General features: G+C 38.4%; 2 protein-coding genes and 1 non-coding gene across 10 annotated transcripts; all 3 read right to left on the reverse strand.

The window, feature by feature from the left end:
- Window positions 1–9,710: 9,710 nt before the first annotated feature.
- Window positions 9,711–13,926, reverse strand: LOC133817972 (pentatricopeptide repeat-containing protein At5g15280, mitochondrial). The gene has a single exon (XM_062250643.1). The coding sequence runs from the start codon at window positions 13,747–13,749 to the stop codon at window positions 9,970–9,972; it is 3,780 nt and encodes a 1,259-aa protein (XP_062106627.1). The 5' UTR covers window positions 13,750–13,926; the 3' UTR covers window positions 9,711–9,969.
- Window positions 13,927–22,573: 8,647 nt separating this feature from the next.
- Window positions 22,574–31,246, reverse strand: LOC133817973 (RNA-binding KH domain-containing protein RCF3). Of its 8 annotated transcripts, none has more exons than XR_009885753.1 (11): window positions 31,089–31,246; window positions 29,776–30,368; window positions 28,778–29,206; window positions 28,435–28,692; window positions 28,050–28,316; window positions 27,749–27,819; window positions 27,220–27,295; window positions 26,299–26,407; window positions 26,096–26,162; window positions 23,809–23,856; window positions 22,574–22,799 (listed from the first exon to the last, which is right to left on the reverse strand). XR_009885753.1 is itself a non-coding variant. In XM_062250645.1 (8 exons), the coding sequence occupies exons 2-7, from the start codon at window positions 30,346–30,348 to the stop codon at window positions 27,247–27,249; spliced, it is 1,647 nt and encodes a 548-aa protein (XP_062106629.1). In that variant the 5' UTR covers window positions 30,349–30,368; window positions 31,089–31,246; the 3' UTR covers window positions 25,979–26,407; window positions 27,220–27,246. The 8 variants fall into 8 exon arrangements, 3 of the variants coding, with proteins under 3 accessions (XP_062106629.1, XP_062106628.1, XP_062106630.1); XR_009885754.1 differs by having other exon boundaries at window positions 26,096–26,167; XR_009885750.1 differs by having other exon boundaries at window positions 26,096–26,407.
- A 13,116-nt stretch (window positions 31,247–44,362) lies between these two features.
- Window positions 44,363–44,468, reverse strand: LOC133820641 (small nucleolar RNA R71). Its single transcript, XR_009887045.1, has one exon. It is a non-coding gene; the product is annotated as a small nucleolar RNA R71 (small nucleolar RNA).
- Between the last annotated feature and the right edge of the window lie 27,621 nt (window positions 44,469–72,089).

A 72,089-nucleotide genomic window follows, 5' to 3' on the forward strand; every position in this document is an offset into this window, starting at 1 on the left:
TAATACTTTTACTAGGTTAAATTGATTGCATGTTAATGGGTTTATTGCTGGGTAAAAATGGTTAATTAAGAGCGCTTAGCTTTAATTAATTATATTAGGGAAACTGGGATAATTGACTGCTTAAGTGTTATCTGCGGGGTTAATAGTTTAATTGGGAATAGGGAATATTATTCATCATTGTTGATAGATTGATTGTTGAAGGTGGAGAGTAATTCTTGACTATTTCTTTAATATCGTTATATCCTTAGTTATTCAATCGTTGATATCTATTTCATTTTATGTTTTCAGCTATTGAAACTAAAACCCCTTTTTAATTTCAGTCTAATATTATTTTGAATAATAATTTGATCATAGTCCCCGTGGGTTCGACCCTTATTTACCGATATACTGAAGTAGCTGGTGTAAGTGAAAAAAATATATATTTAAATTTGATACGGCATACGACACGCATCACTTAGCTAACAAGCCCCAAGAATTTATGATGGCCATTAATATTGTAGACCTATACGATATAAGTTTTTTTTTTTATATTCATATGTTTTATAGTGTACGTTTATGATATAGTCTTATGCTTATGATTTATGTTATATGTTGTTAGTAGATTTTTTTTCCTTGCTGAGCATTAGGCTCATTCCTTTATTTTTAGTGTGATGCAGGAAAATGATTATGGAAGACGGAAGGATTCTTGGCAGCTTGGCTTGTGTGTTAAGGATGAATGGACTGCGTGTCGATCGAGGATGACGTTATTTAGTCTTTTGAATTATGTTATTTTGTAATTCCGCACTTAGTTTTTAAACAATTGAATTAAAGTTTATGTTTTATAACAATGGGATCTCATACCATATCTATCACATTTTATATTTTTATATTATCTTGTATTTGATACAATATTTTGGATTTTCAATAAAATTATGTTATTTCTTATGTTTGTATCAAAATAGTAGTAGCTATGTCTAGTAGATTTAATGGTCTAAGATCTTAGAAATAGTTTGGTCATTACAAGTACACTCAAAAGCTCTCAAGTGTTCCATTCTTGAAGCTTTTTGAGATTTCTTGAGGAAAAGGAGAATTGATTGGAGATTGGAGCACTGGGTGGTCGATTACAGACTAAATTCTCAGATTTTGGGTAGCTAAGGTATAGGTTACCTTGTCTTTTCTTGTTGTTCTTAGTGTTCTTGAGGGATGTTTGAGTATTGAGTTGATTTTTTAAATTTTGGGTGTAAGGTTCTGTGTTGAGCTTTTAGATGATAGGATTCGAGCTTTGAATTGTTTTAAATGCTTATTACTGTTGGGATTTCTGGTTTTAAGCTTTAGATTTTTGGATTTGAAAAGAATTGGGTTTTGAAGCTCAAATGGTGATTTTGGGAATTCATGGGTTTGGGAGTGTTTTAGACGTTTGGGCTGTTGTTTATGGCTTTCCTGTGTTGATGGGACCATTTCTATGTTCGATTTGGGTTAGAACTGTGTTTTGGGACAGTTTTGGGAGACTTGCGATTTATGAAAATCGCAAGTTTTCTGGGTTCGCAGGGTCGCCCCACGACGCTGTTCTTGGAGCACCGCAGCCTGCAAGAACTCAGAGGCGCTGGGGGTTCCACACTAATGACCACAAAGTTGTGCTTCAGATTTTGAAAGAAACTATATTTTCCCGTTTTCGTTTACCACGCGTTATCATTAGTAATAACGGTACACACTTTTGTAATAAGCCATTTGAACATTCGATGAAATAATATGGCATTACACATGAAGTCTCAACATCATATCACTCACAAACTAGTGGTCGAGTTAAAGTGTCTAATAGGGAAGTTAAACACATTTTAGAGAAAATTGTTAATCCAACTAGCAAAGATTGGTCCTTAAGACTCACTGATGCATTATGGGCGTATCTTACCGCGTACAAAACGCTCATTGGCATGTCACCCTACAGACTTGTGTATGGGAAGGCATGCCACTTACATGTTGAGTTAGAACATAGAGTCTTTTAGGCTATTAAGCAGTTAAATTTTTCTTTAAACAAAGCAGGTGAGAAAATAAAGCTTCAGTTGAATGAACTAGACGAAATTAGGAATGATGCATATGACTATTCAAAAAAGTATAAGGATCGTATGAAATTTTACCATGACAAAAACATTTTGAGAAAAGATTTTTCTCCAGGTCAAAAAGTCCTTTTATTCCCAGGGAAATTACGCTCTAGGTGGTCTGGTCCTTATATTGTCGAGTTGTTTTTCCACATGGAGCTATTGAAATTGAAAATCCTAAAAATTGTAATATTTTTAAAATTAAAACCATTTTTAGAATTAAAAACCGATGAAGTGGATGACGTCCTCCTTGTGGATCCTATTTACCAAGTTGTTTGAATGCTTGCGATTACTCTTGGTAACTTGTGTTTTATTTGTTTTGTGTGCTTGTTTTCATGTTTACTTTCGTGTGTTTTACTTTTTGTTAAGTGTTTCTTTCACTCTTGTCGATGCACCACGATGAGATGTGATCATTCTAAACTCTACCCTATTGTAAATTTTAATTTATATTTTGACACATTGAGGACAATGCTTAAATTAAGTTTGGGGGTAGTGAGTTTAATGGTTATTTACTATTCATCATGTTGAATTTGATGGTAGAATTGTGTTAAGTTTGTTTTACAAAAAAAAAAATTATTTTTGTTTTGTTTTAAATTTTGGTGATATCTTTTAATTCCAATGATAAGAACCTTGATTGAGTATAATTATAGTTCTCTTAAAAATATGAATATTTCTTTAGCTTTGTTTCTAATTATTTGGTCAATTTTGCTTAAATTATATATATTTAGATTTTTCATAATAAAACACTTCTAATTTTTATAAGTTTAACTGAAAAATAATTGTTCTTAAAAATATATTTTAGAAAGTAAAATTGACTATTTGATTAAATACATAAGCTTAATCTATATTCATAAATTTTTTAGAGTTATTATCATTGTGCAATTTTTGAGGAAATACTTAAGATATCACCAATAAAAAAAAATTGTGTGTTTAAATTTTCTTTTGCTTGAGGACTAGCAAAACTTTAAGTGTGGGGGAGTGATATCTCTACAAAATAGAGTTATTTTATCACATTTTTGTTAGGAAACTTATACATGATCTTTATTTATTTTCATGTAAATCTAATATTAAACAAATTAATATGAGATAACCTAGAACATATTTCTAAAATTGAATTCAAAGAGAAACAATGATAAAAATACTTACAGTATACACAGCGGAATGAAAGATTCATTCCTTCAGTTTCTCTAACCCTTGTATCCTTTCTGTCGCAGATTATTATCAAGAAATTGAACTGTTCTTCCAATTTCTTCACAGTCTTTCAATGTATCCTTAGAATCACCTAGACTAGAGTGGGAAATTATTAACACATGGGATAGATACAGAGAGAAGAAGAGAAAATAACAAAGAGGCTTAGAAAATGACTTGTGTTTAGAGAGAATCTAAAACCTATCAAAAAAATTGACTTATGAACTTGTCAGAACTTGTGTTTTGACTTCTCTTTAAGAACTTCTTTTATAGACTCAATTAGGTCATTTAATTTAATTAAAAAAATCAATAAAATAATAGTCAATTAACAGCCCTAGGTCAAAATTATCATGGGCTTTAGGCGTGTGAAATTTCTCATTTGATTATAAGCTCATTAGACTTAAAATCAATGCTATATTATTTTCTATTGATTTAATTAATTAAATAATTATTTAAATCCTTTATCAAATTAATTATTTATAATTTGAACCTTGATTTAAACTTATTTATTAATTTATATATCAATTTATATTAATTAATAAATCTGCCATAATTTCTCTTTTCTTCTCAAAATTACATAACTCTGTGAAACTATCCAAAATTGACCTGGTCAAGTTTGATAATTCTAATTGATAATTAAATCAATTAATTGAGACTATCTAGATGATTTTATCCAAGGTACAATGGGGACCATGGGCCTATGAAATCAAGCTCCAATAAGTTATCATAAATCTAACAAATAAATTTACTAACTTATTAATTCCTCGTGACTCCACTATAGACTCGGAATTGCACTCTTGAATTCATAGAACGCTCTATAACAAATATAGATACGCTATTAATTATCCATTATTACAACCATAATTGTCACTCAATCCTCTATAGATGGTCTACAATGAGATAGGTCTAAAATACTGTTTTACCCCTCATTGTATTTTATCCCTAAAAACACTTAGTTCCTTGTAAATGATATTTCAGTAAACTAATTTAATTACTGAAATGAGATCTCTATCATTTAACACCTTTAACCAAAATAAAAGGAAATCATCATTTCACTTCTTCATCAGAAGCTATAGATTTTCATATCTATGATTAACACTCCCACTCAATTATACTACCGAGTTCCCAAGATGTAAGTATGGGATAGTCCGTAGGGTAAGCTGGTAACGAACAAGTCAAAGTACAATCAATTAGATTGAATTGACCTATGGTCAACTATATGATATGACTAGAATAGATAATAATGATATGTTTACTTATCTTGTCAACTGTCAATATCGGTCCAGTCCGATATAACAAATACATCCGATCTTATCTACTTTGCTAATGTTTTAGAAAGAACATAACACTGTAATGTGTAAGTAGATCATATAGTAGATTGGCAAGTCAGTGTAAATCATGTGCACTGATGAAAATAAAACATGTGAGCAAAGTGATTGACCAAATTAAAAAAATGATTTTTTATTCTTTTATTGATAATAAAATGAGATTGCAAAGAATTTGGGTTTTAATTAAGGCATAAAACCCCCCCAACAAATTTATATGTTAATTGTTGCTTAGTTCTTAAGATTTTTAAGTAATTTATTAAGTTTTTATGTAATTTTGAATTTATTAGGTTTATTTTAATTTTATATATTTTGGTGTGTTTTTATAGTTATTTTGTTGTAAAATGTTGTATAATTATTTGAATTATTGTTGTTTAGTTTGAGGTCAAAAACTCACTTTTATTGATATTCAATGTTAACTTAAATTAAGCTTAATTAATTTTTTTCATGGAATTATTATGATATATTTTATCAATGAAAATATTTGATTATCACTTAATTTATTATTATTTTTGTAGGGTTTTCATTTGAATTTTGGTGCTTGAAAATTCAGAAAAAGAAATAAGTTAAATCTGAAAAAGAATGAGAAAATTGGCATTTATGAAAAGCCAAAAGAGAAGGTTTCCAAGCCCACAAGCGCCTAGGCCTTCTTGCCAACACTAGGCCCAATTCAGGCCCCACGCCTGGGCCCACCTCCTCTTCCTCCACCTAGGCCCGAACCTTCAGCTCTTCCATTGGCCCACAACGCCAGCCCAGCCCGCCTGCTACTCCCAGCCCTAAGGCCCGCACCTGCACCTCCGCTTGGTCCTACCTCCAACTTGTGTGTGTCCGGCCCACCTGCAGCCCAGCTCCTAGGCCCACCTGCCTCCCTTGCCCCTTTCCCTTCCCAGCCAGGCCCATGGCTCAACCACCTGAACCCATGGCCCAGCCGCCTAAACCCACGGCCCAGCTGCCTGCCACAACCCACCAAGCCACCTGCATTTCTCCTCTTGAGCCCACAACATGGTCTCCTTGTCCCCTTGTCCCACAATGTCTAAAAATGTCATTTTTTCCCCAACTTTTCTACATATTTTACTACAAAATCTATCATTACACCTTAAAATTTACCCCTACTTTCCATATTATTATTCATTGAAAATTTAATTTAATCAATTTAATTCATTTAAATTGATTATTTTAATACTTACATTTAGCTATAAATAGGTAGTTTCAAGACCATTTTGGTGTTACTTTCATCTTTTCTACACTTTCTCTCTACATTTTCTCTCTTCCTTTTGGAAAACCATTTTGTGCCAAGTATGTATTTCTTTTGTAATATATTTTGGATTCTAGTTATGTGTTTCTAATCTTTTTCATAAGATTATTAAGATCACGATGAAGCAACTTGTAACTAAATATTATTTATTGTTGTATGTTGATTTTCCTTGTAATGTAACAAAGTTTATGGATTTTTCTTCTTCATATATATCTTTCATCTTTAATATCTTGTATTTTGAATTGTTAGATAATATTACACTTTGTTCTTCATTTTTGTAAAACATAATATTCTTTTATTAAGATGTGTCATTGAATTGTACACATCAAATGCTTAGAACAAAAATATTATGTTTTGCCTTCTAAATAATGTTATTTGATTTTTTTTTTTTTTCATTAGGTTGATTCACATTAAATGCTTTGAAATTATATTTTTCTTTAAAAAAAAAAGTGAAGAAAAATCCTATATTTTTAGAAATAATTTGTGCTTAAATTATAAATATATTTAGAAAATAATAGACTATCACTAAAACTTAGGGAATCAATATATTAATAAATATTATTAAACTTACATTTTGTGGATTCTAGTATCTTAATAATATTTCTTTTACAACTTATTTACAAATCATAATTGATTTATTTTTCTTCTCTTAAATATCTTTATTTTCTATCTTTCATTTTATTTTCGTGACATTAAATCTTATCAATCTTTGGAGCTAAGTTAGAATTTGTTTAATTTTGGTTTAAAATAGTTTCTTTTTTTATTTTAGACAACTCTTTTGGGTTCGACATACTTGCTTACACGAACTCTATATTATATATACGATTCGTGCGCTTGCGATTTACATATTTAAAACATACCCACTTTTGGGTCCATCAATTTGCACTTGTTTTCATTCTGAATTTTTATGATCTCTACATTGCAAGTTTCATCCCGAATCTATTTAGATGTGTAGTGTAAGTTCACTCTCCCCAATAATTTTTACATTATATAATTGTTTGAGTAAATAGGAAAATTTCCCCCTGAACTATGGCATCTATAGAGTTTAGCCCCTGAACTTTTTTTCCTGGCAAAAATTCCCCCTGAACTATAACAATTATTGTAAATGTGTCTCTTATATTACATTTCTTTCTTTTTCTTTTTAACAATTTGCTCATATAGCACTGATGTTGCGCTAATGTGGAAGGATTTGACAGTCTTAATGGACAAATACATACATACATACATAGTGATATAATGACAAATTTTAAAAATGTATATCTGTTTTTTATAACTAACTTTTTAATGTTTAGCGTCAATAAACTCGATTTTGACTAACTTTAGTTAGTTAAATAGACCCTCATACTGTAATTATACATGTGACATATGACTACATAGCAAACTGCTTAAAAAATGAACAGGATGTAACAAAAGGGGCATGTTTGCAATGATTTCCTTAATTCAGGAGACATTTTTGCCACAAAAAATAGTCTAGGGGCAAAACTCTATAAGTGTTATAGTTCAAGGGGGAAATTGATATTTTTCCTAATTGTTTTTAATTTTTTAGTAACTTTTTGTATGTTTATGGTATTTAAAAAAATATATATTGGTATGCACATTTGTATAGGGATTTTAACTAGATTAATTTAGTAATTTGAAAAAAAAAATCCTTTTAAATTAAATAAAAAAATAATGTATGTGAGAAGAGTTTTGGTATTGATTTTAATCTTAATTTAGGTTATGGATCAACTTGGCAAGGATTGAGCATTGCAAAGTTAATTAGCTTGTTGAAATAGGTACTGTAACTATGTTCTTTTAATTCTTTTATTAATATTAGAGAAGTTAGAGAAGTTTGAATATCTTATATATTCATCTGTAGTGAACTAGGTTCTTAGATTAAAATTGTGTGTTGCAATGATAACAGAAGGTTGAGAACTTGTGTATCTTTGTAAAATAGGTTATGACATATTTGAATGTATGTTGGGGTGATATAAGGAAGAAAACTTATTATGTGTTGCTTGAATTATTTGAATTATTTGCTTTGTTATTAACATATGGTTTGGTCACTATTATAGAAGAAATGCTACCTAATTTTATCAAGAATTATGTATTATCTTCTTGCATATGTGTTTGCTTGATTGTATTATATTGACAAATGGTTAAATTACTAATATAGGGATGTGTTTTCCAATTTTATTTTTTAAAAAAACTAATTAACATGTACAAACATAAGCTAGTATGCTTATCTATTTTTCTTTTTTGATTTCCCTATAGACATGAGAGAAGATATGGATATAAAATAGATGAGAGCTAATAGGTTATTTGTGGAGTATAAGGAGATTGTTGATTTTTTGTTAAGATTTTATTTGAAAAATGGGGGAGAATCAATTAAGAAACAATCATCGTTGCTTATCAACAATACTTCAAGACTAATAGCCTAACAATCCCAAATAAGTTAACTCTTCGACACACCAAGGTGCATATTTTCAACTTTCACTTCTAAATAATACTTTGAATATTAAATTTTAAGAAAATATTTATTTGACTACTTAAATTTTTAATTATTAATGTCCACATCTATTGAGTAACATGAAATATGGATTTTACATAATGAGGATGATGAATTATTTGATTCAATCTCTGGACAAAAAAAATTACTTGAAGAAGATATATACATATATCAGTTATGCATTATAAAATATTATAATTATTAAAACTATAAAATTAAATTTAATTAATCAATTTCATCAATATATTTTTCTTTCATCTTTTTGTAGCTCACCAAAGATAAATATATAGAAGCATAAATTGATGAGATGAAGCTAGAATAAGCACGAAATATGCTACTAATAATCCAAAATCATCAATGTTATTTTTAGGTTTATCACGCATTCAGTAGTAGTACTTATCCAAACTAACATTAAAATATGCAATATTGGTTAATTTTGTTATATGTCTAACAAATATTTGTAAATATTTTTTTATCAATGAAAAAATATCAATTTTACTATACATAAAATTTATTTTATTTAAATTAATTAATTATATAACACACTATTGGCTATAACAATTTAAAAAAAAACAAATTAAAAATACTTCACATCCCCATTAATGGACGTGAAAGTTATTAACAAATTAAAAAATAAAAAGTCTTCCACATCCTATATTGTGGGACGTGAAAATGATCCAGTTGGACCCATTTTTACGTTTCTCAGGTTGAGACATAAATATTATTTTAAATTCCACTTTTCCGACGCAAAGTAGGCATTTTTCACAACACTCCTTACTTATTATGACTTGAGCAGGAGTGATACAAAAAGTCTTTCATGTCAATCCTAGAGGGCCCTAAAATTAGTATAGAGTTTTAATATATTTATTTTTATAAGTATTACTATGGTGGTTGAGCTTTTCAATGGACTAGTCCAATAGGACATAAGTTGGGATGGGAAAATTTAGTTAAACCATGTAAAAAAATTGATTTTTTTATATGCTTGAAGGTTTGGTTAGATTTGTAACTTGATTATTAAATTGGCTTCACTTTTTTTTTCTAATAATAGTAAGGATATTGAAAATATAATTAGTCCTCTAATATAAAATAATTTAGTCTCTACAAACCTCTACTAAATAACTTAGAATAATTTTATATGTAGAATTATCTATCCATCCTAGTATACGTCAGTCTAATACTTATTAATAAATGACCAAATTTCTGTCTTTTTTTCGTCTTATTATTGTTAATTCAATTTAATACCTTTCTTTTAAAAAAAAATTAAAAAAATCTCACTATCATATTATAATTTTCAAACGAGACCTATAGCTATTAGATGTGTGGATCATCATCAATCGAACGATAACCATTCTACTCAAAGCTTGTTAGAAGACAAAATCTTTGTGAAACAATGTTACATTAGTTCTCGGGTATACACATGAAATGTACAAGTTTTTCAGAGATACAACTGAGTCGTATACATTCAATTAAACACCTTTTATAGCAGTCTAGTCTATATATAGCACAAAAGAATGACCATCTTAGCCGAAGTTGCAAAAAGTAATTATATGAGACCAAAATAAAAATCACATGAAAAATAATTAACATTTATTAATCAAACCTTCGTTGTGCTTGTGTTATCCCAACTTGATCTCTGAATCAGTTTTTCCTAGAGAATCCGCTTTCAGAAAGAAGCCTTGACAGGAAGCCTTGGCTGCTGCTGCTGCTTTTGTTTGTGTTTTTGTCAAATGAATTTCTTAGATTGGTGATGAGAGACCAATGTGTCTTGAAGTCTGGTTCATAACCGCTGCGCTGCATCACCCGGACAAGCTCAGATGCCTTCCTGTGATTGTTTTCGAAGTGATACCTATTGATTACAGAGGAGAACATCTCCCTGCTTGGAGTTTCATCAACATGAGCCATAGAAATCAAAATCCTTTCTGCTTCCATTGTTCGTCCATCTTGGCAAAGGTGATGGACAATTATGTTCATTGTACTGACGCTCGGCTTAAGACCCTTTTCCTGCATTTCAGCATGAAAATCTAGAGCTTCATTGAGGCAGTTACTTGAGCAGCAAGAGCTAATTACAGAATCATAACTGGTAGAACTTGGAAGATTGCCTTTCTTTAACATTATGTTCAGAAGGTTAACTGCCTTGCTTAGTCTTCCATGTGAGCAAAAACACTTAATAAGGTTGTCGTAATTGATGCTATCAGGAATTAGATGTTTCTCTACAAGTCTGTCCAGAAAATTTTCTGCTTCTTGAACCATACCATAAGAAAGAAGGCCCTCCACAATTGCGTTTTGAATGATGGAATCATGAACCCAGCCCCTTAGTTCCATCTCCCGACTCAACTCTAAGGCTTTCTCAAGCTCCCCACCATTACATTGGGCCAATACAGCTGCTCTCAGGCTGCGGTTGTTCGGTCTGAGTTCCTTAGACAACATAGTAGATAGATACTGAAAAGCACTTGACACGTCTTTACACTCATAAAACCCATACACAAGAAAATTGTAGGAGACTTCATCTAGTTGCAATTTCTTCTTTTGCAAATCATCCACAACTTCGTTTACAAACAAACTGTTCCCGGTAGAGAAGAGAGAAAAAATCAAAATGTTGTTAATAACAAGGTCATGCGACTTGCTTTGTCCAAGCACAAGTTCCTTCAGCTTTAGTGCACAAGAGACCTCGCCCTCCATACACATTAAGCGCACCAAATTTCGGTACGCTGAGATTGAAAGGTCAAATTTTTTTCTAATAGTGACACCAAGAAGCTCCTCAACTTTCCTGATGTTCTTGACCTTGCAATGGCCTTGAACCAGAATATTATAAGTTTCGGCATCTGAAGCTATCCCCTTCAATGACATTTCTTGGAATAGACTGGCTGCTTCTCCAACCTTACATGTCATGCAAAACCCTTGTAACAATGCATTATTCACAAGCAGCAAAGATGATGATTCCTTGCTCAACAAAACCTCTTTTAAGGCAATAGCTTTCTTGTGTCTACTAGCCTTGCACAGCTTAGGAATTAATATAACAGCAACATCCAAACATGGGGCTAAATTTTTAGCCAGCATACACTCCAATATTTTTAAAGCTTCAGAAAATCTTGCCTCCTCACACATTCCTCTTATAAGATGACTGTAAGCTACATGATCCATTACACAACCCCGCTCATTTAGTTCTTCTAGCAATGAATGTACCACTCTAGTAAAACTTGCAAAACTGAGCATTTCAATAAACAGATGACAAACATCTAACCTTGTGTGAGGAAAAGACACCATCATGTTTTCGAAAAGCTCCAGCACTTCATTTAGCATTCCCTTATTGCAAAGGCATTCCAAAAGAGATTTACATTCCTCAAGCCCTGGCACCCACCTCTCTTCTCGGGCAATAACCCACCAACCATGAAGATCCCTAAAATTTCCCATTTTACAAACACCTGTTATTACAGCAGTGTATGTCTCGTTATTGAGTTTTAGATGCCTGTGCAGCATGCTGTCCCAAACTATCTTCCCATTGAATCTCCATCCTCTCTTGCAGTAGTACAGCTGGACAAGTAAATTTAGAGTTTCTTGGTCAAGCAAATTAACCAACTTCATATTTTTCTCAAGAATATTTGTAAAAACCTTAATATGGTATCGTGAAGCACACAGCCTTTTCAATAAAGTAGAGAACACGGACAAAGACAATTCTTGTCCCCATTGAACCATGTCATCTGCTAAAGCTAGTGCACCTTTCAGGTTTCCATGGTTACAATCTTTTTCTATAAGTGAGTTATAATCAAGCACTAGGCTATCTTCTAGAATCCCTGTAACTCTCCCATCATACTCATCAAGGTCGGTATCTAAGTAAAGTCCATTGCCAAGATTGTCAAAGAATTCTGTTTTAGAGAGTCCCACACCATTATCCCTTTTTAGACTCACGGCTAATGGATCAAAGCCCAAAACTGAAAAAGCTTTAGACAGTTGACCCTCCAATGATAGATTATGCACTATACCACAGTTCTCCATCCCACAAATTATCCTCTTCACTTCATCGAATTGCCTAGCTTTACAATAGCCTGCTAAAAGAATTCTAAAAGTTGATAGATCTGGAGTTGTTCCCCTCTCCACCATTTCATCAAAAACGTCCCGAGCATGTTTCCACATACCTTTCAAAAACAACCCTCCAATGAGAGCATTGTAAGAACATATATGGGGTTGTAAACCTTTAGCAAATATCTCTGCAACATAAACAAAGGAATTCTTTAAATTCCCTTCGTGGCAACTCCAACCAATCAAGATGCCGAGGGTTATCTCATCAGGAATGAAACCAAAAAATTTCAACTCATGCATGAATTGTTCTGCCATTTCTGTGCCATAATAGCTACACAGAGAATGTATAGCTCTATTCCCAGCCAAAATATCCGGTGGACATTGTAATTCAAAAAAGAAACTTAGCACATCATCGAAGTCCCTCTTCTCACAATACCCGAAAACAATGTCATTAATAGCAGAGTTACTAAGCTTGTATCCACAAGCCATAACCGTCTTGACAAGATTTCTTGCCTCTTGAATCTTTCCATCTACACAAAGTAGTCTAGTGACATTATGAAGAGTTGCCTTCATCATCTCATTCCAATCAATGCCCATCTCAACCATATCCAAACAAACTCGCAAAGCCAGGTGGGTTTTCTTTATTCGAACCAAATGATCTAGAAGAATACAGTAACACGACAATGAAGGAGCAAAACCAAGTCGCTTCATTCGATCATAAATAGAAACAGCACTCTCTAATTCACCTCTACCAGCATACTCCTCAATCATATAACTGAAAACCTCATGACAATCCATCGAAATTCCTCGCCTCTCAATTGAAAAGAGCAAGATTTCAACTTCTTTAAGCAGCCCCGCCCGGACAAGCATCCGAGCCATGACCTCGCATGACTGAGGAAGATGCTCAAAATCCTTACTTTGTTCGTTAGCCCACTTGAACAACTCCCACAAGGGTTCAACCTTCCTAGCTCCAAATCCAACTTTCCCACCCTCAAACTGAAAACCCAGTAATATTTGAAGCACATCTTCAGGTTTGAGCTCCGAAACTCGCCGAAAATTACGCGTATATTCGGGAACGATATCCGAAATCTCTCGAAGAAGTTCTTTCAAAGAAGCGTTCGCAAAGGTTTTACCATTGTTATTCTCTAGAAAATGGGAACATCTAGATATGATTGACTGAGCAATGCCAGTGAAGCAAACTGATTGTAGATCTATGTGGGTTGCAGTTGATGGTGATAAAGACTCCAAAATAGACGGGGTGGTCGAGAAGCGAAGCTTACTTAGAAAATTTAGGAAGACATAGGAAAGCGAACCGATGTGGAGCTTGCGGAGTGAGAGAGATGAGAGAGCTTGAGGCCTCACATTAAAAAGAACTTCAGAAATGGCGGCCCTTGGTCTCATCTATATGTATGTGATATACGCATAGTAGGTGCTTGTGGAAATGTCGCAGTGGGAATCGTCGGTAGCGGCAAAGACAGACTAGGCCAGTGCCTTGCGAGTTACTTGTGGAGCGTGGCATTTCAATTTATATATTCCTTTTCGGTGTTAAAATTTTGTACCCAAGTGAGGTGTGTGTGTGTGTTTTTTTTTAAATGCAACATTAGTATATGAATAATGTAATTATGTAGAACAAGTTTGACTAGGTGAGATTAGCTTATTTTTTCTATTTGGATAATTATTATATAAAATTCTTTTTTAATAAAAAAATTCTTTTTAAAGTATTTGGATATCAATAAAAAAAATATTTTATGACTAAATTAGAAATTATAAATATTGATGAGAGATTTCATCAACAAGAATTAGAGATATGAAAGGTATAAATGATAATTAGAATTTTACATGTTTCAGCTTATCAATTAAGCTTAGTCCACAAATGAGTATTATTGACTTAAGAGCTTGCAAATGTTCAAGTTCTCTCTAAGATTGTAATTTAGTAGCGTTTTTGTATGCATCAGTTGGCTTGGTTTTAGAATGAGTTTCCAACCCTTTTTATGGGTGCATGGGGGATTAGGGCTCGCTAATTCGAGCTTAGTACCTTGAAAGTGGTAATTATAAGATTAATACATTGATTACAACAAGAAATGGAAGTAAATTATGCTAAGTGCAACTTATGAGTTGGCTCTAACTTGTCCACCATGCAAATGGTTTCTTCTCTTCCTTCTGAGCAACTCTTCCAGGCGTACGTTTGTACGACTACGTTCTGGATAAAGGTAACAGTGTCAGGCGACAGATCGCCTATTCCCAAAGATGATTTTGCCTCTCTAACCTCCCACTTTGTCGGTTGTAAGGAGGGGACACCCACATCCCAAGGTAACCAACACTTATGTCAGAAGTAGGTAGGCACATGTATTAAGGTGGTCCCCGTGTCTCTCAAGTGGACACGTGATCATAGTATTCTTGCTAGGTGTCGAGAGCTTCCAAGAACACATGTTTTGCTCGAACTCCGTCACTTGGACTTTCCTTTAGGGTCAAAATCCTCATAACTTTCCTTGGACTTTGTCACTGCATGATATTCCACAATAGAAAAATAAAATGGAACGAATTTACCGAACAAAATTTTCTGGCTGAGTCGCGGACAAAGTCGCTCTCTTTAAGACGTTTCGCGGCTCTGCCCCAAGTGTGCACGGCAGTCTATCAACCACGCCGTCCCCAGGATAAAACAGCCTCTGTACGAATCCTCCCTGCACCGAGAGGATCATTCTTGTACACCCTCTATAAAATTGCTCTCTAAGAAATTTCGTAGAACCAAGAAAGAACTCTGTGTTTTTTTTTTGTTCTATTTTTTCCAAAATGGTTCTATCTTATTTATACACAGAGAAACCCCCAAAACGGTCATAAACGTTTTTTTTTTCTTTAATAAATCAGAGGAGGATTAAGGATTAAAACGGCTAAAAAAAAACGTTTTAGTAAAAATAAAACCGCTTTTGGTATTATTAAAATGAACGTTTTAAAATCAATTTAAATAAGATGATATAAACGTTTAGATACCTTTGTTTAAAAAAAATAAAACGTTAATACGACACCACCCACCCACCCGCCAGCCAGCTCGGTCGGACGGACGGCGGCGCGCGCGTGTGGTGGTCAAGTGTGTGAGTCCTCACCCATTCGCACAAAACTGGGTACCCCTTGGGGCACACCCCAAGTCATTGCACTTGCAATATATATACACTCTATGAAAAGTGTTCCAAATCCATGTGGGACTTTTCCCATATCACACACAAATGTATCAATTTTTAATAATTCATAACAAAAGGTTCCAACAATCCCCCACTTGAATTTTTAAAAATATTTTCTTGAGCAATTTCAGAATCTATAAGATTGTGCATAAACAAATGTATCTTTCGATTTGAACATTTGCGTAGTGAATACGATTTAGATTATACTAGAGTGACACGTAGTCTTGAACTCTATTTCTAACATCGTACCACGCACCAACCTTTCAAGGGTGTAATCAAAACAGCCCGTGCGTTAATGGCCATGCACGTCTATCCCAGTATAGTGAATGCTCTAGAAATTTTGCCCAAATTCCATAGGAAGCGGCCCCACTTCCACATTCACGTAGGTGAGTCTATCAAGAGTACTCCTGTAGCTCGGTACTCCACTCCACATAGAGTATTGATCTCATTAAGAGTTTCTATTAACTCATCCTCTCATCGCTTCAGGAATTCATGCTTCTATTTGCTTTAATGGAAATAGCATGATTCAACTCATATCACTTCACAACTTGTTATTACCCATTGAACCTAGTTCTTGGGATCACCAGTCTTTAGGTTGGGTTACCATCATGAGTGATTCATCATTCTAAGGGCAATAGTCCCATTCCCTTCGATGTTTTATGGACTTTCTCTCTAGCTAATCCTTTCGTCAAAGGATCTGCTAGGTTATCATCAGTGCGTACATGATCCACTCTAATAGCTCCTGTTGAGAGAAACTCTCTAACAGTACTATGCTTACGACGTATCTGTCGTCTCTTACCATTGTAATAACGGTTCTGAATTTTTGCAATAGCCGCGGTACTATCGCAGTGGATCAACACAGCTGGTATCGGTTTTTCCCATAAAGGGATCTCAGCTAGCAGGCTTCTCAGCCAACCTGCTTCTTCACTAGCTGTAGCTAGTGCTATCATTTCTGACTCCATGGTGGACTGTGCCAAAATAGTCTGTTTCTTTGATTTCCAAGAAACAGCTCCACCAGCTATACTAAAGATATAGCCACTTGTTGCTTTGGAGTCATCAGACAGAGAGTTCCAGTCTGCATCACTATAACCTTCGAGAACAGCTGGAAACTTCTGATAATGTAATCCAAGGTTCATGGTTCTCTTTAGGTATCTCATGATCCTTTCAATAGCATGCCAATGCTCTATACTAGGTCTGCTAGTAAACTTGCACAATAATCCCACGACATAGGCAATGTCGGGTCTAGTACAATCAGTGGCATATCGAAGACTGCCAATGATGCTCGCATAGTCAGATTGTCTTACACCGTCACCAGTGTTCTTAAATAACTTTACACTTGGATCATATGGTGTGCAAGCAGGTTTACAATCAAAGTAATCGTATTTCTTTAGAATCTTCTCAATGTAGTGAGATTGATCCAAAGAAATTCCCTTTTCGGACCTAGTAATCTTAATACCAAGGATTACATTCGCTTCTCCGAGGTCCTTCATATCAAAGTTAGCACACAAAAGAGATTTCACAACATTCACAGCATGGATATTCGAACCAAATATGAGCAAGTCATCCACATATAGACATACAATAGTGCAAATGTCATTATCAGATTTGTAATAGATACATTTGTCACTTTCATTTACTTTAAATCCATGTGAGATAACTAAATTGTCAAATTTCTCATGCCATTGCTTAGGTGCCTGCTTAAGACCATACAGAGATTTATCTAACTTGCAAACCTTATGTTCCTGGCCATGGATCACAAACCCTTCCGGTTGATCCATATAGATTTCTTCTTCTAATTCACCATTAAAAAAAAAGCAGTCTTAACATCCATTTGGTGAACAACTAGATTGTGAATTGCAGCTAGGGAAATCAAAACTCTAATGGATGTTATTCTCGTAACAGGTGAAAAGGTGTCAAAGAAATCTATGTTCTCTCTCTGCCTAAAACCCTTGGCTACCAAACGAGCCTTGTATTTTTCAACAATACCATCGGGTTTCAATTTCTTTTTCAAGATCCACTTACAACCTATAGGCTTACAACCAGGAGGTAAATCAACTAAGTGCCACGTTTTGTTAGACTCAAGAGACTCCATCTCATCATTTATTGCTTCTTGCCAGAGGTCAGCATCTAGAGAGCACAAGGCTTCTTGGAGGTTAGCAGGATCCTCTTCTAATGTATAGACACAGAAATCAGAACCATAATCTTTAGCAACTCTAGTTCTCTTACTTCTCCTAGGTTCTGATTCTCTATCCTCAATATGTTCATTATTCATAATCACAGGAATGTTGCTAGTAGATGCGCCCCCACTATTTCTCAATTTAAAAGGGAATCTATGTTCATAAAAATCAGCATCATTTGATTCCACAATAACATGCGCATTTAAATCATAGAACCTATATGCTTTACTATTAATTGCATATCCGATAAATACACATTCATAGGCTCTACTTGCTAGTTTAATTCTCTTGGGATCAGGAATACGAACATAAGCCAGACAACCCCAAGTTCTAAAATAAGACAGGTTAGGTTGCCTATTTTTCAAGATCTCATAAGGTGAAACTTTACTTTTAGACTTAGGAACTCTATTTAGCACATAACAAACAGTCAAAAGAATTTCACCCCACCAATGAGATGCAGCACCAGAATTTAATAAAATAGCCACAACAGATTCAGTAAAAGTTCGATTCTTCCTTTCAGCTTTACTGTTCATTTCAGGTGAATATGGTGCAGTGGTTTCGTGTACAATGCCATGTGAATTATAAAACTCAATAAACATGCTTGAATCATATTCAGTTCCTCTATCACTACGAAACCTTTTAATTTTCTTATTGAATTGATTCTCAATTTCAGTCACAAATAATTTGAACATGTCAAGCGCATCACTTTTATTTTTCATCAAGTACACATAAGTAAAGTCAGAACAATCATCAATAAAAGTGATAAAATAACGTTTACCATTCCTAGTTAACGTTCCGTCAAGTTCACAAATATCTGAATGAATTAAATCTAGTGGCTCAGATTCTCTAGTAACAGATTTATGAGGAGTCTTAGTTATTTTTGCTTGACTACAAAAATCACATTTTTCAAAATCATTTTCTGACACTTTAGGAATCAGTCCTATGTTACTCATGTTCTTAATAATGCGCTTATTAACATGACAAAGTCTAGCATGCCAACCATTAAAATCACACAACATATAAGCAGAAGGAGAAACTTTATTGGATTCAACATTTAACTTAAACATACCATCAGTAGCATAACCCTTCCCAACAAAAATACCATTCTTAGTGATGGTGTACAAATCAGCCCCAATAGTTTGAGTAAACCCAGCCTTATTAAGCAGAAAACCAGAAACCAGATTCTTTCTCATCTCAGGAGTATGCATTACATCTTTCAGTAATAAAGTCTTTCCTGAGGTAAACTTAAGCTCCACATTTCCCATCCCAGCAACAATAGTGGTGTGGGAATCTCCCAACAGCACTTTCTTATCATCAGCAGCAGTGTATGCTTTAAACATAGCACGATCATAGCAGACATGGCGAGAAGCGCCAGTGTCTACCCACCACCCATCTGATCCACCAATAAGGTTGATCTCAGAAATCATAGCTATAAAAGCTTCTTCAGACAAGTTAGCCTGCGGAGTAGTGCTTGGCTTGTTCCTACACTTACGTGCCATATGACCTGGCTTGTTACAAACGTAACAAAGGAATTGTCCAGATTCATTCTGTTTAGGTGGAGGCTGCTGCCTTCCATGTTGGTTCCTGTTATGGTTCCAATTCTGATTGTTGTTTCGAGGATTGTGCTGGTTGTTGCGGTTGGGATTTGAATTCCCGTTGCGGTTGGAATTTGAATTCGAGTTGCGGTTCTGATTCTTAAAAGTTTTGCCATTTGGCTTCAGAACCGCAGGTGTGGGCTTCTTAGGGATGCTGTTAGAGACAACAAGCACCTCTTCTTTCTGGTCTTGTTTCCTTGCTTCCTCCTCGATACGAAGGCGGGTGATCAAACTTTCTAAGGAAAATTCCTTAGTCTTATGCCTGAGAACATTTTTAAAGTCCTTCCAGGAAGGAGGTAATTTGTCAATTAAAACAGCAACTTGAAACTGTTCATCAAGGGCCATACCTTCCGAGATAATCTCATGAGCAATTTTCTGAATTTCGTGAGATTGGGCCTCCACAGATTTGTCATCAACCATCTGATACTTCAGGTAGCGACTAACAGCATATTTTTTAGTCCCCGCCTCCTCTGTATCGTATTTCTTTTGCAGCGCCTCCCAAATCTCCTTTGCTGACTTGTCTGAGTTATAATAGTCATATAGATCATCAGATAAACCGTTAAGAATAAAATTCTTACATAGGAAATCGTTTTCCACCCATGAGTCCAAGTCCTTCTGTTGCTTCTCACGTTCAGTCTGATTGCCCTTGTCGGTCGAGGCTTCAGGGACAACCGGCTTCAGAGCAGTGAGCACAAACGCCACCTTCTTCATGGTCAGATAAAAAAGCATCTTCTATTTCCAACGCTTAAAGTGCAAACCCTCAAAGCGAAATGGTTTGTTAATATCAACAGAGGTAGAACCAGAAAATTCATCGGTCGCAGCCATAGCAGAACAGAACGTCTTAAAATTGATATTCCACAATAGAAAAATAAAATGGAACGAATTTACCGAACAAAATTTTCTGGCTGAGTCGCGGACAAAGTCGCTCTCTTTAAGACGTTTCGCGGCTCTGCCCCAAGTGTGCACGACAGTTTATCAACCACGCCGTCCCCAGGATAAAACAGCCTCTGTACGAATCCTCCCTGCACCGAGAGGATCGTTCTTGTACACCCTCTATAAAATTGCTCTCTAAGAAATTTCGTAGAACCAAGAAAGAACTCTGTGTTTTTTTTTTGTTCTATTTTTTCCAAAATGGTTCTATCTTATTTATACACAGAGAAACCCCCAAAACGGTCATAAACGTTTTTTTTTCTTTAATAAATCAGAGGAGGATTAAGGATTAAAACGGCTAAAAAAAAAAACCGTTTTTGGTATTATTAAAATGAACGTTTTAAAAATCAATTTAAATAAGATGATATAAACGTTTAGATACCTTTGTTTAAAAAAAATAAAACCACCCACCAGCTCAGGTCGGTCGGACAGCGGCGCGCGTGTGGTGGTCAAGTGTGTGAGTCCTCACCCATTCGCACAAAACTGGGTACCCCTTGGGGCACACCCCAAGTCATTGCACTTGCAATATATATACACTCTATGAAAAGTGTTCCAAATCCATGTGGGACTTTTCCCATATGACACACAAATGTATCAATTTTTAATAATTCATAACAAAAGGTTCCAACACTGCATAACTTGTAGGTACTCAGTGACACTCACTTTGCCTCATGGACATGGAGTGAAGTTATGAAGTATGTTTTTTGCTAACTGAATGCTCTCTAAGTACCAGGGCTTGACACGTATTGAGGAGATCACTTTCCATATGAGGTAATCTCAATGCTCTTTTAGTCGAAAATTACAAGTAACAATAAAAATTATTCTTATTTAAAAAATAGAATCTCAAAAGTCTATTTGGTCTCCTAGCTTCTCCAAAAAGATATGAATTAAAAAAAATTATTTTTTACTTAAAACACCTTCAAAATAATATTTTTAATACTATAAACTAAAAGAGCTTAAAGAAGCTTAGTCATACAGGGTCATAGTATGTCATATAATATATATAGCACTAACAAAGAGCGCGTAAGTGTATATTTTCACTGGGGCAATAATACTAATATTTATTTAAATAGTTGTACTTAAGTAATAAATTAGTATTTTAATGATAATAATATTAAATTTTATAAATACCAAATTAATTTTTTTATGGTAATAATACTAAATCTTTATTAATAGGTGTAGTTAAGTACTATATCAAATTTTTATACAGTTATCATACCAAATATTTGCTAATATTGCACTTATTTAAGTATTTCCTATAATTTCTCTTTAAGTATTATTACTGAGAAAAAAAATTGAATTGATATTTGAGTACAATTGTTGACGCAGAATTGGTAATCAAAAAAATAAATTAATTATTACACAACTATTTACAAAGATTCGGTATTATTACAGCAAATAGCTTGTTTATAAAATATATACATATGGCAATTTTCAGAAATATTACAATAAATTTAGAAATATTAGAGTAACCTTTACCATTACTTTTTTTTGGTTATATGAAACCCTAATTTAGATCTTAATTAAATTACTATTTTTTGTAGGGGAGATATTGCATCTCATAAATATATAAATACACTTAATTTTATAAATATATATAAATTTATAATTACACCTTATATATTTTTTATACTATGTTTGAATTGTACATATTTTTATATAAAAAATATATAAAAATAAAATAAAATTTCACACTGAATTTATTAAAAATTGAAAATAAATTTTTTTAAATTATAAATTCAAATTTTTCTTGATAAAATAAATTATTAAATAAAAAATATGAAAGTCGAATACAATCTCAAATATAATAAATTTAGGAAAATTTTAATTAAAAAATACAATAAAATTACTTTTATATTTTATGATTTTTTGTATAATTAATGTACTAAACTTAAAATTTTACAAATAGAATTATAAAATTGAAATGGGTAAATTTTAGATATTTTACTTAAGGATAAATTCATATATATAATGTATTTATATGTTTATGGGTATAAATATCTACCCTTTTTGTGACCATAAAAGAAAAAGAAAAAAAAGAGACAAATGTCTTTAATTAGTAAAATACAAAATTACTCCCAATAGACTAATATATAATTATAATATATATACATTTAACAAATTTTATTAGTATTATATTTAAAAAGTAAAAAAAATATACTTAATAATTTTTTGCCTTCTCCTCAAATTTGAGAGGCAACTATATGTATGAGCATATATATGTATATAATATGCTGTCTCGTTGAAATGATATTTGGTGTAAAATCATCTCAAATTTGATTATCAGGTTCGGTTGGAATTAATCTTAAAAGAAAAAGTAAACCATTAAAATAATCCGGACATAATCTTTCAAAAAAAATCCAAACATAAATAATCTTTTTTATTTTTACTAATTAGGAAAAACATAACACATAGCTTTGCTTATAAAATATTTCAAAAAAAGAAAAGATAAGTACAAACAAAACAATGGCATTTACCATACAACCTGCAATATTATGTGTTGCCTAATATCATCCTTGATCAAAGAAATCTTCCAAGTTCCAAGTTGGCAGATGGGTTTGAATGTTTACAAGCTAGAAAATCAGGATCAAATAGTTAATACAGCTAAAAGTATGAACATCTTTGTGATTAAAGAAAACTAAAGTCCCATCAATCAAATTATTCAATTAGATCTGTCCATTGATAGAGTTGACTTGATTAAAAAATAAAAAATAAATAAGCATGGTGGTGGGTGGAAGAGGGTTGACCCTTATTGGGCTTAAGCTAAGCTTGAAAGGACAATTAACAGGCTGTTTATGTCAGTATAAACAAATTAATCACTCTTCAATCATTACAATCAAATTGCTTTAGCTTTAGCCTCAGAATTGTAAAGCAAATAAAGGGCTCGCTTTCTTTTTTAGGTAAAACAAAAAGAAAGAGAGAAAGAGAGAGAGAGAATGTTTGATCAGAACAAGGTTGCCTTTTGGATTGGATTGTTGGGAGCAACAATCACCTTAACAGCCTATTCACAAACATATGTCTCTCCAAATGAAGGTATCACAATCGGCCTCCTAGTCCTCGTGTTGGGTTTGCTTGTCAGGGAAGGTTTCATTTCTCTTTAACTTCAACCACACAGAAACTTATTTTGTATTTCTTATATAAAGTTCTCAGCTTTAGATCCACTTCTTTCATGTAATCATAATCTTCTTCAGAGATTTATATACTATGTGATCTGGTATATTATATTCTGTTCCATCTTATCATCAATTAGTTTTTCTTTCTTCAAGTCTATATGTTGTCTAATCTAGAAAAAGTGTTGATAACTCATGAGAATGTGTCTACAGATTTAGCATTGATTTGGGTACATTTATAATGATTATGTAGATGAAGGGAGTTTCATGCAAGAGTATAAAAAAGTTGGGTTCAGCTTTTACTATATAAAGGTCATAATAAATACACCCCCTTTTAGACTGGAGACTAGAATATAAACAAGAATCTAATTATATATGCAGTATTTAATGATAAGTTCAAAACATATTAAGAAGAAGAAAAAGAACTACAATCAGCCTATACAGCATATATCTCTATAGCTTGTTTTATTACCAGTAATTTTCCACAGCAGGATCTGAGCTTTCCATCTGCAAATAAAACCTGCATAATCAATTAGATATTTAGTATAGAACTTCATGTATTTATATCAAAACTGAGAAATAAATGTATACACAAGTTAGTGTCCAATGTGATAATATTATTAGTGCTATTATTATTTCATGTTGGGTAGTATAGTGGATGATCATGAGTCATCACCAATCTTGGTGCAGTACGAAGCAGTCATCGCAGATCTAGCATGAGAAAATGAGGCAGTGACGTAGCCAGAGACGACTTGCCGATCAACTATGGTGGTGCCAAGCTCAAGCATGACTCGTAATGTTATGCCGGCAAGTCATCCTTGGCTGCACTACCTACCTCATTCCCACATGCAAGACTTTAGATGAACCAAAAACCAAGTTCCATGTATATCTCTTTGTAGCATAACAAAATCTTAGTTTATAATCTTGACCAATCCAGATGGAGTTCTAGAAAGAAGCCAATTTTTCCCAAAGGAGAAAGGCACCATTCCCTAATAGAATATTGTGAAAAAGAGAACCAGGCATTGGCCCAAAAAAGAGAGGAGTTTGTGAATGAATACTGGTTAACTGATAGAGAAGAAGATGCCTATTGGACTAAATATGCCCTCTTGGCAGGATATGAACAAATAAGATTTTAAGGCAAGAAAATAAATATATTTATGTATTTATAGAGAGCAAGAGAGCCTATAGGAGTTATAGCTTATTACTACTGACTCAGACTCTGGTCCTTTAGCAGTTCCAAGTATTAATGATGCTAGGCTTTTGCATCAGAACGGGAATCTCTAGATAGACCTGCTTGAACTGAATTCTTTCACCCGTTTGAAATTAATGAATAGTTTTTTGAGAGTTCCACTTTCATAGGCTTTGGATGATGTGACTTTGCATAGTTGAAGATACCAATACCACATTAAGCCCCTACTGATTCATCTCCATCACCTAAGTACTGACTGGTTTCTCATATCACTTTGCATAATACAGTCATTCATTTCCCCCCTTCTCTTCTCTGACTTTAATTGCTTGAATTCAATTCAGTTCTTCCAAGCACTAGTAAGTGAAAGTAGGTAAAGGGTAGTTGAAAAGATTTACTCTATTTAAGACTAGACACAAAAACCAGGCAAGGTTCAACACTGCATGCCCCCAGTATATAGCTCTACTATTACCACTGCTGCTAAATGCTTTTTCAGCATTGAGAACTTCTTCAAATATATCCTTCATCATTTCAAGAGTTGATACAAATAATTGGGCATACCAAAAGGGCCCTTTTTCCATATGGTACTGTTTTTTTCTTCAAATATTTCCTCACTTTTCTAAAGGGGCTAGCTTGAAAAAAGGAAAGAAAAAAAAGCATACACGGCTCTATAGAAGGCTAAGAGTATAGGATTTTCTTCATGGTTTAACTAACTGAACCTAAAATATAAAAGGAAACATATCAACGTTGTACAACTTTGCATTGATAGTTCATAATTGGTGATAAGTTATCAATGTTAATCCAACCGCTAAAACTAACTTAAAGTAATAACTGCAAGACGCTTGGCTTGTTTGCGGCTTCACATGTGTCCAAAATCACCAGCTGGACAGAGCTTTAACATTAGGGCAAGTCATCATCTCTCCACATAGTCAAGTCAAATCTACCCATTGTGCCATCCACAGTTTAAAAATAAAAAATAAAAAAGTTTTGAAAGCTCTTTTATTTCTAAACCTAGTAAAGATTCCTAGTTACGGATTAACTGGAATCATTTTGACACCAGATTGGCAGAACCCACTTCAGAGGGAAAGATGATGTATACACGTCACTAATTGGAGTGTTTTCAGCTTAACCAAGTATGAATGACACGAGCCTTTCTTTGAGTATAAAAAGAGATTAAGTAATCATCACTAAGCTAAGCTCGCCAGAACTCTGAACCCATTTGACATTAAATGGTTTATCAACATAATTAGTAGCATCAAAATCCCACGTTGCTTAGCTAACAAACTTGCCGCATTTAACGAGTAGAATTGTTATTTATTTTAGTTTAATATTTTCTAGCCAATGTCAAAGTCATCTTGCCTTTTGTGATTGTTAAATGACAATTTTTATCGTAATTGCCAATAGGCATCAGACATCAGTCTTTGTACTGAGTAATAACTTGACCAGGCAGAAGCAATTTTCACAACTTGATCCGTTTGACGTTTTGGGGTCAATAGTTAGACTGCAAATGAATTAATGTAGTATTCCCACATCGTAATACAAAAATATACATACAAAGAAAGTGTATATATACCAAAAGATACATAACTTCTTTCAGACTTCTCATCTTCACCACTTCATGCAATGTGGATTTTGCCAATCTGCCCTACATAAAAAAAACCAACTCACAGCAAAAATAATATTCAAACAAATAAATATCAAAATAACCTCAAGTCCAAAAAATAACCTTTCACACTAATATTGTGACTGCCACCATAGCAAACACAATAAACTTACCCCCTGAACTTTAGCAGCTTGTTCTGAAATTTCAAGCCAAACGTCCATGAAAATTTTGGTATTAATTACGACCTGCTTGTCAGTATTCTACTGAACTTGATCCACACACCTCATTCAACACACAATCACAATAAAAAAATAAATAAATTAAAAAATTAGTAAATGGAACTATATCATGGAAATTATACCAAGACCAATATTTTTGCAAAGTACGTAATTTCAACTCGAGATCTCACATATCTCCTAAATGATAAAACTTACAAGAGCAACATATCAATGCCTGCAATTCAGATGATATAATGATTCTGCTACAGCAGAGTAAGAGGTTAAGTATCAACAATCAACTCCATATTTAATACCATGAAAAATTCAGACTACATAACTGAAATAAGAAAAGCAATTGCAACATTTAATTGAAAATGTATGACTACTGAAGGTTGGGAGCAACATGGATTTTGTATCTTAAGGAAAGTCAACACGAAAAAACAAGCAGAAGTGAGGCCGTGCCGGTTACTTAGGATTTAGGAAACACAAGATACTAAGTTTGGCAAATTTGGTTTAATGGACAAGGAAATTTTCAAAGTCAACAAAATCTTCGCATATATTTGGTCCATTTAATAGAAGCGTCAAGGTGGGCCATGAGTATTGTCAAACGCTGGTTCATCTGGTCTTCCAGTTTATTAGACAGAAGGCTTCATCAAAAGAGGCAGTAGGCTGGCTTCAGGGCTTCATATATCTCATGCTGTTTTGTTGGGATGGGAAAGGCAAAAAGGGAAAACAAGTGCATCAGAACTCTATACACAGGGAGATTGGATAGGTTATGATATCAAACTGTCACATACAAATCTATGACTGGCCCAGAGGACATGCCAGCAAAAGTAACAGAGAATAGAAAAGGGATCACGGAAAACAGTAGTCTACCTGCCGGCAGGTAACCATCAACAAATTCTAGTAACCATAGTTTCTCCGTCGAGAAACAGGGTTCTGGCTAGATAACCTGGTATCAGAAGGTTAAATCAGGGTCGAGGCATCTCAAAACATTAATAATCAAGATAACGTGTAACAATGGAGTATTCTTTTTCCTTTTCCTATGATAAATTGAGAATCGGGTCTTCTTTTTTCTTATTTCCAATTAAAAATTAAGGGTGGGGTTTAATACAGAAACACATTAGCAAAACTCCATCGCACAGAAAATGATTTTTTTTTAATTAGGCTCCTCGCTCAACCTTCCAATATTTTGAGGAACAGAAAACTAAATCAATTGCTATTTTTAGAATCAATGGTTAACCAAATGTTTAAAACACAACATAAACTTCAAGCATTTGGAGGGAAGGGATTCAACATTAATTGGATAAAACCCAGTAACTCAAACAAGCTTAATGAGGGAAAACATAAATATATAAAAGCAACAAATAAAACTGAACAAGAAAAAATAAAAAAAAGTTCTTACCCAGAACTACCAGGTCGCCCTGAGGAATAAGTTCCATAAGCACCATAAGCGCCTCCACCACCGCCACCAATCTGCATACAAAATAAAATAAAACAAAACAAGTTCACAAACTGGAAGGAAAAATGACTGCAAAAGACATAACAAATATATAGATGCTAAAAATATTTAATGCATTCTGCAAAAAGTACGCAACAAAAGGGGATAATCAACCAAAAAACCAGAAACAGAAAGTTATTTTCCTTAATGATGCAAGTAAAAATTAAACTATATCTAGGTGTACTGTTGGCATTCAGAAAAATACCTGGGAACCACCATAACTTCCATAGCCATCAGAAGATGCCAAATCACTTGAGCCACCATAACCACCAGAATAAGAATGACCACGTCCATGTCTTTTACTGTCTCTACTTTCATAATTTAGACCATCTGAACCATCTGCCGACACAGGAATATATGGTAGAACTGGAAGGAAAGTAGACACTGCACCCTCTCTATCAAAAAGATTAGCCCTCAATCGGGTAATTACATGTATAAGAGCTTCCTTAGCTACGTCAAGGTCACCAGCAATCTGATCAATAAAAATTTCACAAAAACAATATTTGTTAGCGATCACATGCCACCCTGTTAATCACCAAAAAGCTGGATAATGATCAAATCAAAAAGGCTTCAGTAAAACTAAGTATTACCTGCACCATCTCATCATCATCAGACGCAATTTTTGGAAGATTATCCTTTGACAGTATACGAATATTAGCTTTGGTAGCCCTCCTCATTTCAGTTACGATGGCTCCCCCTTTACCAATAAGGCAGCCAATTCTTGATGTAGGAACAAGAAGACGAGTTGTGAATGAAACAATTCCTGAATCTCTCTCAACCTTCTCACTGCATCTTGGTTGCAGGCGTACTGCTGCCTCTATAGTTGGAGAGTATGAATCCTCAAAGAACTATGATGGTACAGAATTAGTCAAAGATTAGTCCTACAATTTTTCCACTTGTAATGCTAGAAAAATAACAAACATGACATTTTACCTCCTTTGCTGAAACTGTTATTAAACAATCATCGCCTTCAGTAGCGGAACTATCAACTTTGACAGCTGCTCCCGACTCTTGTCTGATCTGATTAATTATAGTGCCACCCTTTCCAATCACTCCTCCAATATTTCCAGTTGGACATACCAAGCGGATAGAAAACTCTTTTGAAGATGCTTCATCCCTCGGAGCTGAGTACAAAGAACGTGACCAGTCTCCAGCATCACCTTTGTATCCTCCATAGGGACCCATTAATGGAGCTATTCCCACAAGGGGAGCACCCGCATTTGGACCCATAAGTGAACCACCAGAAGGATATACATTAGGCACAGCAGATGTAAGCAAATGCTGGGATCTGGATGGGTTATCATGGAGGCGAGAAGCAATTTGATAGAGAGCTTTTTTAACAACAAGAGAATCACCAGATATCTGAACCACAAAAACCAATAATGAATAAGATAAGCATTAATAGATTCTAAGTTAAAATGATTTATTATTAAACCACCACATACTAACAAAACTCTAAAAAAACACAGCTGAAAAGAAGTGCAAAGATAGAATTAAGTTAGCTTGCTCATCTAAGCACAGAACATCCTTTCAAGAGAAAAGAAGGGTTTTTTTTTTTTTTTTTGAGGGGATAGTGTGTTCATGTCATGCAAAACTATCCACCAAAACAGCATCTACGTGTCCAAACTCCCAAGTAAATCTTTCATTTCGTATAGTGTTGTCAGGAACAAAATTGAATATGCAATCCCTCGCATCATTCCAGATCAAGAATCAAAATGAATATTCGACCAGTTATTGAAGAACATGAGGTGTGTGCTTCAAAAACTTTAGCTAAATCAAGGTCCAGCACTTTCAAAGCAAGCAAGGGCACATGGTGTGTGACCTTTTAAATTTTGATTGCAAAAAACACGGATCAAGAACATCACAAGAAAATGCATCATCAACAAGAGAATGCAGGACTGAGAGAAAAACACAAAATTCATCATGTTTACCTGTACAAGCTCATCAGAGTTCAAGGCACAAGGAGGCAGATGTTCATCCTTGAGAATACGAATCTGAGCTCCAGTCTCACTACGAATGTTCTGTACTATCTGCCCTCCCTTTCCAATAACGCAACCAATCTGGTCAGACGGTACAAGAAGACGACAAGTAACCTGATGACCTCCTTCCATGTCATCATCACCATGCAGTTCTTCAGCAACAACCCTTTCATGAACCCTGAAGAGAGCATCTTGAGCAGGACAAATATTACTACCATTGTCTTCAAAAGAATTGCTCTCATCACTGGTACTATAAATAGTAACGACACGCTCTTCACATCCAGGTACAGTCTCTCCAATCCTAATCTTTGATTTTGTGTCCAACCTCAGCTGCTTCACAATCTCCCCTCCTCGCCCTATTATGCTTCCTATCTTCTTAACAGGACACAAATAACGGTAAACAGTATCTTCTGAATCGATGACAAACTGTTCTCTGTCTTCACCAGAATTTCTCCTTTTATTTCCACCATTGTCAGAATAATCAGAATGAGAACGCTTTCCATAACTATTCCTCTGACCGGCCATTATTATGTCAGGCTTGCTAACTGTTTCCAGATAAGTAATAAATCATTCATAAGTCGTATTAAAAAAAAACACCAAACAAACCATGAATTCCAAAGAAGCTCAACAAGATCAGACCAAAAACTGAAAGAAAGTTTCTTTCTCAATTATGCTCAGCATGAGAAGGGGAAAAAGTGCTTAAATACACATGCAACACTCAACAATGGCACCTTAATACTCTAATTCCAAGACCCACTAATGTTACTAAAACAAACTCCAACCGATAAGCTTTCAATACAATAATAACAGGTGTGAACTACATCATAAAAACTGAGGATCACAAAAAGTAGTCGATTACAATCCTTAATACCTAACAATTGCCCGCATAGATCTCCAAAATTTTCCCAAACCACAAGCCTCGACAATGAAACCGAGATATCGTTGAACCCCCCCCCCCCCCCCCCCCCCCCAAAAAAAAATAATAATAAATAGACCTAGATAACTAATGCACAAGACCCTCCAAACCGACAAATTTGGTCAGCTTTAGCTCGCCCACCATATGTCAAACGTTCAATAATATAAACCATAAACGAATTCAAGTTCGCACATCACCATGCACAGATCCCAGAAAAAATATATATAGATACCAAAACCCAATTTGCAATATAAACAAACAATTTTGAATAATTTATTCAAAACAAAAATAAGTATTAAAAAAATAATGTTGCAAAGAAAACTAAATAGGAGTGAAGAAGATTAGGTACCTTCAAATTGAGAAGAAGATGAGCTAAAGATGACGATGAAAACAGCGTATAGCCAGAGAGAGATTTTATTGGAGATATTTGATTCATAAACTGGTGGATCTTTCTTTCCCGTGTTTTCTAGGGTTCGGCATTGACCCCAATTTGCTTTATTTCCATTGCTTTCTATATTTCACTTATCGCCCTACATCTTTACATAAATTACAAGTACATCCTTCCAATATTTGAGTTTTATACTTTTAACTCTTTTATTTTATTTTCTCTAGGACCTACTAAGATAGGGACGGCAATAAGTGGGATTTGAATAAACTATGTCTATTTCACCTACTTACCTATTAAGATAACTCTACTAATACCATATTTATTATCTTATTATTTTAATCATATTATATAATGGTATACGTAAGTAATCTAACTACATTAAAATTTTAAAATAAAAACAAAATAATATTAAAATTTTGATTCAAATGAATATATCTCTTATTTCTTATATATAGAAATTAATAGTTTAATAGTTTTTTTTTTGTTAAGAATATACTAGATATTTATTAATTATATTAATATAAATTTAAATATTATAAAATATTATTATTATTATAATAATATTTAATATCAGACTACATATTTATAATTATATTAATTTATATTTAAATTCAAATTCAAATATTATAAAATATTATTATTATCTCTTCTATATGAAAAATGTGTAGATAACGGAAATTCTTGTTTAACGGTTTTGTTGATGTCGCTTTTCGTCAACTTAAATCGTAGAGTAATTAAACAACGTAAACTAGGGAGCAAATGAATAAAAAAGAAAAGCAAGAGGGTTTTTACGTGGTTCAGCATTTAACTCTGCCTAGTTCACGAGTCTATGTTATTAAGACTTAGAGATTTCTGGAAATTCTTCAGAGATGAATTACCCAGAGCTTTCTCTCAGGTCAAAAGAAATCGATCCCTTACAAGTGGTCATTCCTCCTCTATTTATAGGGGAGGTTACAAAGTTCATTCCCACATATTTCAGGAAGATATTATGTATATCAATTTAAATAATGACATTAAATGCAATATCTCATATATACATGGAAACGTCTCATAAGAATCGGGAACGGATAACAGACTAAATAATATCCATTAAATATTGGGATTATACAACAATAAATGTATCCATACGTAATGGGCTATCCCAGGTGACTCATTGGGTCCTCGAGATCAACAATCGGCCTTGTGGCTATCAAGACTTATGGTACTGCTACGAGCTTGCCACCCTACTTCAGGACATACTCGGAGTAAAAAAACACTGTCGAAGCTATCACACTCGAGCTTGCACTTCCCAAGCTCGGACCGTTTAATCTGAAGACAATCGATAACTGATGTATCCTAACATTGTGCTATTTCGAACTCAGAAAGCATTTCGAGGTTACACATCTTCGAGGTCGTTGTTTTACTTCAGAGATTATACAGCTGGACCATACTATGTTTCCATACGTTTCGAGCTCACACTTAACGAGCCCAGTCTTCGAGGTCATAACCTCTGGTCTCGAAATCTAGGTGTAACATTTTGCCCCCTCAAAAGTATCAGTTCGAATCCTATGAGAAGGAAACTTTTGAACTGCACCTCTTGGAAACAGTACCATCGAAAACACTTGAGTGTGGACATGCGTCAACCAGGTACTAAATGGTCAAAGTACTTGAGTGCTTTTGATAGCACACGCACGTCCATCCGCCTGCCACCTTTATGGCGTCAGTCTTCAATTTGTCCCTTGCCATTTGATCAAATACTAAAATTGACCAATGGTCCAGATCACCTCGCTGTTTGGTATCCTCTGGGGCCTATAAAAGTGTCATCATCTTCTTCATTTTAACATTACGTTTTCAAGCTTTCGCAGAGAGAAAAGAAGAAAAAACCAGAAACCAGTTCTTACATGTTCTCCAAACCCAGAAGACAAAACAACGTTGGCCTTTTTGACTTCGTGAGATCATTTTTGCAACCGCTTATTCGGTCATCAATCTCCCTATTTTCGCCAACTGCATTGTGTAAGTCCTTGTTCATAGCTTCGTATGCCCGTATATTTTTCATGAATGCATGTTTGTATTGTTGATCCCTTCACTAATTTTGCTCATTAGAGTGTTTTAGTAAATGTTAGCCTTAAGTGTTGATATCACGGGTTCCAAACCCAGATCATGCGTAGAAGGCCCAAAAATGGCTCCTTTACTGAGTTTTTTTAATTTCGAATGACATATCTTGCACACCAAGATATTGGGTACAAAATTAGGGTTTTGTAAATTGCACGTTTCCCAAAAATGTCACTTTTTGAGTAACCGCCAACTTTTGTCCCTGAAATATCGGGATCTTAAAAAATAAATCTACCTTCCTTTCTTTTTGTGAAATATACGCTCTGAGACTGGCCTCGTCTTTTGGACCGAGTTTGCCTTGTAGCCTCGATTATTCGAGCTTAGGTCATTCTGATTTTCATTCTTAACTGCTTGTTCGTCTGGCCCTCACCCTTTTTTCTCTTGCTAGATGCCGCATAACTCGAAAAAGCGGTGGGGGTCAAAGCTCGCAATTCCTTATTCGCCAAAGGCTCTGAGCCCGGAATCACCTTTCACCAGGAACCAGCGTCTAATTCGAGAGCACCAACTAAGGCGCGAGCAAGAAGACACCCGAGATCACTTTCGGCGCCAAATCGACAAGATCGAGGAGGGAAAAAGAAAAAGACTTAGGGTCGCCGTATACCCGGATCCAGACTCCGATCCCAGGTCAATTCCCATCGATCCCACCCTTAGAGTGACAATCGCTTTCAAGCCGGGGGACCTCCAATTTTCACTAATGGGAGAACCATCAAACCCCCCTTCTACCTCGCAGCCAACCTCCATTCCCACCTCGAAGAGAGAGTTCTTTGAGGCCGAGCACTACTGGAGCTTGATCTCTTCATTAGGGTAGATCTCCGACATCTTGTCCCTACATAACATCGGATTACCGGGCTTGCTGAGGTGTCGAGCTCCGTCATCCCACGAGCGAAGTTTTCGTGCCCCGAGAGATGGGAACCCTGACAACAAGTTGAAGTATGCGGCCTGGAGCTAGGAACATATGAGGGCAGGGGCTTTACTGCCCTTAAAGTCCTTTTTCAAGAACTTCTTGGACTTCGTTGGGCTCGCCCCTTTCCAGCTCAACACTAATTCATACAGGGTCCTGTCCGCCCTGAAGTCGCTCTACCACGAGCTAAAGTAGGAAGGACCTTTTCCAAAGGAGATCCTATATCTTTTTTGTTTGAAAAGCAATCCCTCCCGAGCTCGGGGAGGGGACGACTTCTATTACCTCTCGAGCTATCCCAAAGAGAAGAAAATCTTTAAGGATCTACCCAACCATCCCCCAGACTTCAAGAAGGCTTTCTTTTGGACGGATGGCTTGGCTCCTTCCAAACATTACTCGTTCAGGCGAATTCGTAAGTATCTAACAAATTTCTTCTTTTTGTGCTTGAGTTTTGTTTAAGCTCGCCCTTAGTCATAACATGTTCATTTTTCCAGCCAACTACCGTCATCCCACTCCCACCAAGGAGATGAAAGAGCACAAAGAGGCTTTGCTTCAACTTCCTTACGACAGGAGGTCCCTCTCCTATCTCCTTCACGAAGACAAGCTCCGAGCCTGCGGCCTCCTGGAGAAGGATTAGTCCACATTTGACTGGTCCAACAAAAAATATACCCAGTGGGAGCTTGTGCCTCTCCCAACTGGTAGCCTTCCTCCGAGGCGAAATGCTAAGCCGCCATCCCCAGCTCGACGTCGCAGGAGCCCGCAATCGGGGAACGAGGCCAACGATGAAGCCTCCAGCTCGAGTTCGAGTGATAAAGGTACAGTCATCCTTAGCTCGGATATGTGGTCTCCCTCACTACTTAAGCATAAGCCCGACAGGTTAGTGCTGTGTAAGGATGATAGGGACCATTTTTATGTATGGTCTTGGGTAGATGAGAGGGTTCATAGGTTTGATAGTTGGCTCGGGAAGTATGACACTATGTATAGTCTGAACGATGTATGGAACGAAAAAGTCGTTCAATACGGGACAAACGATTATAGAGACCTTTCGAGGTTGACTTCCACTTATAGGGAAGGTACTCCCCCCCCACCTCCTTTGAAGATGGGGGAATTACGTGGTTGCCGAGCACGAGCTCGGGGGAGAGTTCCAGTTAGGTTTCTCTCTACTTGTCTTTTTATTCTTTGCCTGTCTGCATCATGCTAACTTGTTTTGTCTTGGAATATCTCATAATATGGTGTAGCTGTGCAGGTGATATGGATTCCGACCTCGACACTGTGCTCGCTAGTGGCGAGGGAGCCCAGAGGAGTAAGCGCCCGAGGGGGTCGCGAAAATCAGACCGACCTGCCAAGGTCTTTAAGAGGACTGAGAAGACCCCTCCTCCACCAACTCCAGCTGTTACGAGCCCAGCTGTGGGTCCAACTCCTCAGGTCGAAGCATCCTCTACAGTCGTTCCTCCCGTGCCTCCTCCGATCCTGGCCCATTCCACTATTGGTCCACCTCTGAAAAAGCCCTCGACCTCCAAAATGCATCTTTTATCGATTTCTACTCACGTCGATGAGTATGTAATCGACAATGCTGTCGGATCCCATGGGGCTACACTTGGCTCAGACATTCTGTCTCGAGTGGGCCAGAGCTTTGGTGGCTTTGATGGCTTTGACACCCCTCATTGGCAGTTTTTGAACAATGCTCGAGACTGCAACACACTTTATGAGAAGAGTATCGAGCTCACTGCTGCGGTAACTTCCCTCATCTTATTATTAGTTGTACTTGTACTTAGTTCCTATTCTAATTTGATTTCTTTGTATGTCAGACTTGCTGTCTCTGCTCAACTTAATTATAAGTTGAATAATGAGGTCCATTTGAACAAGTCTTATGCCTAGGAGGCGAAGGATCTCCAACTCAAGCTTAATGACGAGCTCAAGGCCACAAAGGCGAAGATGGAGGCTGAAGCTGAACAACTAAAGGCCAAGACAACCGAGCTCGAGAAGGTGAATGCCCGGCTCGCAGAGCTTGAGAAGATTAATGCCAAGCTTGAGGAGGAGCAGACGGCCACTTTCGAGATTATGGAGGGCGAGAAGGCTCGTCTCCTTGCAGAGTTTAAGGAGAAAAAGGATCGGGCAGTCGACCTGGCCATGTATAGGATCTAGGCAAGTAATGCCGATCTCGATACCAGCTTCTTAGGCTCTTTCGAGGAAGAACTTGTGGCCAAGTGGCAAGCTCGACTCGACAAGGAGGAGGCAGAGAGAGCCAAGGAGGAAGCTGAGAAGGCTAAGGAGGATGCTCCTCCCTCCTAAGTCTCTACCAGGGGCTGCGTCCCTTCGAATTTTTTTGTAATAGTTTTTTATCTTTTGCTTTTTATGCCCCTGGGGCTAAGACAATTTATAGCTCGTGACAGAGCTATTTTCTTACGACATCTATAATACCGTATATGACTTTACTTTAATATTTTTGCTTTACATTTCTTAGATCGAAATATTTCACGCACTTTATATTAAAGTGTCCTTATGCCTGTTTATTCATACAAACACGCGGTGGATTTTTAAGCTCGAGCTTCAATGCTGTAATGACCAAATTCGCTAATAAGGCTTAAGGGCCTTGATTAATGTGCCAGGAGGGCATTAATGGATTAATTGTGATTTAAATGTGTAGTTATATGATTGATAATGTTTGTATGATAATTGATGATAATATGATATATATGTGTGTGTGTGATAAATGTGAGAACCACATTATTATGTGGGTAGGTTTGCAGAGCACGACTCGAGGCGATCCTAGGGCTAATTAGCGAGGAAAGTCACAACGGGATTTAATAATTGACTTTGGATAAGTCAAGGGTACTTTAGGTATCGGGTAGCTATTTAGACTATTGGGTTATGAAAATAAATATATGGAGATATATTTGAGGTTAGGATGTCTAGGCGGGAATATTGGGGGATTTTACCATTTTGCCCTCGGGGACGGTTCTGGCACCCCGAGCTTTGGGGATTAACTTAACGGATAAGACAAGTTTGAGGAAACCTGTAGAAAGACTAAACCGACTTTCACTCTTTTCTCTCAACTCTATTCTCTCTCTCAAGGAAAACAAAGGGAAGAAGCTAAGTGAAAATCCAAAGGAAAACAGAGGGAAATTTGGGACCTTTGAGCTAGGAAATTAAGCTGGACTTTGAGGCTTAGCTCAAGAAATAATCTAGGACTAAATCAAGACTAAGGTAAGGGTTAATTCATGTGTTTTTCTGAAGTTTAACTTTGTGTATCAACTGGTTATTGAGGTACTGTCCAAATATTGTTTAAGGTGGAATTGAGCTGGGAAATCATTGGGAATCAACTAAGTTTTGGTTAGAGGAAGAGTTCTATCAAGAAGGTAAGCTTTATTTCATGAATTGATGGTTTGGGTTTGAGTTTTTGACTGGTTAAATTGGGTGTTTAAGTTCTTAAAGTTTCAGGGATTGGAAGTGAGATTTCTATGGGTTTTTAGACTGAATTTATGTTGAAATGTGTAGCATAAGTTGTGGTAATGTTGGGTGTTGAAGTAGGGAGCTTAAGGGTGGTTTTGAGCTTTAAAATGGTGGGTTTTCTGGGCACAAAGGGAAGGGCCGCGGCTCTGTTCTTGAGCGCTGCGTCCCTAGGTTGAAGAAAAGCCAAGGAGGCTCGGCCAAGGGTGGGCGCCGCGATTCCCAAAGCAAGGGCCGCGGCGTGTGTCCTTGCCCAGGTTGGTCCTTGGCTCTGTTTTGAGGCTAGGGCCGCGGCTAAGCTCTAAGGGCCGCAGCCCTTGGTTGTGCAATTGAACTTTTGAGAATTTTAGGCATGGGAATGTGGTCTATTATGCTTGGGATTGGTTTCACCATCGTGCTTGGTGGAATTCGGATTCCCGAGAGTTAGTTTTGTAACCGAAAACCTATATTTGAATGTTAATGGAACCCTATACTTTGGTTGTGACTAGGTGATAAAGGCTTAAGCTCGGGAACGGATCGTGCTTGAGGGGCGTTGCTCGTAATTCAATAACTGTAAAGATTAAAGGTAAGAAAACTACATCAGGTTGAATATATGTGACAGGACTAAGGGTTCCCTATTGTAAATGCTAGAAAAGATGGTATTATGCTATGCAAGCCATTTAGTGAACCAACGGCCTAAGGGTGCCAAGGGTTTCACTAGCGCACAGGGTGCGGCTCGGCCACTGGTAGCCGAGGACAGCTTATTATGCACTGAGCTCGGTTTAAGCGGGCCGGAGTCAGTGGGATAAACAGAGGGTGCGGCCTAAGTCGTCAGCCCTGAATATTATGTGATGTGAATGATATAATTGATTGATTGCATCTAGAATCTGAGCTTATGTGCTAAATGTCTATTGTGAATTATTTGATGAAAGATCATGCTTACTGATTAAACTGTCTGATATCAATGATTGTGTTGTATATGATGTTTTCTTGTTGGGCCTTGGCTCACGGGTGCTATGTGGTGCAGGTAAAGGCAAGGGCAAGTTGGATCAGCCCTGATTGGAGAGCTCAGCGAGTGGAATGTACATAGCCAGTTGCTCAGCCGCCACAGTTGAGGTTTAAACAGGGACGCGAGACCCAGAGATTGTCAATTTTGCCTTAGTATGGCTAACATTTGTTTTTGTGTTTTTGGGAGTCTGTAAATTAACTTTTAACTCTGTTTCTTTTGGGATCCCGTGTATGTGACAGTTTAGTTATATAAAATGAGTCTTTTGAGGCCAAAACCTTTTTAACCCTAGCTCTAACATGTTTAATGACACGTTTTTAAAATAATGACTTGATTAGCAAGTCTTGCACCTTTATAAGTAAACAGTGTAGCGGTCTTGGCTAACCAGGGCGTTACAAATGCATTCATGCATAGTTTGCACGATATATCCGTATCCAATCTCGTTATTTGTCAAGGTCGAAAGTTACTTTTACCATGCACCCGAAAGTACTTCTATGGCGTGTAACGTAGGTGGTTTAGTTATATCTTGCTTTTTTAGTTACTTTTCCTCATCCTTGGGTAGCTCCCCAAGGTTATGCGGTCGAAACTATCTTTTTGCAGGATATTCCAGCCTCGATCTCGACTTAGCTTGAAGTAGGTTGTGTTCCAACTTACTGTCGATTAGTTTTTAGATGGTTCGTTCCAAACCTATTCAAGTCGTGTTTGGTTTGAAATCCATACACTTAGATTCTTGATCTAGTTATATCTAGATTGTGTATTTGGTTATATCCAACTTACCTTGGCTCGCGCATTTGGTTATATCCAAACACTTTTAATTTTTAATAATTTGGTTATGTCCAAACTATCTTAGCTCGCGTATTTAGTTGTATCCAAACACTTTTGTTTTTTAATAATTTAGTTATGTCCAAACTATCTTAGCTCGCGTATTTGGTTATATCCAAACACTTTTATAGTTCGCGTATTTGGTTGTATCCAAACACTTTTATTTTTTAATAATTTGGTTATGTCCAAACTATCTTAGCTCGCGTATTTGGTTGTATCCAAACACTTTTATTTTTCGCGTATATGCTATTTTATTTTTTCAAGTCAACAATATATATATACCACTAATGCCCCCTTAATATCCTATGAGTTTGACCATAGGTTATTAAATCAAGAGAGTTTGCAAAAAATATAGCATATTTAGCACTAAAACGAAATTTATTTGAAATTGAACAATTTATTATCAGAAACATAGCAAAGGAAAACAAACATGGTTACAGGTATCATTGTTCCTATACTATTGATAGTAAGGTTGCAAATGTTTGTCATTCCATGCTCGTGGGACCAAACTTCCATTCAATCTTGCCAATTTGTAGACGCCAGGTCAGATAACTGATTCGATCTGAAAGGTCCTTCCTAATTAGGTCCGAGCATGCCAGCAGCTGGGTCTCGTGTTGCTAAGAACACACGCTTAAGCACCAAATCTCCTGCCCCGAATTTCCTATCTCGAACCCTTTTATTGAAATACCGGGTAGCTCGTTGTTGGTATGCAGCATTTTTTAGTTGTACCTCGTCCCTTCTTTCTTTAATCAGGTCCAAACTTACTTCGAGCTGGGATTGGTTCGAGGCTTGATCATAAGCGTGGGTTCGAATGGTGGGTATTTCGACCTTAATCGGCAGCATAGCCTCGCATCCATATGCCAGAGAAAAATGGGTATGTCCCGTTGAAGTACGAGTTGTGGTTCGATATGCCCACAAAACTTGGGGCAATTCTTTGGGCCACTTCCCTTTAGCTTCTTCCAGCTTTTTCTTCAGTGAACTCTTCAGGGTTTTTTTTACTGCCTCAACCTGGCCATTCGCTTGGGGATGGGCCATGGAGGAGAAACTTTTTATTATCCCATTTTTCTCACAAAAGTTGGTAAACAAGCTGCTATCGAATTGAGTACCGTTATCGGACACTATCTTCCTTGGCATCCCATATCGGTAGATGATATTTTTTACCACGAAGTCCAAGACTTTTTTCGAGGTAATTTTCGCCAGAGGCTCGGCCTCGGTCCACTTCGCAAAGTAATCTACTACGACTACTGCGTATTTGACTCCGCCTTTGCCAGTTGGCAACGAGCCTATGAGGTCGATTCCCCAGACTGCAAATGGCCATGGGGAGGTCATCATAGTTAGCTCGGAAGGTGGAGCTCAAGGGATTGTGGCGAATCGTTGGCACTTGTCGCATTTCTTGACGTAATCAAACGAATCTGCTTTGATGGTAGGCCAGAAGTATCCTTGGCGTATGATTTTCTTGGATAGGCTATGCCCCTCAGTGTGATCTCCACAGAATCCTTCATGAATTTCTTCCATGATCTTCTTAGCCTTGGGTGGAGTCACACATCGGAGTAATGGCATAGAGTATCCTCTTCTATATAGCCTTCCATCCACAACGGTGTACCTAGGGATCTGATACATTAGTTTCTGAACCTTGGTCTGTTCTTCTGGGAGAATGCCGGTTTCAAGGTACCTAAATATCGGGGTCATCCAGGTTGGCTCGGAGTTTATCATGCATACATCCTCCTGTTCAGACTCGGTTATACTGGGTGTCGATAGATGTTCGATTGGCACAACGTTCAGCTCGTCGACCTCGGTGGATGTGGCGAGCCTGGCTAAGGCGTCTGCATTCAAATTTTGCTCTCAGGGAACCTGTTCTATTGTGTAAAATTCGAAATGATCAAGTGCTGCCTTTGCTTTTTCTAAATATGCAGCCATTCTCGTTCCGCGAGCTTGGTATTCCCCTAAGATTTGGTTGACCACCAACTGGGAGTCACTGTAGCAATGTATTGCCTTAGCCTTGAGCTCCTTGGCTATTCGAACAGTAGAGCTTTGTATTCAGCCTTGTTATTTGACGCTTCGAAGTCAAATCTCAAAGCAGAGTGAAATCGACTTCCTGCTGGGGTGATCAGTATTATTCCTGCCCCCAACCCATTTTCATTGGAAGACCCATCAACATAAAGTTTCCACAGCTCGCGGGCTGGGGTTATAACTTCATCGTTAGTCACTTCAGTGCATTCCACTATGAATTATGCCAAGGCCTGTCCTCGGATGGTGGATGATCTCGAATTGTCCGAGTTCAACGACCCATTTCAGTAATCGGCCCGAGGCTTCTGGCTTGGACAAGACTTGTCTTAGTGGTTGATCAGTCAGCACATGAATGGGATGCGCCTGGAAATAGGGTCAGAGCTTTCGAGATGAGTGAATTAGGTTGAGAGCCAACTTCTCCATTAAGGGGTATCTCGATTCTGCCCCCAGTAACCTTTTGCTGACATAGTATACTGACTTCTGCACCTTCTGCTCTTCTCGGACGAGCATGACGCTAATGGCGTGCTCGGTCGTAGCAAGATATAAGTACAAAACTTCCCCTGTGATGGGTTTTGACAAGATGGGAGGCTCCGCGAGGTGTGATTAGTGCTCAAAAATATCATTTTATTAGTCTTAAAAGTGTAAAATTAATTAAGTTTCAATTAATATTTTCATGGATTTATTGTCATATATTTTATATTTGAAAATATTAATTTTAATTTAATTTGTGTTTAATTTTAAGGAAATAAAATGATTTTGACACAAAGAAAAAGAAAGAAGAAAGAAAGAATTAAAATTGAAGAAATCATGAAGAATTATGATGATGGAATGGCCCAAAATTAAGCCCAAACAGCCAAAGCCCAAGCCAAAAATCTGCTCCCTCACGCTGCCACTCCAGCCGAGCTGCACGCCAGCCAGCCGAGCCGAGCTATGCACCTGCCACCTGACAGACTGACGCCAGGTCTCATCCGCCTGACACAAAGCCAGCTGCTGAGCGAACCATAGCCCGCCACCTGTCCCACTCGTCAGTCCCTGCTCCCCACACGCCCGACCAGCCACCTGCCATGTTCTGAACGTGTTCCCCACTCCACCAGCAGCCACTTCCCACTTTGCACCTATTTTGCAACCATTTTTCCCACTATTTTGTACACGGTTCTACACGTTTTTGAGTCTTATTTACACTATAAATAGAGTACCAAATGGAGTAAAAAATGATCAGATTGGGGAAGGAGAGTAAAGAGTATTGTTGGAGAGAAAAACACTTATTTTTCCTATTTTTCTTTTACATTTTTGTAAGTGAAAACAATGCATATTTTAGGCTAAATTCTATTGTGGAGAGGCTAGAGTGGAGTTCATATTTAACATTATATTTTTAATATATTGATTCTTTATTTTGTTCTTCATTTCTATATATTTGTTACAATTAAATTTATTTTCTTCTAATTTTTATTCTAAATTTATTATTAACTTTTACATAAGTCTAGTCATGCTTTTCTTATGTAATTTAGGTTTTTAATTTAATTTAGGATATTTGTTATAGTATATGCTTTTTACTGCATTCTGTCATTGGTATTTTGTCACTTTAAAGTATATAATATGATAGGTTTTTAAAATTAGAAGTTAGTATAATTTAATTAAAGAACATATTTTAAGGTGAGCATTATTATATATATTTTCCAACTATAATTAATAGTGTAGAATTATAGTTGAGTAGAATGAATCAATTTTATTAAAATATATATATGTTTGCATGAATGAAACTTATGTCTTTCATACTTTCTCTCTGATTCTAATTCCTCGATTTTATTCATTTAATGTTTATATTCTTTTTCAAATTTACATTTTTCCAAAGTTTATTATTTTTAATTTACTAATCTTTCTTTTTATTTTGTATTTTACCTCTCTGTGGATACGACATAGCCCGATTACTACTACGACCGCTTAGGAATTATTGGGCGATATCAATTTTTGGCACCGTAGCCGGGGAGGTAATTCTACAATTAAAGGTTTGCATAGTAAATTAATTTTTTTTTAAAAACATAGTATAATTTTTTTTAATTTCTCTTTAATGTTATTTTTCCCTAGTAATTTTTTTTATTTATTTTTATTTATTCATTTCTTTTTTTATTTTATTTTTATGTTTAGAATTTTATTTTCTAGATTTAGGATTTTTCCGAAAAAAAAAGCATAAAATTTAAAAAAAAAATCAAACAAAGTATTGAGAACATTTGTGTAATTTTGGAAATTAGTAAAAACCAAACTTGTTCTGTCTTAGAAAAATTGGTTCTTAAATAAGGTCTGTGTTACCCTCCAATCTTTTCTAAGAACCTCAGGGAGTTCTAGAAAAGCTCTTGGGCCTAAAGTGGTACCTTGACAACCTTTCCAATTGGCATGGGAACATTTTGGTGTATACTTATTACATTATTATACACTTGCACTTATAATACTTTCAAAGTAAAAAATATTTATGCCACGAAACAGAGACGCACTAGGGAGATTTGTGAGACAACAAGTAGAAACTTTAGAAACTCTCATAGTTCGTCGTTTTCTTCCATTCGTTCAAACACTCCCGATTCACCGAGACTTCCTGAACCACCCACGATGGCTCATCAAGACAAAGTCCAACCAAGAACGCTACAGGATTATTTACATCCTACGCGTACAACCACACCTTCATGCATAATGTATCCCAACAATATGCCAAATTTCGATTTCAAACTCGGCATGATTAACCTCTTACCAACCTTCCATGGGTTGGAAATTGAGAGTTCGTACGTGCATATACGGGAATTCGAAGAGGTGGTGGCTACATTAAAAAACCGAGCTGATGTCACCAACATTGTGAGATTGAATTTTTTTCATTTCTCTCTCAAAGACAAAGCAAAAAGCTGGTTGTATTCCTTAAGGCCTAGATCTATCGGAACATGGGACGAAATGACAAAAGCATTCTTTGCCAAATATTTCCCGCCCCATAAGAATAGCAGCCTTAAGAGGAAAATCTCTACCTTCATCCAGAAAGACCATGAAACTTTCCATCAGGTCTGGGAGAGTTTAGAGATTTGATAAATCAATGCCCACATCGTGGATACGAAAGCTGGCGTCTAATCAGCTATTTCTATGACGGTCTCACAACCGGACAAAGACAATTCGTACAAATGATGTGCAATGGCGAATTCCTTCAAAAAGATCCCGATGAAGCTTTCGAGTACCTCGACGATCTTGCTAAAAAGTCCTACACATGGAATGGACCGAGTCCTATGGACAAGCCACGATCAACTGGAATCTACCAATTAAGGGAAGATGACAACGTCAAAAGCCAAATTGAATCATTGAGACAACAATTCGAGGCTTTCAAATCTCAAGAAGGTAGAGGAATCCACATGGCTGCAAAGGTAGAGACACGAGATCCATGCTTCATCTGTGGAGGAACGGAACATCAACCGCAAGAGTGCCCAACTCTTGGTGAGCTAAGAGGAGGAAATGAGGAACACTGCAATGCTTTAGGGGATTACAAGAAGCCTTATAACCCTTTCTCAAACACTTACAATCCTGGTTGGCGCAACCATCCAAATTTCAGCTGGAAGGATTCGAACCAAGCATCTGGAAGCCAATGGAGGCCTGAGCAGCAACAACCAACAAAATCATACATTGCTCCTCAAAATATCATGCAGTCAAGTAATTCTCTTGAGAATACTTTGCAAATGCTTGCGCAAACTCAGATAGCCTCAACTCAAGAGCTCAAATCTTGTTTCACACAAATGGTAGAGGAAATGAAGGACATGAAAATCCAAATGACAAAGCTAAACACTACTTTGGCGATTCAAGAGCATGGGAGACTTCCCACTCAACCTCTAATCCATCAAAAAGGGCAACACATGGCCCAAACCTCCTCCTCTGCAGATACAAATTTCAAAGAGGTTAATGCCATCACTACTCGAAGTGGTCAAAGTACGGTTTCACCGTTAACTAAGACAACGAGTACGTCAATGCTCGCTCTAGATGATGATGTGCCAATAAGCATTCCAGTAAAGGCACCCTTTCCTCAAGCTTTGAAATCCACTGGAAATGTAATGGAAAATCATGGTGAAATCCTAGACCTTTTAACACAAGTGAAGATCAACTTGCCATTGTTGCATGTGATCAAACAAGTGTCGGCTTATGCCAAGGTTATCAAGGATTTGTGCACCGTTAAAAGAAAGCACCATGTCAAGAAAACTGCATTCTTGGCAGAACAAGCTAGCGCGGTAATTGACTGCAAGACACCGCCTAAGTACAAAGATCCTGGTTGTCCCACCATCTCATGTCAAATTGGGGAGCAGGAATTTGGTCAAGCACTTCTAGACTTAGGAGCAAGTGTAAATCTCATGCCATATTCAATATACTTGCAATTAGGTCTAGGAGAACTCAAGCCCACATCTGTGGTGCTACAATTGGCCGATCGATCAGTTAAGAAACCTCGGGGAATAGTAGAAGACGTTCTTATTCAAATTGAAAAACTCTATTACCCTGTTGATTTTCTCATCTTGGACACTCAATCTGAAGTGAGTATAGAGTCCGAAATTCCCATCATTCTTGGTAGACCTTTCCTCGCAACAGCTAATGCACTCATTAACTGTAGGAATGGTCTTATGAAAATCTTTTTCGGGAACATGACTCTAGAAGTGAATGTTTTCCACATCGGCAAACAACCACCTGACAACGATGAGTGTTTCCAATCCTATCTGATCGATACACTTATTTCGGAAGAGGTCAAATCGAAATACACGTCTAATCATTTTAATCACCTCTTCCAAATTTCAGAAAGTTCTGAGCCCGATGAGTCTGTAATCAACCCTGAAATCATCAAACACTCACAGGCTAGAAGAACCATGTTTTGGAATCCAATATTTGAGGAACTCCCTCAAGATCGAGAAACACCAAAACCATCCATTGAACAAGCTCCTCAACCAAAGTTGGCCCAACTTCCTGACGGTCTTAAGCATGTTTTCCTGGGAGCTGACAACACTTTTCCTGTCATAATATCCAACAAGATCAATGCCACACAAGAGCGCCAACTCATCAATGTGTTGCAAGAACAAAGAGATGCATTAGGATGGACGATAGCTGACATCAAAGGTATCAGTCCTTTAATTTGCTCCCATCACATTCAATTGGAAGAAGGGGCTATACCACGTCGTGACCCTCAAAGAAGATTGAACCCAACGATGAAGGAAGTAGTTAAGACGGAAGTCTTGAAACTTCTTGATTCTGGCATAATCTATCATGTTGCTGACAGTAAATGGGTCAGCCCAACTCAGGTTGTTCCCAAGAAATCTGGGGTAACAGTGGTACAAAATGAAAAGGGGGAACTTGTTCCTACCAAGGTCACAACTGGGTGGTGCATGTGCATTTATTATAGAAAATTAAATGCAGCCACCCGCAAAGACCATTTTCCATTTCCATTCATCGATCAAATATTGGAACGTGTGGCAGGTCATCCTTTCTATAGTTTTCTCGATGGTTATTTGTAATGACCCAACTACTCTAGACTTTGGACCATTAACGAAAACTATACATAGACCATAATCTTTAATAGAACTTACAAGTGAAAAAGATCATACTTTATTAAAAACTTGTAAAAACCAATGTTTAAACTTACATAAACTCAAAGCAGGATATGGGATCCCATTGTTTTAAAAAGAAAACATATCTTAATTGAAATGAAAAGAGATTACATAAATAGGTGCGGAAAAATACACATAAACCATAAATAAAGACTACATCCTCGAAATCGAACTCTCGACTCCTTGAATCCATTCATCACCGATACACATTCCCCAAGCATCCACGAATCTTACCCGCCACTATATCTATTTTCCTGCACATATAAACAAAAAGGAATGAGCCTAATATCCAGCAAGGAAAATTTACCACATAGTTCATATACATAAATTTCATAAGAAACATAAAAACATAACATAACACTTATATCATACACATACTACAATGGCCATTATTACTTGGGGTCCCATAGACTAAACAAGTCATATGCCCATTAGATTAGTGGGATCCTACTAGCTAAGTAGGTCATATGCCCATAATCTGTTTGGGGCTTGTTAGTCATATGGGTCGTATGCCCAAGCCTACATACATACATATCATAACATAAAAACATAAGATAACACATATAAAACATATAACACATGAATTCTATCCTATTTTCCTTACCAAAATACCGGGATAAGAGGACAGAGGTGGGACTTTGGAACACTCCTAAGAACCATTTGAAAAAGAGTGAGTATAGAGAAGAAGAGAAATGAAAGGAATGGAAGGACTAAACCATTGAGAAAATACTTACCAAAAAATTATGTGCGAGTTCTTAGATTTCCTAACCAAAATAAGAATAAGGTTAGAATAAGTAGAAGACTATGAGAACTTTTAAAGAAAAAGTACAGAAACGAACTAGAGTTTGGGTTACCTTGAAGACTTGTAAGACCAATCTAAACCTCGAACCGAAATACTATGAAACCTTACTTCCCCAAGTGTTTGATAAGCTTATGATGATCAAGCTTATGATTCCCAACCCAAGTGTTTACACTCTCACACTCACCTAGCAACTTGCAGCCTCTGAACTTAGAGCAAAAGATGAATAATGGCTGGGTACTAGGTCCTATTTATAGAGTTTAGGAATGAAAGGATCTTAATTTTACTTGAATAAAAATAATGGCTTTTTAGGTGAAAATAATTTGAATTGTTGTTCAGCAGAGGCTGAAGACTCGTTCAGAAAGGTGCTGGACTTATCAAAAGGTTGAAGGGTTGAATGGAAAATGATTTCAAAAACATTCAAAATATGCTGAAGGAGGTGATATATCGCCCCTATAGGCGATATATCGCCTGGACCATTATGCCTGAGGCAAACGTGCATCGTTTCGTGTTTTCCGTGTCTACGTGCTGCGATATATCGCCCCCTATAGCTGCGATATATCGGCATACGCTGATTATTTAAACACGAAATTACACATTTTTAGCTTAATTCAAATTGAGTAAACAGTCTTGACTAAGCCCTTAAACGTATTCAAAGCTGCTGACTGACCTTAGAGCATTAAAATTTTACCCTTATTAAATTTAATCCTCTAAATACTTAATCCTTAATCACCCATACATAACATGTGCTTAAATCCTATTGGTTCTTATCTAAACCTTATAGTATAATAAATATTATCCTCAATATCAGCCATAGTAATCAAACCTTATGTTAACATCAATATTCTTAAACTATAGGTTAAACTTAGAAAATCTACAAGTACTACTATGAGTGTCCAAATAAATCCCGGTCTGAACCAAAAATCCACAGTTATAAAGATAATACTATAATTAATATAATATTACTATCTAACTTAGCTAAGTAAAGTTCTTGGACTCTACATTATTCAGGGTATTACCAAATCGAGATTGCCTTAGAAGATCAGGATAAGACCACATTCACTTGTCCTTTTGGTACTTTTGCCTTTCGGCGCATGCCATTTGGCCTGTGCAATGCTCCAGCCACTTTCCAGCGATGCATGATGAGCATATTTAGTGATATGATCGAGAAATATATGGAAGTATTCATGGATGATTTGACAGTCTTTGGAGATTCCTTTGAATCAAGCCTTCTCAATTTAGAGTCTGTGCTTAAACGTTGCAAAGAGAAAGGCTTGGTACTCAAATGGGAAAAGTGTCATTTCATGGTGCCATCAAGCATAGTCTTAGGGCATGTCGTGTCGGAACGAGGAATTGAGGTTGATCAATCAAAGATTGAACTCATATCAAAGCTGCCCACCCCCAAGACTATTAAAGACATTCGATCTTTTCTTGGGCATGCAGGATTCTATAGGAGGTTGATACAAAAATTTTCGACAATTGCTCGCCCTTTGTCAAACCTCCTAGCAAAAGATGTTGTGTTCAGTTGGACACCTGAGTGTGAGGAATCTTTCCGAACGCTCATTGCAAAACTCACTTCCGCCCCTATCATTCAGCCACCAGATTGGAACTTACTGTTCGAAATCATGTGTGATGCTAGCAATTATGCTATAGGGGTCATCTTAGGTCAAAGAAGGGAAGGGAAGCCCTTCGTTGTTTATTACGCAAGTAGAACTCTTAACAGTGCTCAAATGAACTATTCTACCACTGAAAAAGAGTTACTTGCTGTCGTATTCGCACTTGACAAGTTTCGTTCCTACCTGATTGGTTCACCTATCACAGTCTTTACGGACCATTCCGCCTTAAAATACCTCCTTTCCAAAAAGGATGCTAAGGCGCGTTTAATTAGGTGGATCCTTCTGTTACAGGAATTTGATCTGACTATAAAAGACAAGAAAGGAGTTGAAAACGTGGTAGCGGACCACTAATCTCGTCTTGAATTTTCTGATTCTGCTGATGGCCCAGCCATTCGAGATGACTTCCCTGATGAACATCTCTTCGCAGCCACTAAGTTGCCATGGTACACTCATATTGTTAATTACTTAGTGACTGGAGAACTTCCAACTGCATGGAGTGCACAAGATAAACGTAAATTTTTGGTCGAGGTTCGTAACTTCTATTGGGATGACCCATATCTTTTCAAGTATTGCCCTGACCAAATTATGAGACATTGCATTCCAAATGATGAAATTTGTAGTGTTCTGAACTTTTGTCATAATGAAGCTTGTGGTGGTCATTTTTCTATGAAAAAGACTGCTGCAAAAATCTTACAGTGTGGTCTTTATTAGCCCACTTTATTCAAAGACACTAACAATTTCTGCTGATCATGTGAAAGGTGTCAGAAATTAGGTGCCTTGTCCCGATGACATATGATGCCATTAAACCCAATTCTTGTAATAGAAATATTCAATTGTTGGGGGATAGAATTTATGGGACCATTTCCACCTTCTTTTGGCTACCTTTACATTCTCCTCGCCATAGACTATGTCTCAAAATGGGTGGAAGCTGTGCCTTGTCAAAATAATGATAACACAACTGTTGTGAAATTCTTAAAGGAAAATGTGTTATCTAGGTTTGGCACACCTCGGGCTATCATAAGTGATCAAGGCACCCATTTTTGCAACTATTCTTTCGAGACCTTAATGCAAAAATATGGTGTAATTCATAAGGTTGCATTGCCTTATCACCCACAGACAAGTGGCCAAGCTGAGTTAGCCAATCGAGAAATTAAGAAAATCTTAGAAAAGATGGTTAATCCTGACCGCAAAGATTAGTCCTCACGACTTCTCGATGCTCTTTGGGCATACCGCACTGCTTACAAAACTCAACTCGGTATGTCTCCTTATAGGCTAGTCTATGGTAAAGCATGCCACCTTCCTGTTGAGCTGGAACACAAAGCTTATTAGGCAGTCAAAAGCCTAAATTTTGATCTCAAGGCGGCAGGACTCAATCGTAAGCTTCAGTTGTCAGAAATTGAAGAGTTAAGGAACGATGCTTATGACAACTCTAGGATTTACAAGGCTAAAATCAAAGCGACCCATGAGAAGCAGATTCTAAGAAAAGAATTTGAGCCAAACCAACGAGTGCATCTTTATGACTCTCGTCTGCATATCCACCCTGGCAAGCTGAGATCAAGGTGGACTGGCCCATATGTTGTGAAATCTGTCTTTCCCAACGGTGCTGTTGAGGTCATAGACCCAACTGATGGGAGAGAATTCAAAGTAAAGGGCCAACAACTGAAACACTACATAGAGAGGGTGACCCAGCCTGAAGAAGTCACCCTCGTGGAACCGGTTTACCAAGTTTGAGTAGTGTTCCAAATTATTTGTACATAGGTTTGTTTTTTGTTTATTTCCCTTTTGTCATTTTATTTGTTATCATTTTGTGTTTTCAGTTTTTCATGTTTTAGAGAATCAATATTCGCTCTATCACTCGACGCTCGCTATCCAGGTGTTCTCTTTCCTTGCTCTTTTACATTTATTATCTTTTGAGACATTGAGGACACTGTCAGATTTTGGTTGGGGGTGGTGAGCATATTCATGCATGTCATGTTGATTTTTGTCATATTAATATTTTCACGGTCAAATTTTTGAAAATTACTTATTTATTCTTGCAAAATGTTACTTTTAAGTCAATTTTTTGTTATCTATATTACTAAGAGTTTCTCTAGAGTTACCTAATGCACATGCCAAACATTGTGGTAAGATGGTTGTTAGCACATATTTGCTTAGAAATTTGCCATGTTTAAGTAATTCATTCTTTTGTGTGAGAAGTGAGACTTGAGAAAACAACTTTTAAATTTTTATTGATTCTTAGAAATGGTTATAATTATTTGGACAAGTTATTGTGGTATGAATGGATGATGTTTTAGGGATAATATTTTCTATAGAAAAATCTTATTAGAGAGCCTTTTATTATGTTGTTCATGAAAAAGAAAATGAAGAAAAAAGAAAGAAAAATATAGAAAAAAAAGGAGAAAGACACAATAGCAATATTTCTATCATTTTCAATTATGTTGTCTCTTGTGTCCAAAAAAAAATGTGTGCATTTATTAATTTCATGTTTTATTTTATGGCTCTTAGAATAAATGTAAAGATTGCCTATTTAACTTAAAAATCTCGAAAAACTGGTTTTGTGGTACTCCTTATGGTGGTTGTCCAAATAGTTTATTTCCTATCTTCGTTTCAATAATTGTTTAAGAGTTTGTCCTAAATATATACCCATTTGATGAGTGCTTACTTCTTTTCCAACTCCATGAGTGAAACCCTTAAACTTTAAATATTTTCAATTACATGAGAGGTTAATGGTTTGCGGTAAGAAGGTTCAAGTTTGGTGCACACACTCACAACTCTAGATTTATTTGAAGTAATTTTGATAACTCTTGTTGACTTGTTACTAACATTTTGTGTTAATACTTAAGTTCTTTTTATAATTTTTGACCGGAAATATATCATGTTGACATTTATCATTTCGCTTGAATTGCTAGAGACTAGCAATAAGCTGGTTGGGGGTTGTGATTAGTGCTCAAAAATATCATTTTATTAGTCTTAAAAGTGTAAAATTAATTAAGTTTCAATTAATATTTTCATGGATTTATTGTCATATATTTTATATTTGAAAATATTAATTTTAATTTAATTTGTGTTTCATTTTCAGGAAATAAAATGATTTTGACACAAAGAAAAAGAAAGAAGAAAGAAAGAATTAAAATTGAAGAAATCATGAAGAAAATGGCATTTTTGATGATGGAATGGTCCAAAATTAAGCCCAAACAGCCAAAGCCCAAGCCAAAAATCTGCTCTCCCACGCTGCAACTTGGCAGCCCGCCATTCAGCCAGCCAAGCCACGCCAGCCGAGCCGCACGCCAGCCAGCCGAGCCGAGCCGTGCACCTGCCACCTGACAGCCGACAGCCTGCCACCTGACAGACTGACGCCACGTCCCATCCACCTGACACGAAGCCAGCTGCTGAGTGAACCATAGCCCACCACCTGTCCCACTCGTCAGTCCCTGCTCCCCACACGCTTGACCAGCCGCCTGCCATGTTCTGACCGTGTTCCCCACTCCACCAGCAGCCACTTCCCACTTTGCACCTATTTTGCAGCCATTTTTCCCACTATTTTGTACACGGTTCTACATGTTTTTGAGTCCTATTTACACTATAAATAGAGTACCAAATGGAGTAAAAAATGATCAGATTGGGGAAGGAGAGTAAAGAGTATTGTTGGAGAGAAAAACACTTATTTTTCCTATATTTCTTTTACATTTTTGTGAGTGAAAACAATGCCTATTTTAGGCTAAATTCTCTTGTGGAGAGGCTAGAGTGGAGTTCATATTTAACATTATATTTTTAATATATTGATTCTTTATTTTGTTCTTCATTTCTATATATTTGTTACAATTAAATTTATTTTCTTCTAATTTTTATTCTAAATTTATTATTAACTTTTACATAAGTCTAGTCATGCTTTTCTTATGTAATTTAGGTTTTTAATTTAATTTAGGATATTTGTTATAGTATATGCTTTTTACTGCATTCTGTCATTGGTATTTTGTCACTTTAAAGTATATAATATGATAGGTTTTTAAAATTAGAAGTTAGTATAATTTAATTAAAGAACATATTTTAAGGTGAGCATTATTATATATATTTTCCAACTATAATTAATAGTGTAGAATTATAGTTGAGTAGAATGAATCAATTTTATTAAAATATATATATGTTTGCATGAATGAAACTTATGTCTTTCATACTTTCTCTCTGATTCTAATTCCTCGATTTTATTCATTTAATGTTTATATTCTTTTTCAAATTTACATTTTTCCAAAGTTTATTATTTTTAATTTACTAATCTTTCTTTTTATTTTGTATTTTACCTCTCTGTGGATACGACATAGCCCGATTACTACTGCGACCGCTTAGGAATTATTGGGCGATATCAAGGTGCTTCTTGAGCTCCTGAAAAGCTAACTCGCATTCTTCTGTCCACTCGAATTTTTTGCCTCCCCTTAAAAGGTTGAAAAATGGAAGACAACGGTCTGTAGATTTTGAGATAAACCTACTTAGTGCCGCCATTTGCCAAGTCAAACTTTGGACATCCTTATGCTTTCGAGGTGAGGGCATATCAATTAAAGCCTGGATCTTGTCCGGATTAGCTTCTATTCCCCGGGCATTTACAATGAAGCCTAGGAACTTTCCTGACGATACTCCAAAATAGCACTTTTGGGGGTTGAGCTTCATGTCATACCTCCGTAACACGACAAAGCACTCTTCAATGTCGTCCACATGGTTACTGCTATGTTTGGATTTTACTAGAATATCATCAACATAAACTTCCATGTTATTACCTATCTGTTCGGAGAACATCATGTTTACGAGTCGTTGGTAAGTGGCTCCAGCATTCTTCAGTTCGAATGGCATGACATTGTAGCAATACAGTCCTTTGTCCGTCACAAAACTCATATGCTCTTGGTCTGGGGCATGCATGGCGATCTGGTTATATCTAGAATAGGCGTCCATGAATGACATAAGTCCATGCCCAGCTGTGGCATCTACGAGCTGGTCGATTCGAGGTAGGAGGAAGCAGTCCTTAGGACAGGCCTTATTGAGGCCTGAGTAATCAATACAGGTCCGCCATGTCCCGTTAGGCTAAGGGACTAGCACCGGGTTGGTGACCCAATCGGGGTAGAAGGCATCTCGTATGAATCGGTTTGCTTTCAACTTGTCGGCCTCTTCCTTTAGGGCCTTCTTCTTGTCATCATCCAGGAGTCTTCGCTTTTGCTGCTTCGGGGGAAAGCTTTTGTCAATATTTAGAGCATGGCTTGCCACATTTGGATTTATCCCTACCATATCTGAATGTGACCATGCAAAAACATCCTGGTTCTTTTTCAAAAAGCAAATTAATTGATATTTCGTTTCTTCTGGAAGGTTTTTCCCTACCTTCACTGTCTTCGGGGGGTCTACTTCTTCGAGCCTGACCTCTTCGAGCTCTTCTAATGGCTCGAGGTCAGCTCTTTCCTCTATTCTCAGATCAATTTCTTCGTCTATCTCGAAAACTACTCCGTCCTTATTCTAAATTATGACAAGTGTTTGTGCACTTGTCTGTTTCTTTCCTCTAATGGAAATGCTATAGCATTCCCTCCCTGCAAGCTGGTCTCCTTTCAGCGTCCCGATGCCACTAGAAGTCGGGAACTTGATGGCCAAGTGCCTTACAGATGAGACTGCCCCCAGCCCTACTAAGGCGAGTCTCCCGAGCAGTACGTTGTAGGCCGATGGTAGATCCACTACAACGAATTCCATCATCTTGGTTGTCAAGATCGGGTAGTCTCCCAAGGTTACAGGGAGTTCGATAGATCCCATACAGGCAATCCCTTATCCTGAAAAGCCGTACAATGTCGTTGCACAGGCCTTTAGGTCACGAAGCGTGCATCCCATCTTTTCTAAGGTGGCCTTATAGAGGATATTCACTGAGCTCTTGTTATCAACCAGGACTCGATGAACCCTCTTATTTGCGAGCTGAAGGGTGATGACCAGCGGGTCATTGTGAGGAAACTGCACATGAGATGCGTCGTCCTCAGTAAAAGTTATAGGTTGAGATTCAACCCTCTGGTGTTTCAGAGCCCTGGGTTCGGGTTCGTAAGGGGACCCGTCACTAGTTTTCAGCTCATTCATATATCGTTTTTGGGCGTTCCTGCCCAATCCTGCGAAATGAGGTCCCCACAAGATGGTTACAACATCTTCTCCATCAATTAGAGGGGATCGTTCGTCCTCCCTTGCTCGGGAGTTATTGTTTGGGCAGGCGGTGATGCAGCTGCCCTCTGACTGGAAGAAGCCTGATTGGGATTTTGGTTTCTTACATATTGCCTGAAATATCATCTCAAGATAAGGCCTCTAACCTCATCTTTTAACTGCCTGCATTCATCGGTTGTATGTCCAATATCTCTATGGAATCTGCAGTATTTACTAGAGTCTCTCTTTGCTTTCTGGTTCCTCATGGGGTCTGGACGCCTGAAAGGGACCTGGTTTTCATTAGCCAGGTAGATATTCTCCTGAGACTCATTCAGCTCGGTATACACTTTGCACACGGAGAAATACCTTTCCCCTTTCTTCTTCTTTCCTCCTTCCACCTCAGGATTATTTCCTTCATTCTTCTTTCTTTTAGAAGGGTTATCCACAGGGGGTTTCAAGGTCGTAGGATCTGCCGAGGTCGAAGTAGAGTTTACGTTTGTTGTTGTAGTTATGGGTTGAGAGGCCATATTCAACGTTGACCTAGCCTTTCTACATTAACAAACCTTTGAGCTCGTTGATTGAAATCGGTTAAGGACCTTACGGGTTTCCTCTGCATATCTTCGCAGAGAGGACTTCCAGGCATTACCTCGGCTCGGACGGCCATCAGATGACTGCTGTCATCTACGTCACGAGTTCGAGTGACCTCCAAATTGAACCTTGTAAGGTAACTTTTCAATGTTTCATTCGGCTAACGCCTCAGGCCTTATTCCAATCATGGCTTTGAATTGCTTCTTGAAATCTCTAGATAATTGATCCCAAGAAGCAATTGAATGCCTCTTATATTTTTCGAACCAGTTTTTGCTAGTCCTGTGAGCGAGGCTGGAAACAGCATGCATCTGAGCTCGTAGCCCACGTTACTCACTCTCATGATTGTATTGAACGTACTCAAGTGACTGTATGGATCAGAATTCCCATCAAATGGTGGGACATGAGGAATTTGGAATCCTTGAGGAAATGGGGTGTTGGAAATATGGGGGGCGAAGGGCTCAAGTTCCTCGTCGAACTCTTTGTCCCGATCCCGACCTCGTTCATTTTGTAAGAGCCTGAACGCTCTTTCCAGTTGTTCGATCCTTTCTTGGACTGGATCTATGGGGGGTCTAACTTGAAACTGGTTATCGTTGATCACAATTCCAGCTTCGCACCTCCGCATAGGATTCTTGCGTCCATTGAGGTGATCCCTCAAGTCTGGGTTCGAGGGGTTATCATTACCCCGATTCTGGTTTAGGTGTTCCCGTAAATCTGGGTGATCCCCTCGATTCCCAGTATTTCTATGTCCCTGGTCATACATACTGACTGATCTAGTATCTCCTGAACCTTCACTGATATGGCTCATCGCGCGGTTGTTTCGAGACAGGTTTCTTTCTGGTTGTCTTTTCTCAATAGTGTGAGACCTAGACATTTGGCTTCTCGTGGGTTGGGTACCTCTATGCTCCCTAGCGGTCTCCCCATTCCCATGTTTTCGCCCCTCTCGCCTTTCCCTATCACCCTGAGTCGATTGCGTGTTTCTCTGAGTTGGTGAGGGATACCTTATCGGCGATGGTGGGTGCCTTATGGGTGATGGTGGCTGCCATCCATTACGGGGCCTAGAAGGTCCCGAGTTTGCCTGTTTTGGTTCAGGAACGTTCTGCGTGTTACCAGGATTTTGGGTCCGAGCCTCCGTGGGGGCTCGGTTATTCCCAATATCGGCTGGTACCTCAGCAGTTGAGTTGACAAGAGCTCCAGCCCGAGTACTTCTCCGGGGCCTTGAGAGAGCAGGTTGTTCCGCAGGTGGCGGAGGTTGCTCCGTTCTTCATGTGGCAGTGTTTTTGTGAGGTCACCCACGGGGCCTGCGTGGTGGAACATGAACATCTCGTGGAAGTGGAGCTTGGGCCTCAGGCGGAGGCGGGGGTTGAGCTGTCTGTGCCTCGGCAACCAGTGTGGCTAGCTCCTCATTACGTTTATTGGCCTTCGTCAACTGCTTTCGCAGCTGACGGTTTTCAAGCTCCACAATAGGGACATATCATTCAGGGTTGTAGTACATGTCCTCATCGTCCCTGGGGGTCGATGGTGTTGGTGGTCCTCGAGAGTCAGAGGAACTACTTCTCTCATCAGGGTCCGAATTCATCATAGGCTGCATCCTAGGGCGCCAGGGGTAGTCAGCTTCTTCTAAGATTTCCTCCTTGGGAACATTAGGATCATTCGCGGCCATAATTGATTCAGGGAGGCTTCTTCGACTGAATAGACTCACGTACGTACTGCTTAATGCTCTCAATGAAAGCACCAAACTGTTGACGCTATTTTTCGTCAACTTAAATCGTAGAGCAATTAAACAACGTAAACTATGGAGCAAATGCATAAAAAAGAAAAGTAAGAGGGTTTTTACGTGGTTCAGCAGTTAACTCTGCCTAGTCCACGAGTCTATGTTATTAAGACTTAGAGATTTCTAGCTATTCTTCAGAGATGAATTACCTAGAGCTTTCTCTCAGGTCAAAAGAAATCGATCCCTTACAAGTGGTCATTCCTCCTCTATTTATAGGGGAGGTTATAGAGTTCATTCCCACATATTTCGGGAAGATATTCTGTATATCAATTTAAATAATGACATTAAATGTATTATCTCCTATATACATGGAAACGTCCCATAAGAATTGGGAACGGATAACAGACTAAATAATATCCCTTAAATATTGGGATTATACAACAATAAATGTATCCATACGTAACGGGCTATCCCAGGTGACTCATCGGGTCTTCGAGATCAGCAATCGGCCTTGGGGCTATCAAGACTTATGGTACTGCTATGAGCTTGCCACTCTACTTCAGGACATACTCGGAGTAAATAAATACTGTCGAAGCTATCACACTCGAGCTTGCACTTCCCAAGCTCGGACCGTTTAATCCGAAGACAATCGATAACTGATGTATCCTAACTGTTGACCCAGATTTTGGTCAACTGACACGGAGTCAGAATATGCTTGATGTGAATGAATGCGTTGAAAAGAATGTAATAGCAAAAATGATAAGAACACAATGATTTTATAGTGGTTCGACCCCAGGATCTGGTAATGACCTCCACTTAGATTGTTATTGATGTGAGAGTCAAAGAGTGATCAAAGAACTAGGGTTCAATGAGTTTCACTAACCTCTGAAGATCAATACAATATTTCTAGTAGGATTACTCTAGTCTCAAATGATTCAAAAGCCAAAAAGTCCATTCCTTGAGCTATCTTTCTCTATTTATAGGCTCAAGGGGGATTACATGAGATTGTTACAGATATTCTCTCCTGAATAATCGGATATTCAGGAGATTGTGTGAGTTAAATTCGGGATTTACAAAGATCTTTATTGGAACATCATGCTGTATGCGGAACCATCGACCAGACTGGTCGCAGGAAAGACTGGGCCACCTGCTGCCTATAATGTGCCTTCTGGTCGATGCACTAACAGAACCCCTCCAGATGTCAGCCACGTGTCCAGGGATCACTTGCCACGTCATCAATGCCAGTTTTTTGGATAACATTTGCCCCCCAAGTTTATTTATTACGAGCAATAAATAAACTTTTGAATGAACGACCCTTCGGTGACCCCGCCATACGTGTCAGAACCCTTCGTGTGTTCTTGGAAAAAGCAACCTACTCTTGTCTAATCATGACTTTTCGGTTCCCCAGTAATAATTCGACGGCTATCTCGCTTCCCCATACTTCGAAAAAGGGAAACTGATGATTACACCTTTTTAATGCCACAGACAAACTTATATAACATCTTCGAAGTTCTTCTTTTTCTTTTTACGCACACCATTACTCATTCCAGAAACCCTAAAACCAGAGCTTTCGTCTTTTCTCAGAGACCGTTCTTCTGCACTCTCAAGATTCAGCCCGAGAGCTCCTCGATTTTCGAAGACTCTTTATCATTCTCCACGATCTTCTTTCTGGTAAGTCTTCGAATCTTTATGTTTTGTATTTTTGTAATGCATGCTCCTGTATGTCGACTGTTGAGTTTATCTTCTGGGTTGAGATGTTTGTCAATAGGATGTCTTGTGGGTGAAAAAAGTTACTAGTTAGTTTGATAGTTGGGATCGTACTTTTAGGACGTAAAACCGAAGTAAAAATTCGATTTTTAGGCCAGTCAAAAAATGAGTTTTTCCCGCCCTAAGGGGAGTTGAAAAAGCTTTCACCCTTTGATCCGTTTCTCAAACTGTTCGTGTGGAAAAATTTAGCTTTTTGTTAGAATGCTGCTGTATAAAAGCTTGACTTTTATACTCGACCAACGTTATTCTAAAAAGCCTTTAAAAATTCTCTATCCTCACCTCCCCATTCTTCTGTTTGCAGACTTTGATGCCAGATTTGTGGGGAGGTGAATGGCCCATCGACGACGATCTTCTCGCCCAGCTGCTCGAAGGCGAAGAACAACCGGCCGGCCGAATTCACGAGATTCTTTTTTCACGATCTTCCTCCAGACCTCGTCCTTCTCCTCCTCAAATGGCACGCTCTAAATCCTTAGGCAAGAAAATACCTGAATCCGACGATAATCCAAACCCTCCTGCCCAGCCTGATTCACAGGCCAGGGTTCCTTCGACCAGTGGCCGAGAAAATCCTGCTCCTGACCCTAACATCCAAACTAGAGCCCGCCCTCGCCATCAGAATCTGCCTGATGTCGAGTGGTATTTCTCCCCGACCAGCCTAGTGACTCCTCAGATGCTTGCTAACTATCTTAGGAAGTATCCTCTCACAGGGGTCACTCTCAAAATTCCTGCTGCAGACCAAAGGGCTAACCTCCCCGGAGGTGTATACAGTGCTTGGTCTCGGTACCACATAGAGGCGGGGGCTATCCTCCCTCTTCATCCTTTTTATCAGGGGGTGGCCAATTATTTCGATGTCGCCCCCTTCCAGATTACTCCAAATGGATATAGAATGCTGGCCGCACTCTATATCTTGTACAAACTTAAAAAATGGCTAGCTACTACCCCCCATGAGGTCAATTATCTCTTTGACCTCAAGTCCAACCCTCAACAGTATGGGACGGACTTCTTCCATCTTTGTCACCAGGAGACAAACCGGACGTTCCTAAGAGCCACCACGCACATATCCAATGTGAGGCAGTACAGCAAGGAGTACTTCCTTACTCCGGACATAACCAGCAACAACCTCGCCTTCACTCGAGGAGGTAAGTGCTGCTTTTACTGGTTGGTACTTTTCATCAGCGAGTTTCCCTTCATTTTTCTTAAAGTACACTTTGTCTTTCAGGCCCATGGTTACATCCGACCCCAACACCAGACATGGTGTTGAGGTCTAATGCTCTGGCTAGGATGATAGATGCAGAAAAAAGCGTCAAGTCCCTGGTCACTGATGAAAATCTGAGGCTAGCTGGCTTCCTGGCTCCTCGCCATGAAACAAGAGGACGCGTGGTAGCCGATGCCACTGCCGAGGGGGTTCCCGAGCAACAACCTCCTGCGTCCCCTCCACGAAGGAGGCTGACAGGGGTTACAATCAGGGAACCCACGGGCAATCCTTCTGCAGAAGGGCCTTCTGCTCCCCAAGGCAAGGGGAAACAAAAGACAAAAGAGCCGATTGAGGACTTGGGGGAATCCTCTGATGAAAATGGTACAATAATTTTGCTTTTAAATAGCTTGCCAATTCCCTGTGACTTGTTTGACGGGGAGGGCAACTTTACATATACTCCCAATCTAGGGCCAGACTTCTTCATGCTAGATAATGAGTGTATGACTAATATAGTCAATAGTGTAGCAACCAGTAGTTGTAGCTCGGGTATTAACTTTGTGACCTCTTTTCTGTTTTATCGAGAGTTTTTATCTGCCTTTATCTTATCATTTGCCTGTGTTTACTTGTATGCAGATATGGCTACTCCCAGCGTTTTTGACTTATACCAGGCTGAGGAGGAAGTAGAAGTTCCTCTGGTTCGGCGGAAGTCGTCTAGGAGACACAACGGCGAAACAAGCCAGGGACCTGCCAAGAAGGGTCGAACAGAAGATCGTTCCAAGGACGTGCCAATGGGGCAAACTTCCGCTCAGCCTTCGACTCTTGCTGAAAAGGAAACTCCGCCTACGACGATGACTCCTCAACCTGCGGCTGCCAAGGAACAGACTCAGCGGGACGAATCCCTCGGGGCTAAACTCTCGAACCGCGCTCTGCGAGCGGCCAAGGACCGCCTTGCACACATCGTGAAGTACGACTGTTGCAAGGACGTGATGGCTGAGGCAGAGACCATGGGGGTCGACCAGATTCTGAACAGGGCCCTAAATGAAATAGCCAGCGTAAGTGCTTCTTATCTCTTTGGCCTTAGTCTTTTATTCTTTGCAACAGGTTCTAACTTTATCTTCTGTCCTCAGGCTTTGCTGTCTGCAACTGCTGCTCGTACCCGCGCCCAGGCCATCATCGAACAGGCTCGGGCAAAGGCCATCGAGAGGTACCAAGTGAAAGCAGCCGAGGAGCTTTCGGCTGCAGAGGCCAGGCATGCAAAGGAGTTGGAGGCGGTCGTTCAGCAGAGGGATGCTGCGGTGACAAAGCTATCGGAGGCTGAAGCTTCGAAGGCAGCTATGAGGAAGCAGAGGGAGGAGTATCAGGAGGCCAGCCGAGTCCAATATCACGAATGCAAGAGACTGGGCGAGGAGCTTAAGTCCAAGGACGAGGCCATCACTACTCTTGAAAGCCAAGTAGAGCAGCTGAAGCTTTCCAATGCCAAAGATCTGGAAAGGTACAAGAATGCGACGCTCCGGTGTTTTTATAACTTCTAGAGAAACAATCAGGGCGCCAACTTCGGTTATCTTTCAGAAGATGTTAGAAATGCTGAGCTGGCCCGCTGCACTGCTCAACTGGCTGAAGAGGAGGCAAGAGCAAGGATCCCTGCTTCCCCAAGCATCGCTGGCACAGAGGAGGAAGGAGTCGTTGAGGATGCGACCAATCAGAATGCTAATAACGACCCTCCTGCTCCTAATGCCTCTTGAGCTTTTATCTTTATTTTTTCTTTCTTTTGATTACACGACCCGCGGGTCGTGATGTAAAGACAATATCTTTTTTTAATTTGCTGCACGGGCAGCAAACTTTTCCTTTTATTTGAACAGTTACATCCAAGCAGTGATGCTTGCGGTGTAAAAGATTGCTTTATAATGTTATAATATTTTCAACTACTATAACATCTGTCCGTATGACCGAACTTAGCATAGTACTTTGGCTTGATTTAAAAAATATATGAATTTTGAAAAATACTCTAAGTACCTTAGCATGCTTTCACTCATTTTGTTCATGTGTTTACATACCTTATGGTACACTTTGCTATCGATGTGCCTTATATGCCCCCCAAGTGATCGAGGAGCTTTAGGTCCTTGGTCACTTGCCTTGACCATGACCTGTTCGAACATTTCTGCTCGGGTGGAAAAGCAATACTTGTAATACAGCAAAACAACACACGTAATGAACAAATACTTGTAAATATAAATTTACAAAGGTTGGCAAGAATGACTGGCTGCGCACAGTCCCTTTTAATCTCGTATTAGAAATGGACTAAACATGTCTTTACGAGTGATTCTAAAATAGAATCTTACATATACGAGCGATTAGCCATACAACGTGGCTAACCCTCTTTGCGAAACTTGTAAAAAGAAAAATTTAATACAAGCCAGTCCTTTAAAAAGGACTGTTCACTGATAATACTTGCGCAGGTGTTCTCCATTCCAATAACGTGGAACAAGATCTCCGTTTAGGCGTGCAAGTTTGTAGGTGCCCGGATGAAGGACTTCTTCAATTTGGTAAGGTCCTTCCCAATTAGGTCCGAGTACTCCAGCAGTGGGGTCGCGGGTATTTAAGAAAACTCGTCGTAGCACCAAGTCACCGACGTTGAATTTTCTTTCTTTAACTTTGGAGTTAAAGTACCGAGCGACTTTTTGCTGGTATGCAGCAACTCGAAGTTGGGCCTTCTCCTGTATCTCGTCAATTGAGTCTAGGGACTCCATCATTAGTTGGCTGTTCTGGTCCTGGTCGTATGTTACGCGTCGATGTGAGGGGGGATCTAACTCGACAGGTAACATAGCCTCATATCCGTAAGCTAGGGAAAATGGGGTATGACCTGTCGCTGTTCGGTGAGACGTTCTATACGACCAGAGGACTTCAGGCAGCTGCTCCGGCCATGCTCCTTTAGCTTCTTCAAGCCTCTTTTTCAGGGTGTCCTTAAGAGTTTTATTCACGGCCTCGACCTGCCCGTTTGCTTGGGGATGCGCAACTGATGAAAAGCTTTTAATAACTCCATGCCTTTCACAGAAGTCGGTGAATAAGTCGCTGTCAAATTGAGTTCTGTTGTCTGAAACTATCTTTTGGGGCAAACCATAGCGGCAAACAATGTTCTTGATGACAAAGTCAAGAACTTTCTTGGTCGTTATGGTGGCGAGTGGTTCAGCTTCGGCCCATTTAGTAAAGTAATCGACTGCCACGACTGCGTACTTTACTCCGCCCTTTCCCGTTGGCAGGGACCCAATCAAATCTTTCCCCCACACCGCAAAAGGCCACGGACTTTGCATCTGTTTCAATTCATTTGGAGCTGCTCGTGGAATCTTGGAGAACCTTTGACATTTATCGCATCTTCGTACAAACTCCATCGAATCCTCGTTCATGGTTGGCCAGAAGTAGCTTTGCCTTAGAATTTTCTTTGCCAAACTCTGCCCCCCAGCGTGATCCCTGCAGAAGCCTTCATGCACCTCTTTCATGAGTTCCTTAGCTTTTTCTGGTGTAACGCATCTGAGTAACGGCATTGAATACCCTCTTCGGTACATAACACCATCGACCAGAATGTACCTAGCGGCCTGCCTTTGTAGAGTTCTGGCTTTGTTTTTATCTGTTGGTAGCACACCGTTCGTCAGATACTCCAAGTAAGGTGCCATCCATGTATCCTCCATTTGAATCTCCATATTGGTCTCGACCGCTTTTATGCTTGGCTCACTCAGTATTTCTACTGGCACGATGTTCAAAGTGTCAGCATCCTTCGCACTCGCGAGTTTGGCTAAGGCGTCTGCGTTTGAATTCTGATCCCGCGGAATTTGCTGGAGGGTGTACTCCGTGAATTGGGCTAGCAGGTCTTTTGTTTTATTCAAGTAGGCCACCATTTTTAAGCCTCGCGCTTGATATTCTCCTAGAACTTGATTCACCACCAGCTGTGAGTCACTGTAAATATCAAGCGCCTTTATGCTCATGTCTTTCGCCATTCACAACCCAGCAAGGAGTGCTTCGTATTCGGCTTCATTGTTTGACGCGGTATGACGCGGTAAAGTCGAATCTGGTAGCGCAGTGAAATAGATGCCCTTCCGGCGTTATCAATATCACTCCCACTCCAGCGTGGGATTCATTGGACGACCCATCCGTGAATAACTTCCACGAAGGAGCTTTCTCTTGAGGCTCAGGCGCATTCGGCGATTCGCACTGCTCGCTGTCTGGGAGTTCTGTGAACTCCGCAATAAGATTGGCCAGGACTTGTCCTTTTACTGCTGCTCGCAGTGAATACGTTATATCGAACTGCCCTAGTTCGACTGCCCATTTTAATAATCGTCCAGCCGCCTCTAGTTTTTGGAGGACTTGCCGAAGGGGCTGGTCAGTTAAAACCGTGATAGGATGGGCTTGAAAGTAACGGCGCAGCTTCCTAGAGGCCAGGATTAAGCAGTATGCTAACCTCTCGATTGGTGGATATCTCAGTTCTGCTCCGATCAGCCTCTTGCTAACATAGTAGACCGCTTTTTGTACGCCTCCTTCTTCTCGCACTAGTACCGCGCTAACAGCAACTTCGGTAATCGCCAGGTAAATAAACAAAGTTTCTCCTTCGATTGGCTTTGATAAGATGGGAGGCTGTGCCATATGAGCTTTCAAGGCCTGAAAAGCTTGCTCGCAGTCTCCTGTCCATTCAAACTTCTTATTGCCCCTAAGTAGATTGAAGAAAGGGACGCACTTGTCTGTTGACTTCGAAATAAATCTGCTTAGGGCTGCGATTCTCCCGGTTAAACTTTGTACATCTTTGATCCTTTCTGGCGATTTCATGTCGATCAGGGCTTTTATTTTGTCGGGGTTTGCCTCAATTCCTCTTGAATTTACAATGAACCCCAAGAACTTCCCTGATCCAACTTCGAAGGAACATTTGAGGGGATTTAACTTCATCTGGTATTTGTTCAATACATCGAAGCACTCTTGTAAATCCTTCACATGTCCTTTTGCCTTTTTAGACTTTACCAGCATATCGTCCACGTATACCTCCATGTTTACTCCGATCAGCTCCTTAAACATGTGGTTGACTAGCCATTGGTAAGTCGCACCTGCGTTTTTCAGTCCGAAGGGCATTACTTTGTAACAGTATAAGCCCGTATCGGTCTGAAAGCTGGTGTGATCCTCGTCAGGGGGATGCATGCTAATTTGGTTGTAGCCCGAATATGCATCCATGAACGAGAGCATCTCGTGTCCTGCAGTAGCATCAACCAGCTGGTCGATTCTTGGGAGTGGGAAGCAATCCTTTGGGCAGGCTTTGTTGAGGTCTGTAAAATCCACACAGGTTCTCCATTTGCCGTTAGGCTTGGGAACCAGCACTGGATTGGAGACCCACGATGGATAAAATGCCACCCTGATGAACCCATTCTCCTTTAATCTTTCAACTTCTTCCTTTAAAGTTCTCGATCTATCCTTATCGAGCAACCTTCTCTTTTGTTGCACGGGTGGAAAAGTCTTGTCTACATTCAGGACATGGCTGATAACTGCAGGGTCTATCCCAGCCATGTCTTTGTGCGACCAGGCAAAAACCTCCTGGTTCTTCCGCAAAAATTCCACCAGTGCGTGCTTCATGGTTGGCTCTAGGTTCTTCCCAACCTTTACAACTCTGGTCGGGTCTTTTTTGTCGAGTTGGACCTCTTCCAGGTCCTCGACGGGTCCCACGTTCTCATCAAAATCCCCAAAGCGAGGATCTAAGTCTCTATCCTTACTTTGGGCAACACCCTATTTGGTGACTTCATCACCGGATTGGGCTTGTGTATCAACTGCCATCTGTAACCTATCTGAGGTAGTGCTCTTTGATGTTTCTTTTTTCGCCTTCGTTACTGAGGCGTTATAGCACTCCCTGGCTTCCCTCTGGTTTCCCAACACACGTCTTACTCCTGCGTCCGTTGGGAACTTCATGGCTAAGTGCCACATAGATATGACGGCCCGTAGATCAACTAGTATAGGCCTTCCAATGACGGCATTGTACGCAAAGGACAATCGACTACTACAAAGGTAGCGAGTAATGTCCTGGTAGCTGGCGCTGTACCTGTCGTCACTGGTAGTCTGATCAATCCGGCGGGGGCGAGTCCCTCTCCAGAGAAGCCGTATATCGTTTGGTTGCAGGGCTCCAGGTCCTTAACGGACAACTTCATGCGTTCCAGCGAAGACTTATACAGGATATTCACCGAACTTCCTGTATCGACCAGCACTCTTTTTACCATCATGTTAGCCATCTGGATATCCACGACCAGTGGATCAGAATGTGGGAACCGGACGTGTTGGGCATCGCCATCAAAGAAGGTTATTTCGCCCTCTTCTGATCGAGCCTTTTTTGGCGCGCGGTCCTCCACAGTCATCATCTCGATGTCCTGGTCGTGGCGCAGGGTCCGAGCGTATCGTTCCCTGGCCTTTCCGCTATTTCCCGCGAGGTGCGGGCCTCCACAAATGGTTAAGAGTGTGCCAGTCACGGGGGCAGGCTGTAAGGGTGGCGAGCATTGGTGCGTGGGCGCCTGCTCGTTGCTACCCGGAGTTTCTCGTTGGGAATTTCCCGAGGCCCGTACGTATCTTCTCAAGTGTCCTTGTCTAATAAGGAACTCGATTTCGTCTTTCAGCTGGTTGCATTCGTTGGTGTCATGTCCATAGTCATTATGATAACGACAGAACTTGGTGGTGTCTCTCTTCGAAATATCCTTTCGAATGGGGCCAGGTTTTTTATAAGGCACACTAGAACTTGTGGCCTGATACCTCTCCCCGAGACTCAACGAGGGCAGTGTAGTTAGTGAACAGTGGTTCATAACGGTTACCCTTAGCTCGTTTATTGTCGGAGGTGGAAGGCTCATTGTGCGGCCGTTTTCCACCATTCTTGCCATTGCCGTTCCTGTTGCCTTTAACGTTGCCGTTAGGTTTAGACCCATTGGCGGCTTTAGCGGGCTTGGCAGCCTTCTTATCCTTGCCAGAAGGCTTTCCATCGTCGGCAATGGCATCTTCGAGCTTGATGTAACGATCAGCCCGGTCCAAGAATTCCTGGGTAGTTCTAACTCCATCCTTGCGGAGGCTCTTCCAGAGGGGGGAGCGACGCCTAACTCCTGCAGTTATGGCCATCATTTTTCCTTCGTCCCCCACCGTTTTTGCTCCAGCTACTGCTCGCATAAAACACTGGATGTAATCCTTCAGCGACTCTCCATCCTGTTGGCGAATCTCAACCAGCTGGTTTGCTTCGGTCGGATGCACACGACCTGCATAGAACTGTCCGTAGAACTCCCTTACGAACATTTCCCAGGAAACTATGCTTGCAGGAGGGAACTTAAAAAACCACTCCTGCGCGGCCTCAAAAAGTGTTGCAGGGAAGATCCTGCACCGAACGTCTTTGGACACTTTCTGAATGTCCATTTGTATCTCAAACTTAATGACATGAGATACTGGGTCTCCGTACCCGTCAAAGTTTGGAAGTGTAGGCATTTTGAACTTGCTTGGAGTTTCTGCATTAGCTATCCTCTGTACGAAAGGAGTGCCTTTCCTCCTATCGTGGTCGATATAAGATGTCCTTCCCCCGACCAGCTGTTGCACTGCCTGGTTGAGGGCATCTATCTGGGCCTGTACAGCGACAGGAATCGCTGTGGCCTCTGTTGCTGGGGGGACGTTCTTGCCATGCCGCTCGCGGCGATCGTTGAGTATGTCTCTCAAATCCTTGTCTCTTCTACACTGCTCGCTACCTCCGAGCCGGTTGAAGACATTATTTTGCCTGGGCTGCCCCCCAGCATCCCGTCTATTGGGTTGGTCATCTTGAGGTACCTGGCTCCCGCCTCTACCTCTTTCTTCATTCCTCCGACCAGCGTTTCCCTTGCCTGAGTCGACCTCATTATACCCATGGCCATCTCTGAACCTTGATTGGCTATGGTGGGATCGACAGTTCCCTCGATTCCCATCCCTGGCTGAAACGTCCCGAGCGTTAGAGGGTGGCCTGTGTTGGTCGTTGTGTCCCCATGCATTATCATGCCGTGGGGGACCCCAGACCGGAGAGCCTGACTCTGAGTTCCTCCTGTTACCAGGAGGATGCTGACCTCTGTTCGGTAGGTTTGGCCCATCACGCCTATGGCGTCTAGGACTGCGAGGCTGATCCTCGGTCTTATTCTGCCTCTGTTGCGGGGGATTTCCGCGACCAGCTTGAGATTGAGGCTGTGCCTCAGGGTCCAGCGGGACATCGTCATGGGGCACCTGAGGCTGCTCGGGCCTTTGCGGGCTCGAGGGTTGGATAGGCGGGCTAGGATTGGGGCCCCTGTGGGGAGGCCCATTTGCTGGTTGATCAGGCTGTGAGGTAGGTGCAGCCTGATTCCTAGCCAATTGCAAGGCTGCCTCGAGGGCTGCCATGGCTTCACTCTGGCAGCGGTCCATCTCCGCATGCCTCTCACTTAGCTCTGTGCGCTGCTGTTCAATCTCTTGCTGCTGCCTTGCCATGACTTCGGCAGCAATTTCTTGACTGGCCCTCAGATTGGCCAGTTCTTCATGCAACGCCCCCAGAGTACTTTTCAGTGTCGCATCATCCATTTCTTCCTCCTCAAAGTCTAAATGTGGCTCATCCTCGGCCACGCTTGCAGGAGGAGGTGGTGGCGGGTTTGACGGTGCAGCGGCGGCCGCCTGTCCAGTTTTCCTTGCAGTTTTCGCCATTGATTTTCTCAACGGTGACTAATCAAGCACTCAACGAAAGCACTAGAATGTTGACCCAGATTTTGGTCAACTGACAAGGAGTCAGAATATGCTTGATGTGAATGAATGCGTTGAAAAGAATGTAATAGCGAAAATGATAAGAACACAATGATTTTATAGTGGTTCGGCCCCAGGATCTGGTAATGACCTATGTCCACTTAGATTGTTATTAATGTGAAAGTCAAAGGAGTGATCAAAGAACTAGGGTTCAATGAGTTTCACTAACCTCTGAAGAACAATACAATATTTCTAGTAGGATTACTCTAGTCTCAAATGATTCAAAAGCCAAAAAGTCCATTCCTTGAGCTATCTTTCTTTATTTATAGGCTCAAGGGGGATTACATGAGATTGTTACAGATATTCTCTCTTGAATAATCAGATATTCAGGAGATTGTGTGAGTTAAATTCGGGATTTACAAAGATCTTTATTGGAACATCATGCTGTATGCGGAACCATCGACCAGACTGGTCGTAGGAAAGACTGGGCCGCCTGCTGCCTATAATGTGCCTTCTGGTCGATGCACTAACAGAACCCCTCCAGATGTCAGCCACGTGTCCAGGGATCACTTGCCACGTCATCAATGCCAGTTTTTTGGATAACACTAACGTCGTGCTATTTCGAACTCAGAAAGCATTTCGAGGTTACACATCTTCGAGGTCGTTGTTTTACTTCAGAGATTATACAGCTGGACCATACTATGTTTCCATACGTTTCGAGCTCACACTTGACGAGCCCAGTCTTCGAGGTCATAACCTCTGGTCTCGAAATCTGGGTGTAACAAGTTTGTTTTGTTAACTTTAACATAATATTCTAAATATTTAACGGACCATACCTTTAAAACTAACTAAAAATATATATTTATTAATTATATTAATATGAATTCAAATATTATAAAATATCATTATTATAATAATATTTAATACAAAACTAGATCTTGAATACTTATGTTAATATAAATTTAAATATTATAAAATATCATTATAATAATATATAATACATAATCTTAATTTTTATTAAAAAAATTATTATTTATGGTGAAAATGTTATCATATTATATATATATTCAAAAAAATCATAAAGAATATTTTGGTTTAATTTTTTATTTAATATGTTTATGTCATTCTTTTATATATAATATTGTTTATTTATTTAAAATTTACATGACAATGATACAAATTTAATAAAATTAAGCAAATGTGCATTGCACATTGTTTGTATCTAGTAATATTATATAATACAAGACTTAATATTTAATAATTATATCAATATAAATTCAAATATTATTAATTTTATTATTATAATAATATATAATCATAATATTTTACAAATTATATTAATATAAATTCAAATATTATAAAATATTATTATTATAATAATATTTAATACTTATATTGATATAAATTTAAATATTATAAAATATCATTATAACAATAATATATAATACATAATCTTAATTTTTATTAAAAAAATTGTCTTTATATTTAAAAAGTTTTCATATTATATTAAAAAACCATACATAATGTTTTGGTTTAATTTTTCTTTTAATATGTTTATGTCATTCTTTTATATATAATATTGTTTATTTATTTGAAATTTATATGGCAATCATACAAATTTAATAAAAATAATTAATAAATTTTATAAATAAAATTAAGCAAATGTGCATTGCACGTTGCTTGTATCTAGTAATATTAGATAATTCTTTGGTGCAACGCGGTGCATCCCTTTTTGTTTTGGCATGTAAAGAAGTTATAACCCCAATTTCTTAGGGAAGTTTACAAAAATAACTAAGATTTTGAAGATAAAAAAACACTTAAAATACGGAATCCGAAAAAAATTACAAAAATACGGAGGGGCATAATCGTAAATACAAAAAAAAATTGTAAATAAAGTTTACAAATTTGTAACAATACAGTTTTTTTGTAACCAAAATTTACAAATTTATAACTAAAGTTTACAAGTTTGTAACTATATGTTACAATTTTGTAGGGGTGTTTATTGGATCACATCTAATGTTTTAAGCCTATCCGACATGATCCAATTATACATTGGATGTTGGATTTTTACAACCGATCCAATCCAATTAATATGTCTCAACCGATCTAATTCGATCCAATTATCCATTGGGTTGGATCGATTTTGTTGACCCTGATTTTGGGCAACTGACACGGAGTCAAAATACGCTTGATGTGGATGAATGCGTTGAAAAGAACGTAATAGCGAAAATAATAAGAACACGATATTTTATAGTGATTCGGCCCCAGAATCTGGTAATAACCTACGTCCACTTAGATTGTTATTGATGTGAGAGTCAAAGGAGTGATCAAAGAACTAGGGTTCAATGAGTTTCACCAACCTCTGAAGAACAATACAATATGATTGATATGATTACTCTAAACTCCAGCGATTTAGAAGTCAGACAAAGAGAAAAAAGATCGGCCCCTTTCCCTGAGCCCTCTTCTACTATTTATAAGCTCAGGGAAGATTTACATTGATTTGTTACTGATATTATTTCCTAAATAATCGGATACTCAGGAAATCATGGGAGAGAATTTCGGATT

This window comes from Humulus lupulus, chromosome 2, assembly GCF_963169125.1.
Source record: "Humulus lupulus chromosome 2, drHumLupu1.1, whole genome shotgun sequence".
Lineage (NCBI taxonomy): Eukaryota > Viridiplantae > Streptophyta > Magnoliopsida > Rosales > Cannabaceae > Humulus > Humulus lupulus.

What these genes read in the sequence shown, in the direction of transcription:
- LOC133817972 (XM_062250643.1), bottom strand. Translation starts at nt 13,749, where the DNA reads ATGAGACCAAGGGCCGCCATTTCTGAAGTTCTTTTTAATGTGAGGCCT.
- LOC133817973 (XM_062250645.1), bottom strand. Translation starts at nt 30,348, where the DNA reads ATGGCCGGTCAGAGGAATAGTTATGGAAAGCGTTCTCATTCTGATTAT. An exon ending in GAAGTTATGGTGGTTCCCAG is followed by an intron (nt 27,820 to 28,049) that starts GTATTTTTCTGA and finishes TTTTGTATGCAG; the next exon opens with ATTGGTGGCGGTGGTGGAGG. An exon ending in GGGCGACCTGGTAGTTCTGG is followed by an intron (nt 27,296 to 27,748) that starts GTAAGAACTTTT and finishes TTCTGATACCAG; the next exon opens with GTTATCTAGCCAGAACCCTG.